Here is a 72,089-nt window from a genome sequence, read left to right as displayed (position 1 = left end):
GTGAATATTGCTAAACAGCAAATGTTGCTGCCTGATTGTTCCTCTGGAAGTTTTGTCTCAGAGGGTTGCCCAGCCATGTGAGGTGTCAGTCCGCCCCTACTGGGGGGTGCCTCCCAGTTAGGCTACTGGGCGGTCAGGGACCCACTTGAGGAGGCAGTCTGTCCGTTCTCAGATCTCAAGCTGCGTGCTGGGAGAACCACTGCTGTCTTCCAAGCTGTCAGACAGGGACATTTAAGTCTGCAGAGACTCAATCTTTGTATACAATTCAATGATAAATAGGTGAAGAACCCCATAGAACCCAATGGAAAATGGCCAGAAAATGTAAACAAACAATAAACAAAAAAAATCACAAGAATACTAATAAGCAAATAAACTCATGCTCAGCATCATCGTCTATCACAGTAATGCAAATTAAAACCACAGTGAGATGCCAATTCCAACTGATTAGAAAAAGTCTGACAATACCAAGCACTGTTAAAAATGTGAAGTAACTAGAGTTTCATACATAGATGAAGGAGCGTAAAGTGAAACATTCACTTTGTTAAACTCCTTGACAGTTTCTTATAAACTCCAGCATACCTATGACCAAACAATTCTCCTCCTGGCTTTTTACCAAAGAAAATTTAAAACATGTGTTTACAAAAGGAATTGTGGGAAAAGATTACAGTAGCCTTATTCATAACAGCAGAACACTGAAAACACCCAAAATATTCATCTACTGACGAATAATCAAATTGTGGTATAGTCACGTAACACACTATGACTTAGCGATAAAAAAGAATAAACTACTAATACACAGAACGACATGATCGAACGTCAAAACATTCTGAGTAAAATAAGCCAGACACAAAAGAGTGCATTCTCTATGATTCCACTCATATGAAGTTGAAGAACAACCGAACTTATTCTATGGTGATAGAATTCAGAATACTGGTTCTTGTTGGGAGGGGAACGGTTCTATAAGGCAGTACAAACAAACGTGCTGCAGTGATGGAAATAATCTGTACCACATTTTTGCAGTAGTTTTATGAATAAATACAATAATCAAAATTCATCTAAATAAACAGTTAAGATAAATCATGACCCTAACAAATGAACAGTTGGTGTTAAATCAGAAACATCATTTAGTGTTGGCCGCTAAGCCCTTTCTGACCAGGGTGAAACGGGACGCTCTAGAGGGTTCCTGGCTGCACAGCTACGCTGTCTCGTTTTCTGATGCTGCCTGAGATACTGTTTGCTGACAGGGGCTGGAAGTGATCTAAATCACTCTCTCATGCTCCTTCAGATGCAATCAGTTATCATTTCACAAAATAATGAATCTGCCAGAGCGGAGAATCCCAGATGAAGGTCTTGACAGAATCAACCTCTTGAATTTTGCTTCTAACCTTTTCTTCCCCTTGAAGTATTTCAGACTCCACAGCTCTCCTGGTTAGGCTGAAACAGAGCTGTGGCCCAGGAGTAGAAATGAGGGAGGAGCATGGGAGTGAGGAAGATGGAGAGGAAGGGAGAGGAGGGGAGACACGGGAGGAGAGGGGGAAAGCGAGAAAGAACGAAGAGGAAACGGAAAAGGGGGCAGGCAGAGAAGACTAACAAGGAAGAGAAGAGAGAAAGTTGACATACATTGCATGACTTGAAGCAGATAAATTACAGCAACATATGACATTGAGAAGCTCTCAAGCTATATATGTGTGTAGGTATATACATATATATATAGGAAGCAACATGTATATATGTATATATGGTGAAATATATATATATGTCGCAATAACTTAATGAATTTGTTAATTATCTATAAATACACAGAGAAATTCAGGGCATAGGCTGGGGAACACTAAATCTAGTTATTTATTTCTGATAAAAAGAAACATCTCAGACCTTGGTGCAAATTAGTATTTTCAAACGAGGTTTCTGTACCAGGCAGTGTCATGAATTAGATTACAACAGAGACGTCTCATGTCCCCAGTGTGAGCGTGATGGGCAGCTTCCCCGTGCTATAAACACCACCTCCTTGTTTTACAGCAAGGCAGCTCCTACCAGGATTATACATTTCCCTGAGACCCATTATCAACATTTTTATTTGAGGCACATTCTATATGTTTTTACTGCTCCCAGAGTCTAGAATACTATTTGTCTACACAAAAGCTTTGTTCTGGCATCAGGGAGCATCTGTTTCATGTTAGTTCCTTAGAATTTCATTTCTTGCAGATATAACTTTATTATGAACAGGGAGACTGTCTTCTTGCCCATTTTAGTTTTCAACTGATTTTTGGAATGTTTTATAAAAGGCGCATTTGCCCAAAAGAATTTATTACTGACCTTTTTTGAAACATTTCATGATGCAAAATAACCTATGCCGCAGCAGTATTATGCGCTCTCCCTTTCCCATCTCTCAGTGCCTGGGAAGGTGACACGATTGACGGCACCTGCACAGGCCTGAGCCACCCCATGTTGTCTCCAGTTATACTCCAGCCCCAAGCCCTAGAGTTAGCACTTCTGAGGGTGCCTGGACAAACTTGTCTTGAAGAAGGAACCGCTCTTCTTGGCCTTACACAGCCTTGTGTGGACTCAGGCAGCTGTCATCCTGGCTCTTGGAAAACTCAGAAGAGAAAAACAAAGGACAAGCTATGGAAGGGATTTGGGGGAAAATGAAGTTCAGGTTCCAGGGAGATGACTTTCCCTGTTCCCATCAAAGATGATTTCAGGCATAACCACCCTCCACAAGGAACCTCTCCTCCGTGCCACCCCTGGCCACAGAGAGGGGATCTGGGTGTGCTGGGTACATGCACAGTGAGCAGAAAGATGGGCATTGTAGGTCCAGCTGCTTTCCTCTCTCCTCACCTGCTTACTGGCACTGAATACCTGAGGGGGTAAATGGCTTCAGGGCTTTCAGGTAGCTCTGCTGAACAGATCCTCTCAATTCCTCAGGCCTATTCTCTCTCCACTTCTCCCCACGAGACATTGAGGTCCTCATCAGAATGTTCCCTCTTAATGAGTGCACAGTGCCAGCTGATCTTGTTTTTCAGGGCAGAGCTCCTGGGAGGAAGGCTCTTGGAAGTTGGTTCTCAGAGGCCTGATTTACTGTATCTAAGACTGGTTCTTGGGCAGCCGGACAGGTCCAAGATAGAAAGAGAATTGGTCAATTTCAGGGCCATGTTGGCAATAACCAAAATGGAGCAGTCTACTGCAGCAATTTTCCAGGGGTCATGCCGTGAGGCCCAGAGTTCCTCGGTTTTGCAGCACCACCTTCTAAACGAGCATCACTGTGGGCACAGCGACTTGGAAAGAACCTGAGCAGATGAGGAGTTTGCCGTCTCCCCTTCCCTCAGCACCCTCAGCCTTCCCATCCTGCCCAACACTGTGGGAAGCTCAGCCTCTCAGTGAAAAGGTCATCTCTTTCCACAAACAAAACAGAAACTATTTCCCTGGAGAATGTGTATCAGGACTTTTACTGAGTTTCAGTCTAGTATCCACATTTAGAATGGTCATTTTTACCAAAGAGAACTCTGCCTGGGACCCCTGACTTCTGATGTTTATCACCAAAGCCAAACGAAATAATAACCTAATAAGAAACCGCTAGAGCTGGTCGCTGAAATGCTCATAAGCTCATCGCCCTGCTCAGTCCGCTTCACAGGTCAGAGCACCGGGTCACCTTGGCTCACTGTGTTTTAGCCCGTCAGCTTGAAGACATAGTCCTCTGAACTGAGTCAATTGGTTGGAGTTAGATAAGGAGCCAAGGAGGCAGTATCAAGCCAATTGCAACCTTAACAATTGTGGCTAGAGGTTAAGAGAGAGTCACAGAAAGGGAGAAGGTATAAATAGATCTGGAACCTTTGTATGGGGGTAACGTATGAGATATGCTGTGAGTTTAAAATGCACATGGAAAATGGCCTTAGAATATAGGAAGATCCCTAATGGAATTGTGGCAAGAATTTGAGGACAGGAGAAATATGGTTACTTGTGGAGCTTGTACTGGTAGATGACGCCATACTTTGCCCACTTGATAATGCTGCTTATGAGGCTTGAATAAGATAATATATATTTTGAAAGTAATTTTAAACTAGAAAGCACTTGGAAAATATTGGTAGTGATAACGTGTGATATTATAAGTACTAATCCAACCAAAAATTCTTATGGAAACTCCCAAACTGTTTTCAAGTGCATCACAAAACTAAGGGAAATAGAATACATTAGGTTTAATTGCTTCCATTTTGCTCCAAGGTATACAGGAAAAAATACGTGGAAATTTATGATAATAGTGGAATTAGAACCTGGGCCAATTGTCTTCTGAAGTAGTATAGTACCTATTATACCATATTATCCCCATGCAAAGAAATTAGATCCAAATACTGGAGCAGCCCTGCAAGAAAGACCTATTCAAAGGGGCTGCTTCTATAGAACAGAAGACATATCTGCGGGAAGCAGGCTGGCAGTCTCACCATAAGATTTTATGAACAAAGAGAGTCCTGCATTCATGGCCAGAGATGCGGGTTTGCCTTCTCACTCTGGCGCTCTGTCTTATGCTATTTGTTGGCTAACACAAGTTGCATAACCAATTCTATTTTCTCTCATTTGCCCACTGTGGCACCTGGAAAGCTCGATACCTATTTACCCAAAAAACTGATCACTAGGTGTGGCTATGCAATACAGTTCAGATCAGTAAAATGTATGTTATTTTAGGGACTTCTGGAAAGGATTTGCCTTTTCTGACAAAAGAAACAGCTAAGACTCATGCTACCACTCCCTCTTCTTCCTGCCTTGATTTCAGACATAATGTCTGGAGCTACAGAGGCCATATCATGACCATGAGACCTCATGCATGAAGAAAAATCCAATAGAATAACAGGGATATCAGTCTCAATAGCACCTAAGGGCTGGATCACTACCAATATCTTCCTTCCTCCAGATTTTTTTAAGTTTCGGGGAAAAATAAACCTTACTTGTTTTAAGTTACTGTGGGCAAGTGGTTTTTGTTTGTTTATTCTTAATCAGGTGAATGCACTTCTAACTTTTACAGCCCCTTATTAATTTGCAGTTGGGCATGCTATTAACCTCCCTGAGCTGGTGAAAGAGATCAGTGATGGCCTAACACATATGGCTGACACACAGAAAACATCAAAGGTCCTCATCTTCACCCCCCTTCAGTGCTGCCTCTCGCTCCACCTTCAAAACAACCACCTCCATCAATCCCTCCCGACCCACTTCCTCCGCCTCCTTCTCTTCTGAAACTTTTCTACCATCCTCAGTGCAAAATGAGGATGAAAGGATCCCAATATTATTATTCCCTGAAAGGATCCCAATATAAAGTTTGTACTACCTACTATGCTGGCTACAATGATGACAGAGAAACTGGCTTTGTAAATCTCAAGGCAGAATAAAAAATTAAGTGACATTTGTTCTCAGAACATAACCATAAACTTTTTGAGAACCCTCCGTATCAGTTTGCTAGGGCCACTGTAAAAAGTACCATAAACTGTGTGCCTTAAGACAGCAGGAGTTTATTGTCTTATAGCTATGGAGATCAAAAGTTTGAAATCCAGGTGCTGGCAGTACCACACTCCCTGGGAAGACACCAGGGAAGAAACTGCTCTGTGCCTCTCTGCAGCTTCTGGTAGGCGCCTTTATAAATGATCCTGTAGCTTCTTTTTAATACTTCAGCATTATACCTCAATCAAGAGGAACCTTGCTTTTAGCTAGATGCCACAGTTTTGTCTTACCCTTGCCTTCCCTATGCTTTTAGGTTTAAGTTGAACAGAACTATAATTTTTCCCCAAAAGTATTTGCCTTTGAATTGGAGATTATTTAATCCTGAAAACTCCAGGCATTCTGGCAGATGTGAGTAAAACCTGAGACATACAAGGGCATATGATCTGGAAATATCGAGAGCCTCACCTGGCCAGAGGGGCCATCACTCAAGCAAACACCTGCTTATCTGTTTGATGCCTGTGGTGATGAAGTCCCAGCATAATCTGTGCCTTTGTCTCTTTTTCAAGATTCACTTGTCTAGTCCAGGCCCAGTGATTAGCTGTCAGCCCAGAATGGGGAGATTTTAAATGATGTTGATGGCCTTGCCTCTTTCCAATGTCATTTATGTTTATTATTTATAGGTGCCCAAATGTCCCCGGCTTCTTGCCATAAAGAAAAGCAAGTGTGAAATTAAGAGTAAGATTCATTGCCTGAGATTTCCCCGGGCAACACATGAAAAGAGCTCGATTGTCAGTGTTAGGGAGACAGACGTTTTCAGCACTGGACAGCGAGTCTCAGGCCTGAGGGTTCAGCGCTGGGGAGTCAGAAGAGGTCTGGTCATCTAGAAGGGCAGAGCTCTCATGTTGGAGGCAGGAGATGGACGAAAACAAACCTGGCTGGAGAAAGAGAGGGATCAAGATGAAACTGGAAAATTTATTTTGTATTGGAAATTCTGATTATTTTTTCTTTCCTTACTATCTTAACAGAGATTTTCACGTCTAAATAGGAATCCTTTATTTTCAGATTTGTTATCACTCATCATAAAAGCAATCCTTCCCTCCTTCCCTGATGTCTGCCTTTCTCTGCTTGTCTGACACAAGTTTCCCTGCAGTTCATACAGATTTGATGCCTCTATTCATCCTCCAGCTCCTTCTGTGGCTTAGCTTTCCTCCTTCCTTCCCTCACTGTAATTGGATCGCTCATCTCCGGCAGGAAATCTTGCCAAACTGGAGTGTGCTCCCGCTCACCTAGGGAAAATCACCCGGTAAGGTCATCAGGATGCTGCATCTGGCCTTGTCTCCTCACCTCCCTGCTAGCTGCTGACTAAACTCTAATTTGGTGTTGAGATTGCTTTTGCACTGGGCTTCTTTCACTAAGTGTGTTTAATCTGCTGTGAAATTGTTTTCATGGTTGCAGTCAGTGTTATAGTAACTGTTTAACAATGTGCATTTCTTTGCTTTGCAAAGGGTCTTGGCAGTCTCTATGCAAATTAGCACTTGTCTAATGTCATTATACATGGTTCCTGGGAGAGGAGCAACTGGAATCCTGGATAAACTTGTCCACTCAGTCTGGGGGATAAGGAGACTGGGATAAAGAAGCAGAAACTCTCTCACGGATGGATGGACCAGGCCTTACCTTGACGTATGTGATCTTCCCTTTAACCTGTGGCCTTGTGTTTGGGATGGTAGTAAGAAGATTTCATTAAACCAGCTGAACTTTTATCATCTGGGGCCAAATGTCAAACTCTACCCTGAAATGCAACATAGTGGGCTTAGATTGGTGTAAGAAAGTATGTTTTGATTCGGGTTAGTTGTGGAAGTTATATTTCAGGTGGAAGCATAGGGTACATTGGGGTTAGAGACTTAGTCTATGATATTGTAAGAAAGGGGGAGTGAGGGGCTATATTGTCCAACAATTGTAATGTATATTTAGTTCTCCTAATTCTGGCAACAATTCTGCAAAGTTAGGCGCAGAGATTGCATTCCCTTGGAAGCTTACTCTGAGATGGAGTTCGGAAAGCAGAATGCTTATTGTGAAGATAAATAATTCAAATTAAAGCTGTTGGAACTTTAAAGTATTTTGAGCCTCAAAGGGAATGTGAATTGTGAGACCTGAGTCATGTAGCATGCAGCTACAGCTTCTGTTCCTTCCCGTAAATGATAAGAAAAGGCCTTGTGGCACCAGAGAGCAGACCCCCTCAGATTGTCACCCCTCCTCAGAAAGTGCTGGAGCACTGTTCCTTAGAATGTAGCAAACTGTGAGCAATCACATCCCTGCAACTGTGTACTGGCCATGTATGGAAATGGTGTGATCCTGCCAAACTTCTTTGTTTCTGCCTACATTAATAAAACCTTAATTTCCTCACTAGGGAGGCACTGACCCCATTATTTTGGAGTGTGTGTTTCTGAGTGGCTGTCTTCAAACTTTATGCTTGAATAAAATTGGATTTTGATCCTTTTGGTTATTTCAGGCTGACATTATTGAAGATTGACTTTGGGATCAAGCCCTATTGTAGGAAGGGAGAGAAGGAAGAGCAGACAGAGGGGTATTTGAGCTGTGATACAGGCCCAACAGGAGCCTCCACTGGCACCAAGAGGGCCCGTGGGGAGATGGTGTCCTCCAGAGTTTTCCCAGTTGAACTAATTGGTCAGGCCATGATACCCCCATGTCCATCTGCCAGTGGATATGGGCCAAGGAGGCGGGGGCTGACCCTGGGAGAACGGCTTTCCTGCAGGGCCCTAGAAGGGACTGATAGCTAAAAGCTGTTGCCAAAATCACTCCCAACAGTTGAAACAACAATTTTTCATTGAGGAAGAATCTGGGTCATGTATCACTGCATCCACCATGTAAGGTGTGTTTGTCATCACCTTAAAAATCAAAAAGATAAACTGACAGAGGTTAAGTGATTGTCCAAGGTCATATAATAATAGTAATAATAATAATAAGTAGGTGCTGTATGCCAGGACCTTTTCTAAGCACATCACATGGATCTTTGTTTAAGTCTCACAACAAACTTATTTGATAGGTATTATTGTAATTCCTGTTTTAACAAATAAATAAACGGAGGCAGAGTAAACGTAAGTAACTTTCTGAAGATATCACAGCTAAAAAGGGGCGGACCTAGGCTTGAAACCAAGCACATACAACTTCAGAGGCCACCCTGTAACCACTGCCTCATATGGCTGCTGCGGGGTTTGAACCCAGAGCTTCCTGACAGTGAAGCCATGCCCCCTCCATGCTAAGCTGCATCTTCAGGACTGTGACTATGTGAAGGCACTGGGGATAGAGAAAGAATGAGCTAAAACTCTTCTCAAAACAGAAAGCAAAGCAGAGGACTTCTGAGGTCAGGTTTTCTCGGTTCAGCACCTAGAGGTCGGAAGAGTCCTGTGTGGGCCATGGGTGTAAGGCTCTCCCATTTTCCTGAGCTCTCCACAAATGCAGCCAAGGTTCCAGCCTCCCCAGTGTCCCGACACAGGGGGCACGTCTGGGCCGAGTTCTATATATGCCCCCGCTGGAGGACGCAGCAATAGGGGCTGCAGGCTGTTGGCCTTCATGTTGGCCATGCGGTGTGGGCCCGGCTTCTCTAACCCAGCACCTGTCTGGCAGCTCCTCATACTTCTTTGAATAGGATCCTGTCAGCAGCTGTCAGCGTTCTGGTGACCTCCCCTGTCTTCTGTGAAAACGTCTACATTTCTGGGGGTTTCAGACACTGTTCATAAGTGCCCACTCGCCCCCTCATCCCCCACAAATCAGTGTCTTGGCCCAGAAATGATAGCCTCTAGGTTCTCCGCGTCCTGCGGGAAGCTGCTGCTCTCACCACACAAGCTTCTTGTCTTTCCTGGAGAGTGCAGAAGCCTCTCATCAGTGTCTGAAGTGGCCGTGTTTCTTCCTTCTTTGCTTCATTCAACCAAAATATATGTCAGGCATCTGATAACTGCCTCAGCCCTGAGCTCCAGGAGCCCACAGACTGCAATGGGCGACAGACACACAAGCAGATCAACATGTGTGGAATTTCCTGGTGGGGCAGAGCTGAGCCTCAGACATGTCCGGACAGTAAAAGTCAGAAATGCCCCCAGATAATTGTGCTTATCCACTGATGAACAAGGACATGAGTTGATTCTTAGGAAAATTAATACTTGATGCATATCACAAGACAAACTTGGACAAACACAGACATAACTCTCTATGTCTAGGGTTACTGTGATGGAAGCCAAGCTACAGAGAGAATGTCCCATAAGAGAGGAAGGAACTTGGCCAGACTGAGGAACACAGCCTGAGGTTTGGAGAGGAACAACGGCTCCCAGCGAAGGATGTTATTTACTTACCTGGCATGACCCTGACGCCTTGACAGGGTGTGTGCACAGGCAGAAAGATGACTGTGAGGGGACAGGAGGGGGTACGTCCCTAAAGTCTATGACATTTCAGTCCACACGTATCCCCACCTGACAACCCTCCCCTCCAAGGTAGCATCACATAGAAGGAGGAAGATTCTCTGATTTGTTCTGTAAGATCCTCACTGGTCCCAAGGCTGATGGCACAGGGAGCGATGGCCACAGTGTATCTCCATCTTCAACCAGCAGTGATGATGGCAGTGATGAGCGAGGCACGCACCTCTGTCAGGAACGCCTTCAGCAGCAAAGAACAGAGCACCTGGCCGGTTGGGGACCACGCAGATACGGAACTGTTTTCCTCATACAGTTCCGCATCTAGGGTGGTTGCCTCCTGGCATTGCTTTCGTAAATTTATGCTGTAAAGGCTGGATTCTTGGGATCCTCTTCGCCTCCCCCTCTTGACTTAAGTTTGCTTCTGTGGCCCCAGTTACAAAATAAATATCAAGGCTGGAGGAAGTAAATGATGTGCTTAGAAAAGGTCCTGGCATACAGTAATTATTTATTATTATTATTTCTATTATTACATGACCTCGCACCATCACTTAACCTCTCTCAATTTATCTTTTTGATTTTTAAGGTGATGACAAACACGTCTTACATGGTAGACACAGTGATACACGACCCTGATCCTTCCTCAATGAAAAATTGTTGTTTCAACTGTTGGGAGTGATTTTGGCAACAGCTTTTAGCTATCAGTCCCTTCCAGGACCCTGCAGGAAAGCTGTTCTCCCAGGGTCACCCCCCACTGCATTGGCCCATATCCACAGGCAGATGAAAATAGGGGTATTGAGGCCTGACCAGGGTGGCTGCAGTTGCAACTATACATGTCCCTTTTCGTCAAGAAGCAAACATTTCCCTGAAGATAGCTCTTTCTGTTTCATTGGGTAGAATGGGTCGTACAGACACCCTGGCTACAGAGAAGTTTGGGAAAGTTGATTTTTGGCTTCCCAATCTCTATAGTGTGAGGTGACAAGGAAGAGGGCAGTTGGAAGCAGGTGATGGTTACTCAGTTGAGTTGTCTGTCCATCCATAGACATCAAAATGTGTCATGAAGTAAAATTTTACAAGGGGTTGAAGCTCTGCGAGAGAAAGACTGGAGGGTCCAGCCAGCCCACCTTATCTGGACACAAATGCCTGCCTGCTGGGGCTTCCAGAAGAAAGAAAGCCTGCCCTACCTGCCTTCTGGCTCCTCTCCAATCCCAATGCCACCACCTCAGTTGTCTGGCACTTGGAGTGTGTGGTCTTTCCATACCCAGTCTTGTTCTTATCCAATATGCCTACCACACTTTCTCAAGTGTATCTAACCAAAACTCAACTTTTACCATTAGTACATTGCTTATCCCATTAGGTCCCTATGCCCAGACAATAAAGTCTAAGCTCATTAAAATGATGCAGAGAAATTCAAGATGGTTGTAATAATCAAAACAAAATAATACTGGTGAAAGTATGGAAACACAGACCTATGGAACAGAATAAAGAGCCCAGAAATAGACCCACACAAATAAAGTCAAGTGAGTTTTGACAAAGGCGTAAAGGTAATTCAGTGAAAAAAGAAGAGTCTTTTAAACAAATGGTGCTGAAAAAATTGGATATACGTGAACCTACTGAACTATACACTTCGAGATGGTTAAGATGTTAAATTTCGTGTTATGCATGTTTTACCATAATAGGTATTCTAAAATTCTTAAAAGAAGGAACCTAGTCACAGACCTTACATTTTACACAAAAATTAACTCAAAATGGGTGGTAGAGCATAACATAAAATGCAAAATTATAAAACTTTTAGAATATACACGTGAAAATCTACATAACCTTGGATTTGGTGGTGAGGGCTTAGAAATAACACCAAAAGTATGATTTATGAAAGAAAAAAATTCATAAGTTGGACTTTATTAAACTTAAAAACTTACAGTCTGTGAAAGATACTGTTAAAAGAATGAAAAGACAAAACACAAACTGGGAGATGACATTTGCAGAACACATGTCTGACAAAGGACTTGTATCCAAAATATACAAAAAACTTTTCAAACTAAATTATAAGAAAAGAATCTAATTTAAAAAAGGGCAATATATCTAAATAAACACTTCACCAAAGAATACATACATATGGAAAAATACATGTATATATATATGGATGTTCAACATCATTTGTGACTGGGTAATTGCAAATTAAGCAACAATGCAATAACGCTACAAACAGAATGGCAAACTAACAAGAAGCTGAAAATACCAATTTCTGGCAAGAATGTGGAGCAACAGAACTGTCATTTGTTGCTGGTGAGAATGCAAAATGTTACAACCACTTTGGAAGACAGTTGACAGTTTTTTATAACTATGCATAGTCTTACCATAAGATCCAGCAATCACATTCTTAGGCATTTAGTCTATTGATTTGAAAACTTATATTCACTCAAAAACTTGCACATGAATGTTTATAGCATATATTTTCATAATTGCCCCAAATGGAAAGCAACCACAATGTCCTTCAGTGGGTGCATGGATTAAAAATCCGGAGCCCATCCATACAGTAGAACAGTATTCAGGGATAAATAGGAATGAGCTATCAAGACATATTGCTAAGTGAAAGCAATCTGTCTGAAAAGGCTACATCCTGAATGATTCTAACTATATGACATTCTGGGAAAGTCAAAACTACAGAGGTAAGTCAGCAAACAGCAGTGGTTGCTGGGGTTCAGAGAAGGGAGAGCTGAATGCCTGAAGCACTGGGGACCCTGGAGCAGTGAACTATTCTGATACTGAAATGGTGGATACATGACACTGGGCATTCGTCAAAACCCATAGAACTTCATAGCACCTTATGTATACAAACTAGAAAGGTCACTTAGGCAATTGGGCAATCATAAGATATTAAGTAAAACTAAAACTAAATGCTTCTTTAGAAAATACAAAATGCATGCAATTGGCCCCAGGAATATTATTTGTTAATGAAAAGAATCAAAGTACCAATGCATGTCACACATGGTTTAACCTCAAAAATATTAGGCTGAATGAAAGGAGCAGACACAGAAATCCATGCTGTGTTGATTCCACTGATGTTACATGTCCAGTTAAGGCACATCTATCAAGGCCAAAAGTAGATGAATGGCTATGCTCACCTGAACCAAGAGAAGTCAGTTTTCCCAGGCAAGGCCCATCTGCCCACTATTCCCTTCCAAACAGAGCCTGGAGAAAGGCAGGGCTTTCGCTCCCTGGAGGCTGCATGATCAAGATCTTCACTGTCTGGAGGACCAGGAACTCAAACCCCCCATCCCCCGCAGGCTCACTCTCCTAACATTTTCCATGTGCTTGTTGGAGTCTGAAGGTGCAAGACCAAGGTGAAGTCAGCCACAGCCCTCCTCCTCCTGACTCCTCCACTCAGTTCTGCACCAACCCCGCCCCAGAAAGCGAGGGATCTGCTTCCCAAAAACAAGCAAGGGCATTTGAGAGGTAGTGATACATTACAAACAATCCAAGCACACCTCAGGAGAGCAGTTGGGAACTGTAAGGAGAAGAGAAATAGTCTATTTTTTTGTTTTTGCTTTTTTGAGATAGGGTCTCATGCTGTCATTCAAGTTGGAGTACAGTGGTGTGACCTCAGCTCACTGCAACCTCTGCCTCCCGGGTTCAAGTGATTCTCATGCCTCAGCCACCCAAGTAGCTGGGACCATAGGCATGCACCACCACACCCGGCTAATTTTTGTATTTTTAGTAGAGACGAGGTTTCACCACGTTGGCCAGGCTGGTCTCGAACTCCTGGCCTCAAGTGATCTAGCCACATCAGCCTCCCAAAGTGCTGGGATTACAGGCATGAGCTACTGTGCCCAAACGAAGATGAGTTTTTGACCTCGCATTTCTGTTTATGAGTAAGCATGGAGACAGCCCAGAGCCTGAGGAGCATGTGGAGCAGCAAGGCCAGCTGAGCTGATGGGCGTCTTGAGTGCCGGCCTGTGGTCACCTCCCTGGGGACAAGCTCCCATGTGTGTAAGGAGAAGGCTGCAGGGCCCGTGATGAAGGCTTTGGGTCCCAGCTCTGCCTCCTACTGGAAGTTGGAAGTGGGCTGTGTAAAGTGGGGATGATGATACTTACCTTATGGAGTGACTGTGAGGATTACAGATGAGGCCAAGGGACTGATGTGACAGAGCCCAGCATGGAGTGGGTGGGTGCTTGGTGACAGGAGCTGCACACAAAGACCCATGGCCAGTGACTCCAGTGAGAAGTCAGAACCCCACCTCTGTGTTTGCCTGAAGCCTGGAAGCCTGCAGAGGATGGGAGCACATGAGAATCCCTCTGTTCAGGACACAGTGATAAATCATTAGCAATGATTAATACTAATAATAGCACCACGTCCCAGACACTGTACAGCATCCTTAGAATCTATGAACTCATCTGACGATCATAATACCCTTTTGCTTTGCCTTATATTTATTTGCTGGGAACCTGCTGAGCTCTCTAGAGGCAGACACTGGGACTGAGTTTGGGTGCAAACTGCTTATTAGGGATCAGCACCTGTGACAGGAGTGGGACTGGGCAGAGTAGGAGCTCTGGCCACGAGGCAGGCCCAGCCAAGGCTTGAACAATCCAACAGGGAGCTCTGGGGTGGGCATTGCCCATCAAAGTTGTCCCACACCAGCCGAGATGGGCAGGCCTCCAAACCTCCAGGCTTTGCTGGACTTCACAGGCAAAGCTGTGCCCTCAGTCAAGGGAACTCCTGCAGTCAGGCCAACCCTGGGGCTAGAGGTTGCATGCTTCCCTCACTCCCCATGGCCCAGTAAGTCTTCCCTGGAGGGAGACCTGGGCAACTCATCCCATTTTCCAGGGCAGGTGATGGAGGCACAAATAACTCATCAAAGAGCACACGAATAATTAGTGGAAAAGTTGGGATTGAATCCAAACAGTGTGGCTTCAAAGGCTGTGCTTAGAACCGCGACGCTACACTGCCTCTTAATGAGCTCATCTGTGCTTTATATCTGCAAGTTCATTCACTTCCATCTGCGTCATTGGATCCTCCCTACAGTCCTGTTGCATTGTCCACTCCAAATTTCAGACGAAGAAACTGAGGATCAGAGACTTCACAGTCTCTTGCCCAGGGTCACACACAGTGGCAGCATGATATTTCAACCAAGTTATGTATAAGCTCCAGTGAGGCCATCGGTTAGCATGTGGTACTTATATGAAGCAAGTTATGTCTGTACCTGACTCCCAGGTCAAGATCCTCCATGCAGCCATCGTGCCTTCCAAGGCCTCTCTGGGCTCCCAGGCCCTCAACCAGGGCCGCTCTGGAGGCCTCTGCTTGCCTGAGAAGCTGTGCTTGTTCTGCCACTCCGAGCACCACTGTGCACTCTGCACCAAGGGATCTGTCATCTGATGGCACCTTAGAAAAATGAACACCCCTTCCTCACACAGAGGCAGCTGCAAGTGTCAGTCCCAGAGGTGCCTGACATGAGGGAGGACACAGCAGCCCCCAGGAAGGCCCTCCTGCCTAGAGAGAGGGCTCTGATGAACAGAGAGGAGGGAAAAGGAGGTTGGCGGCCTGACCCCGGCTTTGTGCCCATTCCTGTCAAAACCCCTCTTACAGACACAGACGACCCTCAGCTAGAGAGCAGAGACACGCACAGAACAATGCTAATCAGGCCGCGATATCACTGACATGGAATGAATAGCAATATTATCCTAATGGCTCTGGAATGAAATACAAATCACGGGAGGAAATTTACCCTGAAATCATGTTCATCAGCTTTGCAGAGAAGCCTCTCACCTTCTGGGCCACCACCCTGGGCACCTTCTCCTGTGAGCAATGAGGATTCAGAGGCCGTCTTTATGCCCTGTCTGAGCTGCCCAGGCAGAGGCCTCCAGCCTGTGGCCAGAGGGACAACTCCTCCCTCATCTGCACATGGCCGACCATCTCAGGGACCTTGCAACACTGGAACCCTGGCCCCTGACCATCAGCTGCCGTCTTTTCCCTTTAGGCTGAGCCCTTGGAGACCCAGCAGAAGCTCATGGCTACTGAGGGCTGCATTACAACTACCCAGGCTCCAGACGAGGCCGCCTCCAGGAGCTCCTCTCCTAAGAACTAAAACTGGAAACCCCACACAAGGCCTTAGCCTTGTCACACTCTGAGCCCAATCCAGGGTTCCAGTTTCATCTCCAGCCACTCAGCAGCCCCACTGCAGCCACAGCCTCGCTCTTCCCAGACGCAGCCTGGACTGCAGCTGCGTCTCTGTGGAGGCTGCTGTCCCTCCTGTCTCAGTTGAGTAGCTCGAGAGTCAAGAGTGCCCTCCTCCACGCGCCTTCCTGGCTTCCTCCCCATGCGAGTCAAGAGTGCCCTGCTCTGAGCTCTGCTCCCGGCAGATGCACTCACTGCAGGGCATGATGGTCATTGCTCACTGTCCTCTTCTCTGCTGGAAATGTGGGCCTCCTTAGGGCAGGGCTGGCTGAGTCTTCCCAGGGGCCCAGATGCTCACAAAGACCCTCACACCCGCCCTCCATGGACCCTCATATGACAGTCACACAACCCCCTAGAGACCCTTATGCACAATCTCACATGACTCTCCAAGACCCTCATACCCTCACACAATCTTCACATGACCCTCACACGACCCTCACATGACCCTCATGTGACCCTCACATGACCCTCACACAACCCTCACACAGCCCTCACATAACCCTCACAAGATCCTCACACAGCCCTCACATGACCCTCATATGACCCTCACATGACTCTCATGTAACTCTGTGCTGACTCACAGAATCTCACGGGACCTTCACATGACCCTCACATGACCCTCTAGTGACCCTTACACAACCTGCTAGTGACCCACATGCAGAATCTCACAGAGACCCTCACATAAACCTCACAAAACCCTCTAGAGACCCACACGCAGAATCTCACATGACCCTCACATGACCCTCACACGACCCTCTAGTGACCCATATATGACCCCCACACGGACCCTCCACGACCCTCACAAGGACCCTCACAGCATCAATGGTCAGGCACATTGCAAAACTGTTGGAAGACATTTACCTGCACAGTCAAAAAGCTCAGCAAAACATAAGCAGGAGAAACATGAAGGAAACCATATCAACACAAATAATTGGCAAATGGGTAGAAGATAAATAAGAGATGAAATCTCAAAGGCAACCAGCAGAAGAACTGTTACTTTCAGAAGTCATAAGAATGACAGCTGAAGAAAGAATGACAGTTTCCAAAGAAACTATGGAAGCCGAAAGATAACAGGATTATGGAGTTAAAGAGCTGAAAATAGAAATGCCCCTCTAAAATTATAGTCTTAAAAAAAGAATGTAAAATTAAGATATTCTCAGACAAACAGAAGCAGGGAGAATTTCTCACCAGCTACCCTCACTATAGAAAATACAGCAGCATATGACTGCAGGAAGAAATAAAAAGTTCTGTGAAAGGTAAACATGTGAGTAAATGTCAAATAATAGTGACTGTTTAAAGCAACTCCATGACATAAGAACAATTAACAAATATGACAAAATTGTAAACAGAGGAGATGAAATGATAAAGGCAGTAATAAGAAACAACTGTTGAAAATTCTTGAGTTGTTCATAAAAGAGTAAGGTACTAAGTTTCATTAGAATATGTAAAGGTAGTCACTAAAAATGATATAAAATATAACTAAAATAAGAGAACCAAATTGAAATCATAATCTTAGTTCAAAAAAAGGTAGAAAAGGAGGAACAAAGGAAATAAAAATTATGGAGACAAATGAAAAAAAATGTGACAATGTAGAATTAAACCCAAGCATACTAGTAATTACATTCATGGTAATTGGAATAATCTCTCCAGCTAACACACAATGTCAGACTACTTTTTAAAAAGACAAGACCCAACCACGTGATATTTATGAGAAACACATGCCAACTGCAAGGAAAAGCCACCACAAGTAAGAGGTGGATGGCAGACAGAAACATGAAAACACACACAAAAAGGAAGAGATAAAATAGTACCCAGAAAGCCAGGATTATTAGAGATAAAGTGTTATTTATTTCTTTAACAGCTTTCATATGCCATACAATTCACCCATTTAAAGAGTACAATTTAAAGTGTTTTTTCAGTATGCCCAGAAAGATGTGCAGTGATAACCACTATCAAGTTAAGAATATATTTTATCACCTCAAAAAGAAACCCTGTGTATTACATTTGTCTATCCTGTCTTACTCTATTAAGTATGATGTTAGCTGTGGGGTTTTGTTTTGTTTTAATTTGTGTATGCCTTTTATCAGATTAAGGAAGTTTTCTCCTATTCCTATTTTTATGATGAATGGGTGTTGAATTTTTAAATATTACTTTTGCAAATCTATTGAGATAATCATTTAATTTTTTGTTTTTGTTATTCCACTGATTTAATGTATTATATTGATTTGGGGGTTTTACATTAACCTTGCATTCCTCAGATAAATTCCTCTTGGCTATGACATACATTTTTTAATGTATTACTGAATTCAATTTGCCACTATTTTCTTGAGTATTTTTATGTTCCTGTTTATTAGAGATATCGGTCTGTGGCTTTCTTTTTTTGTGATATCTTTTGTGGTTTCTATATCAGGGTAATACTGCCCTCATAAATGAGTTGGGAAGTAGTCTGTCCCCTTTTCTGGAAGAGGTTTTGAGAAATCGGTAATACTTCTTATTTAAATGCTTGGCAGAATTCAGCAGTGAAGTCATCTGGGAATGGACTTTTCTTTGTGGGTATTTTTTAATGACTACTTCAATCTTTTCACTTGTTGTAGGTCTCTCTAGACTGTCTATTTCTTCTGTTGTCAGCTTCAGTATCTGTGTCTTTCCAGGACTTTGTTCATTTCACCTAAGTTATCTAATTAGTGTACAATTATTCATAGCACTCTTTATATCTGTCAATAGTAGTTTCCTCTTTCATTTCTGATTCTAGCAATTTGAGTTTTCTCTCTTCTTTGGTCAATCTGGATAAATATTTATCAATTTTGCTGATCTTTTCAAAGATGCAGCTTTTAGTTTCATTGCTTTTTTTCCTGTTATTTTCCTATTTTTTAGTTCATCAATTTCTACTCTGACCTTTGTTATTTTCTTCATTATGGATGCTTTGGGTTTAGTTTCCTTTTTTCCCAATATTTTTAATGTAGAAGGTTACTGACTTGAGATCTTTTTATTTCTTAATGACATTTGCAGCTGCAACTTCCATTCTAAGCTTTCACATCCCAGAAGTTTTGGTATATTTTGTGTTCATTTCCTTTATCTCAAAATTTTAAATTGCCCTCTAATTTCCCTTGCAATTGTTCTTTTGCCCATTCATTATTTGGGAATGCGTTGTTTAGTTTGCTGATATTTGTGAGATTCACAACTATTTTCTTCCATTGATGTCTAGATTCACTCAATTTTAGTTGGAGAGTATACTTTACATTATACATTGTCTTTATAATTTATTGAGGTTTTTATGGTTTAGCATAGTGTCTGTCCTGGAGAGTGCTCCATGTTCACTGCAGAAGAATGTAAATGTTTTTATTGTTGAGTGGAGTGGTTTCTATATGTCTGTTAGGTCTAAGTGGAGTTACAGTGTTGTTCAAGGTTTTTTTTTATTTCCTTGTTGACATCTATCTAATGATAACTAACCATTATTGAAAGTGGGTTATTGAAGCCTTCAGTTATCACTATTGAATTGTTTATTTATCTATGCATCTATCATGAACCAAAATGTTCACACATTTTAGTGCTCTGTTATCAGGTACATATAACCATTACATTGTCCTGAATGTATTAATCCTTTTATTATTTGTAAATGTTCCTCTTTAACGCTAAAGAACATTTTTGATTTAAAGTTTATTTTTCTGATATAAGTGTAGGCATCCCAGCTTACTTGTGTTTGCTGTTTGCATAATATATCTTTTTTGTCCTTTTACTTTCAATTTATTTGTACCTTTGCATCTAAAACGTCTCCTGTAGAAAAAGTATAGTTGGATCATTTTTTAAATTCTGTCTTACAGTCTCTCCTTTTGACTGGATTATTTAATCAATTAAAATTTAACATTATCGTTGATAAAAGTGAATTTGTATCTGCTATTTCACTTTTTGTTTACTATCTATCTCACCCCTTTTACCTATATTTATCCTTTTCTTCTTTCTTTTAAGTAACTACTTTCTAATATAGAATTTATATTTTCTAAATAATTTTTTACTATATTTTGAGAAATTTTAGTGGTTGCTCTAAAGTTTAAAGTAACATTTTATTGGAATCAGTGTTATGTTTGCATTAGCTTTATTATAGTAATCTGCAGAAATGTTAATTGTATATAACTCTATCAACTTTTCTCCCTTTCTGTGGTATTGCTATTATAAATATTATATACACGAATGTTACAAACCATATGATACATTGTTAAGAGCACTAGTTTATTATCTGCAGTTGTTTTCTGAATCCAGTATAACTTTTCTCCCACTCATCTTCTTTGTGCTGTTACTGGCAAGTATATTACATCTATATTACACCTCCATGTTATAGACCTACCTTTATGCTGTATACATATTCTCTTGAGCAACTGCTTCTGAAATCAGTTATGAGAGGACAAGAAAATATGCATTTCCTCCTTGTGCCTCCCTTCTCAAAAATATTTATTGTCCTGAGAGCAATTCCCCTTCCAGGTATGCAGCCAATTTATATTCCCCAAAGACAGGAAATAAAAGGTTTATGGAAACATCCATACTAATCCCCAGCTAGGAACTTCCAAATGCCCATCAACAGAAAAATGAATAAATAACGTATAATATAATCACAGAATTGGCTACTAAACACCAATGAGGACAAGTAAACGACAACTACACATAACACTTTAGATAAACCTCACAAAATAATGCTAAACAAAGCAAGCCAGATCCAAGAGGGTCCATATTGTATGATCCACTTATGTTAAGTTCAAACACCGGCAAAACTGATTGTTCCTTTTGGGAGCCAAGGTGGGTTTATCCTTGGGCAGATGCTGTCATAGTGAGTGAGAGCAGAGCTTTCAGGTCCTGATCATGTTCTGTTTCTTCAGCTGGCTGCTGGCAACACAGATGTTCAAACTCTCATGAACATTTATCAAGGTAGGAAGGGCCAATATGCCCACTCATGTGTAGGCGGGTCCTAAGGGGAAATGTTTGGGGCACGGAGAAGGATCCCTCATGAATGTCCAGGTGCTGTCCTCACGGTAAGAACTTAGTTCTCACTCTTAGTTCCCCCAAGAGTTTCCCCTGAGAGCTGGCTGTTGAAAAGAGCCCAGCAGCTCCCTCCACTCTCTCTCCCTCCCTCTCTAGCTGTGTGAAGCCTGCTCTCCTTCACCTTCTGCCAAGATTGGAAGCTCTCTGAGGGCCTCACAAGAAGCAGATACTGGTGCCATGCTTCTTGTACAGCCTGCAGAACCGTGAGGCAAATAAGCCTCTTTTTGGTATAAATTACCTGCCTCAGGCATTCCTTTATAGCAAAGCAAATGGACGAAGACAGAGGACTCTGGCTGAGAGCTCCGATTCTCCATCTTCACACTTCTCAGGGAAGAGGCAAGAGCTGCCCTGTCCAATGGAGTAACTGCTACCTACATGTTGCTATTTACATTCAAAATAACTAAAATTAAATACAGTTTCAACTCTAGTTCCTCAGTCCCCTGGCGCTACTTCTGGAGTGCTCTGCATCGTCAGGCAGCCGTGGCTGCTGCAGTAGACAGGCAGATAGAGCACATCTCCATCCCCACAGAACCAGAATGTGTGCTGGCCTAGAAGGACAGAGGGAAATCCCCGAGCCGCTGAGCCCCTCAAGGCACTAATGCTCATCCTAAGCAATGCACTGGCTCCCCGACTGCTGGTCCAGGGGAGGAGTAAAGAGCCCTTCCGAATGATGTGTCTTAGGCTGGTTCTCAGCCTCAAGAGGAGTGCATCCCACATGTCCTGCCCACATTTCTCTGCCCCTCCTCCTTCCTGGGCTCAGTACTCCCCCCTCAGGTCACTGCAAAGGCCACTCACTGAATTTCGGATCTAAAAAGATTCACACTTTGAACTTCAGCTCTTAATGAAGGTTTCTTTCCATTAAAGGAAGTTTTAGTCCCAGAGGGATGAGAGGCAACAGTTCTGGGAAAGAAGACCTTCCAAAACCATTGAGCCCGCCCACCCTCATCTCAGACTGAGGAGGACACATCCATTCCCTCCCCTCCATCAAGAGTGTACGTCAGGTTTTGCCAGAGACCTCGGGTGCCTGGGCTTTCCACCAAGCTGGTTTACAGGGAGCCCCGGGCAAACAGAGGTCACCCTCAGCCTCTGCTCCATCCCATGCAATTCCCCTCCTGTGGTGTGCTGATATCTCAAAGCCAGGATATTCTCTAGGAAAACTGGCTAGTGAAGGAACTGCCAGGAGTACACCTCCAGCAAGCTCTTCATGAAGGGGATCTATTCAACTCTCCAGGGTAACACAATTCTGTCAGCTCCTTGCATATATCTCACACCATGTTATCAGCCTAGGAAGAGCTGTGAGCTCCTGCAGGAGTGCTGGCAGACAGACCTGAACACCTCACAGGAGAAAAATTGCCCTGCACCTTGGAGGGAGGTGCTGGGCCAGGCACAGTGCCTGGTTAGCATGTGCAGTGGAATCCCATGGTGGAAGGCACAGCTCAGAGCAGTCTCTAAGCCAGTCCAGGGAGGGCATGGTGTGGAAAGTTCCCAGAGCTGAAAACTTCCCAGGCCGCTTTCCTGCGTCAACGCTCTGTAGCTTTCATTTGACAGTTGGTTACTTTTTCACTTCTTGTGAAGCCATCCAGGGATAAACATTCTTGGAGAAAAAATCTACGGGTAAGATTCGCACAGGCCTTCAGTTTGTAGTCATCCCAGGACTAAATCCCTACTTCCCACTGCGAAGAAATATCAAACCAAAAGCATACTTGAGTTAACCACTGAGGGGAAGCTGGGAGGCTCATACCTGCACTCCAAGCCCTGCAACCACTGAGTCCAGCACCTCGGTCCCAGGAGTCCACGGTCATGCAGGTTGCTACGCTGCTCATCTGGGCACTGTCCCCTGGAGAGTGTTCACAGGACACTCCTTGAATGTGCCCTGAGGGCTCCTTCCACCTTCATCAGAAGCCCCAGCTTGATGAATCTCAGCAACTCCGCTGCCCCTCCTCCTCCCCCCTCCCTGTGCACACACAGGAGTGATGTACATGGGGGATGCAGTAGATTTCTCCGCCTCTGCTTCTTCACTCTGTCAGAGCAACTTCCCATTTCAGCATCTGAAGTCCTACTTCCTGGACAACTACCCACTGTGGACTCAGCTGCTGGTAGATGGGGACAAGTGAGGTACAGGAAAAAGGGGGGAGTCCCAGAAAGGAGGTGGGCCCTGTTGCATAAGGTGGGTAGGTGACTGCATGGCTGGACAAACCAGAGAGATGGAAGGGCAGATGCAGTTACCTCGGGTGGCTTTCACCTGCAGAGACAAATAGCTCCAAAACTCTAGAACTGGGTTCTGCAATTTACTCTAGAACCACCCCTCACCCTACCCACAGTTATCATCTTAGTCACCAAGGTTGGGCTCAAAATTCCTCTTCTCCTCTCCTGTCTCCTGTGGTCTTCCCCTCCCAGGAGGATCAGGGTAGAGAAGCAATTTCCAATTTAAAAAATGGAGGAGCAGGATATACCTACTCATCCTATAATCTAAACCACGTGTTTGATATGTAAGAGTCTAAATTACGTGGGACTTGGAGCACTTCTATAGAGCCAGCCCTGACCTGCTCTTCACCAGGTCAAAGTTGACACATCCCCTTCTCCCACAGCCAGCATTATGGGGGGTAGGGGCCCACAGAAAGGGCTGGTGTTGAGAGGGTCTTGGCCAATAAGCCTGTGTCTCAGGGCACATTCTCGCGGGGATGTGAGGCTCACTACAATGGGCTTTGAGCATGGAATGCCAGCATCTACAGGTCACACAAACTCCGGACCATCAGGGACTGCTATGACTGCTGCTGTGACTGTCTCCCTTGCCCTCATGGGCTGCACTCCTGCCCTGCCCACCCTGAGCCCTGGATCTCAAGGTGTCCCAGGGTGAAGATGAGGACATATTGTGGACAGCCAAGCCATGCATCCACTCCCCTACCCAGGCCAGCCCCGGGCAGCACATCAGATCCCCCTGATGGGAGGACTCACTGACAACCACTGTCCATGTGGCCCAGGACTTCCCCTGGCCCCAGACTCCAAGCTCCTTAGTCTGCAGGTGGGGCCAAGGCCACACGATGCCACAGAAGGTATGACTTAGGTCATGTTCAGACATCTATGAGGAAATCTCATGTGTGAGTTATTTTACAAGCAAGCACTGAAGTGTATCCTCACCCCCTGTAAATGGAAACAAATCCGACCATCCCATGGCATCTTTGGAAACGCTCCACCAAGCACAATAGATTTTTCTTTTTCTTCCTTCAAGAGAGAAACACAACTCAAGGGGAAAAAACAACAGAGCAGTGTTTATGTCTATCCTGGTAAAATTAGAGCATGTCAGTTTCTTGCCCTATTCCTCCTTCCTTCGCGCTATTGGGAATAGCAGTGATCATGACGAATCGGTGATATTTGCATACACGGTGATATCTGGGGTGCTCTTCTAGTTGAAGAAATGGTGGAGATTATAATATCTGTTTTATGGAAAAGAAGGCTGCCATCAGGGTGGAGCAGGACGGCCAGCCTAAGGCCTTGGGTCAGCCTTGCCCACACCGTGCTTCCGCGGGCTCCTGGGAGGCCCATACTCTTCCCAGACAGACGGTCACCCCTCCACGCAGCCATAGGAGGTAGGGCCAGGAGTGAGTGCGAACCTCTTGGGAGCCATGGAGCTCGGGCTCTGGCTGGTGCACCTGCCTGCCACCCTGTTCTGTGCGCCCCCAGGCCTGGGTGCTCCGACACGGCCAGCTTCCCACGTGCTTCCAGCAGACCTCCACCCCCAATGGCTTCTCTCTCAGACCCCTGCGAAGCACCCTTACACTCTCTTCTTCCTTCCTGCGTAAGAAGCAAGCGCAGCCTCTCTGGGGCTTCTAATGCTTTAGTACCCCCAGCATTCATGGGGGGAAAGGAGTGAAAAGAAAAAAATAACAGCAGAGGAGTGTCAGAAAGCCTCAGGGAAACGCTGTCCCTACCATCCTGGGCCTGTGCTTCTCCCTGACCCTGTTCACACCTGGTCCCGCACGTGGACCCAGGGCACCTGCCCTGCCTGAGACAACGTGGACAGCAAAAGTTCAGGGAGAGGGCCTGGGGACACCAGGCAGCCCTGCGGTGCCAGCGAGAAAGGGTTGGGGTGGAAGTGAGGGACCCGCTGGACAGCAGCCTCAGAGTCCCCAAGCAGGAGGGAGCCCAGCAAGCACCCCTAGGCACTGTCCACAGTACCGAGATACTGCAAAGCCTGCACCTTTGCAAAGTGAGTTCCTAGGCCTCCAAGGTCATGGGATCTAATTTTAACTCCTTGTCACTCCATCCATTGAATATTCCTTTCTGAAAACGTGTTGAATGCCCAGCCCAGCATATGCCGACTGAGAAGCACAAGTCAAATAAAGAGAAAGAAGGGGAGGAAGCACAAGACAGGAGCCCCAGACTCAGCCCAGCGCCAGCCAGCCTGCGCCAGCCTGCTGTGTGACCTTGGGCAAACCCCTCCCTTCTCAGGGTTCACATCCTTGCTGACTGCTTCAGTCAGCTCAGAATGCTATCAAAAAATACCACAGACTGGGTGGCTTATGCCTGAGACATTTCTTTCTCACAGTTCTGAAGGGAAGGAAGCACGAGATCAACGAGCCAGCAGACTCAGTGTCTGCTGTGGGCTTTCTTCCGGCCCTGCAGACAGCTCCCTTCTCACTGTGTCTTCACATGGCAGAGAGGGAGCCTGGTCTCCTCCTCTTCTTACGAGGGCACAAATCCCCTTGTGTGGGCCCCACCCTCACCATCCCATCTAAGCCTTACCACCTCCCAGAGGTGACACCTCCCAGCATCATCACATTCCAAGTCAACATTTCAACACAGGAATCTGGGGAGACACGAGCATCCAGGCCACAGCGTCCATAGACAAGAGGAGTGGACTGAAGGATTAAAGTGCCTTGTGCCACTACGCTTAGCCCCCAGTTGCTGCTTTCCTTCCCAAGTCATCTGGGCTGCTATCTCCAGAGTACCAGGCCCAAGTGGGATTTGGGAAAGCCAGCGCTGCCCCTCCCTCAGTTCCCTGTTATCTCAGCCTGAAATATAACCTGTAAGACCCTTGATGCCCTGCAAAGTGTTGCTGTGGCTGCCTGTTATCAAGAAATGAGCGCCAAAGGCAGATGATCAATCCCCACCCACTTCTCATTTGGCATTTGGAGGAGCTGTGGGTCCATCTGCACAAGATAAAAGACAAGCTTTCCTTACCCCACAGGAGGAGGTGGCCGTGTTGTCTCCCCATGGCTAGCTGTGAGCACCTGCTGTTCACAGAATTCAACATGTGCTGGAAACACAGCTAATGAGGTCCCCAAGCAGCCTAGCAGGCTAGTTTGGAATGCTGAGCTCCAATCCGTTCCTGTCCTTACTCACCACCTGCATTTGCTGGAGATGGGTACATGCAGTTTTAGCCTCACTGCCAGGGATGGAGGCTCTTGAATGCTCTGCAGACAGCTGTCCGAGTGTGTGCAGAGCTGAGCAGTAGTGCTGGCCCAACAACCCCTGAAGCAATGGCCCTCAATACTGCCCATCCTCCCAGGCCAGCCTTCAACCCAGGCAGTCACTGAACACTGCAGCAAAGATCCCCAGGTCTCAGGGGCAGATGAGGACCCTACACTGAGCCATGGTCATCTTTTCTCTGCCCTCTGGCTGGTCAGGGGACGGGGAATACAATGGCAGGCAAGAACAACATAGCACAGAGGTCAAGAGTGAGCTTCAGGGAATACAATGACAGGCAAGAACAACATAGCACGGAGGTCAAGAGCGGGCTTCAGAATGCAGCAGTCCTGGGTTAAATTCTTGCCTCAGTCACTTAGCAGATGCCTCATACAACGTAAGACACCCAGCTCAGTGAGGCTCGCGTCCCTCTGCTGCGAAGGGAAGGTAATGGCTCCTAGTTACAGAATCACTGTCATGCCACGATGAGGTAATGCATTCCAACATCTCTAATGTGTCTGGCACATAATGGATACTCCTCAAGTATAGGTGTTAAGATTATCATCCTCCTCTCCAGGGCAAGATGGGATTTCTATGTAAGCACGTCCACCTGGGTGGGGGGGATAGAGAACAGAGGACTGGAAGGATGGCTGGAACTGGGCGTCTCTCGCTGTCCTCTTTCTTGGCATTATTGGTCATCGGTCACATGGCAGTGCAAAGAGGAGAGGTCACCGATAAGGTGAGGATGTAAGCCTGGACTCCGGCGGGGCTCTTCACTAGCTGCGTGACCGTGGGCAAGGCCCCAGACCACAGCTTTCTCCTCCGTGAAATGGGTAGGATGGTTTTGGTGAAGGTTGAAGAAGGTAACTGGTTTGTATAACGCCTGCTGTGTAGAAGGCATCAATAAGGTTTTTTTTCCCCCTTACATCTGTGGCCTCTCTCTGGGCTTAGGGAGGAGGAGGTGGCGGTGAAGGCGGAGGTGGCTGTGATGATGAGGAGGAGACATTGATTCCAGGTTTCCTGGAGTTCCTGTGAATGCCCATGCAGAGCAAGAGGGCTCACCTTCTGACCCTCAAACCCTGACCAGGGCCGTGCACCCCAGCAGCACTGAACAGGATACAGGCAGTACCTGGCCGCTGCTCCTGCGGTTCCTGGCTGGGAGACCCGAACACGCACAGGTACCCTGATATCAGGGGCTCATCTCCAGCCCCGGCTTCCTGCCATCTCTCTTCAGGACACTCAACTGCATTCTGTAGCCCGGGATGACCAGTCACCACCTTTCTGGTGCCCCAGCCCCTTTCCACACTTCCGGCAGAGCAGCCTCTGTCCCCTGACATCCCCAGACTTCCCTAGCCCCGGCTGTCATTGTTGCTCATAGCGCCCCTATGCATGGGAAGCTGAGCTGCCCTGGCCCAGCCCCAGTCAGCTCCCACCCTCAGCGCCTGGCCTGTGGCACTTGGCACAGCTCAGGCAGCTGTGGGAAGGCTCAGCCAGCTCTCAGAGCACTGCATCCTTGCCCTTCGGGAGCACAGACCTGGCGCCTAGAGCTGCTCCCCTCCTCCAACCCTTTCCCTGTGTGGCCCCAAGGGCTGAGCCCCGCCCGCCAAGGAGAAGGCCTGAAGGATGGGGAGACCACCCCTCTGCTCCAGTGAGAGCCCCTGCTGCCCCTGCTGCCCCTGCTGCCCTCATCCTCCCCATCCAGCCAGGGCTCTTTTCTCATCCTATGCCATTGGGGTAGAAATCAGTCAATAAATAAGAAAAGTCTTTGCCCCTTTCAAACCACCACTGTCTGGTGCGGTGTGCACGTGTCTGAATGTGTCTGTGACCAGAAAACAAACCACAACCTCATGGAGGTAAACACAAGTCCCCTGCACAGAGCCTCTGCTGGCGACCTCCACAGCCCTTGGTGGATGGTGTGTGGGTGATCTGCAGAAGCAGGCCCTGCCCTCAGTGGACGGCGTGTGGGCGACCTGCCCTCGGTGGACGGCGTGTGGGCGACCTGCCCTCGGTGGACGGCGTGTGGGCGACCTGCCCTCGGTGGACGGCGTGTGGGCGACCTGCCCTCGGTGGACGGTGTGTGGGTGACCTGCCCTTGGTGGATGGTGTGTGGGTGACCTGTATGTGAGGAGTGAGTGCATGTGTGAGGGTGTGTGGCAGTGTGAGCAGAACGTGTGTGGCATAAGACAAGAGTCTCTTACTCTCCCACTCAAAGCTGTAACTTTGGCGTCTAAGACACAGGAGGAGTTAACCAATGCAGGGAATGAAGAACGGAATGGATGAATGGGCAGTGCAGTGGCATAGTTAGGATACCCATTTTACAGATGAGCACACTGAGACCCGAAGAGTTTTGTAAGTGGCAGAGCTGGCCCTCAGACTAGGAATCCTGGTTCCTAGCTCAGTGTTCCTATGTCTACTGCACCTACAAGCTGCCCCTGGTAACAACAATGACAGTGTGAAGTGGGCAGCAGACCCCCGTGCTGACTCATTCGGCCTTTCTGGCCTCTGCCCCTAGGGAAGAGGGACATAAAAGGTTCCCAGGACTTATTCACCCACTTAGAACATGGGTGGTCTCCAGCTAGACAAGAGGAACGGTGTGGTGCTTGCCCTGCAAGGGCTGCAGGCTGTGTAGGAGCAGAGTCGTGGAGAGGTTCAGGCACCTGACTGGACTCTAGGCCCCTCCACAGCCAGAGAAAACCCCAGTCTCTCCAGACTTTGGTTTCCTAAACTGTGCAATGAATCCTGCTATGGCCTGAATGTGTGTCGCCCCAAAATTCATTTGCTGAAATCCTCCCCGCGATGTGGTAGTATGAAAAAGGTGTAGCCTTTGGGAGGTGATGGAGTCATAAGGACGGAGCCCCCATGAGCAGGTTTGTGCTTTTTAAAGAAGACCTCAGAGCTCTCTCATTGCCCTCCCATATTTGAGGTTACAGGGAGAAGAGGGCTGTCTATGCACCAGAGGGAGGCCCTCTCCAGACACCAACTCTGCCGGCAGCATCACCTTAGACTCCCCAGCTTCTGGAACTGTGAGGAAGAAGTGTCTGCTGTTTAGGCCTCCCAGTCTGAAGTACTTTGTTATAGCAGCACAGATTTACTAAGGCAAGGCCTGGCCCCAATTCCTTGTCCTGGGCTGCTGGCCTGGCCCTTGCTCTCCTCCCCACCTCTCAGGCCCTGCAGGGACAGCTCAAAAGCTGCCCTGGACCTAGATCCAGCCGCCTGCCAAGGACCACCCTGCGCCCACCTCCCTGCTGCAAAGCCTGCCCTGGCCTCTGACCTGAAGGTGGGTGGCCAGAAGAAGCTGCCCAGGGCTGCAGCTTTTACTCTCTGGAATGGAGACCTGTCTTGGGAGATTTTATCAAAACTTCTGTTCCCAGATCTCTCTTTCCAGACACCTTGATCCCCAGGATCTAAAGCCGCCTCCTCGGAACTCTATTCTCAGTCAATGCCCTGTCTCCTGAGTGGGCCCCGGTCCTCCTTGCTTTCTGCCAACCTCTGCAAGGTCCCAGCCCCCTTGCACATGCCCACAGCTGTGAGCGTTGTGCAGGCTCAGCCCCTGGGATGTGGCCTCATCGTGGTGTTCAGGGAGGGCATCACAGTGTGGCCCTGACCGTGGGGTTGGGCACTGATAACCCCTGCACCTCTATACCAGGATGCTGGAGCCTGCCATCCCCCACTGTGCTGGGGATGGGGAAGACGCACCCAGGGCTTTGAATGTCCTCACAGGTGACAAGCCTGCAGCCTGCATGGAGGCCAGCAGGTGAACAGGAACAGTTTCAGGATGCAGAAATAGAACATAACCGTGTGAAGCACAGCCTTTCCACAGTGACTATTAATAACACACTGAGTAACATTTCTTCTGTAGAAAGATTTGGAGGAAAGTGAGACACCACAAACTGGAAAGAAATACAAAATCCTAGGTTGAGTAAGACAATTTCTCATCTGATGAACTCTTAAAATCAGAATGTGGTGTCCCTGTTACAGTAAAGTGCATAATTCACACACGATCCCTTCTTAAAGTCAGAAGCCCCTAAGAACATACCCAGAATTGATATTTTAATAATCTGACTCCCTGGCAAGCTTCATAAGCAGTTTCTCTGGTCTTTTCAATGAAACCTTTAATTGTGGCTGGTAACTCAACAGAATTAGCGTATCAGGCAGTTTTCTCAGCTTCTTTAATTAACTCTTACATCTCTCTCCGTTTTTATTTCCATTTTCATGAGTAAAAACTGGCATGCTGCTCCATGAGATTTTAAGCGAAAAATAAAACATTTGCCTCCAGCCACCTCCGCACTCCAGAGACAGAACACAGGCCCTCCTGGGCCATGGTCTCTGAACTCAGGAAGGAGTTTCCTTCTTGAAACAGGGGCCACACTTGTCCATCTATTTAAAAAATAACATAGCATCAAATGAGCCAGGTTTGCAGAGTGCAGTTCCATGCAAGCCTGCTTTGAGTTGGTGCCTGCATTTTCTCCAGATATATGTCCAATCCAACAAGGCAGAGGCCCAAGGCGGACCCAGACCCTGGACTCTCCCTGTCCTTACCTCACTCTGCTGTGCTGTGCCCCCTTTGTCTCTGACACATATTTAGCCCCACTAACTACCTCTTGTTCCACTAAATCACTTTTGGGTACCAGGCCGTTGGCCTTTACTTGCTAGCTCTATGGCATTTGAGGGGAGCCGCTGCGGAAGGCAGACACAGGACCATCTGCAGAAAATCACGGCAGCGGCCTTGGGGCCTCACAGCATGGCTCTGTAGCAGGAAGGATCCAGATGACAGAGGTGGTTCCCAGTCTTGGTGCACTGGCATCTCCTGCAGGAATTTTACAAAATTACATCCTTGAACCCATCCTGAGAGAGTCTGACCCAGTTGCTCTAGGGGTGGGAAAAAGTGTCTGTATCTTTAAAAAGCTCATAAGTGATTCCACTGCAGAGCAGAGAATGAGCACCACTGGATGGGACCATGAGGACAATGAATTGTTCCTAACAAGATGGGTCAATTAGTTATATGTCTGTTGTTTCCTGGGAACCAAGGGATGAACTGGGTGACACCTGGAGTTGTTTAATAGTACAGATTCTTTTTATTCATACCCAGTATTGTCTGAAGCAGAGTTGAACCTGAAACATCTAAAGTGTGAATCGCCTACTTCAGCGCGTGTCATTTCAGATAAAAGTCATATAGTTGTAGAATCTGGGGTTTATAAGATATCTCAGGGATCATCTGGGTAACTCCTCTGTTCAATTCACGAATGCCATCTCTAATATCTCCTTCAATTCATCTTCCGCTCCTCACTGGAATCTCTTAAATGAACTATTTGATCGTCAGTAAATTGCACTTTTCTTATGAAAAAGCTGTGGCCTTCACAGTGGAATCTGCAGCTTCTGTCCTTGACACCGGAGCAGAATCTGTCATTCTTGGCGCCTTCTTCCAGCCTCCCGCCTTGACCTCAAAGTTGGATGATGTTTCTGTGAGCACATTGCCTTCCAAAATAGGCTTGACTTAGACCCTCCTACCTGTGTGAGGGTGTGACCTTCAGCTCCTCTCCCGACATTGTGGCGTGGCAAAAAAAAAGAAAGAATCCAGCCTGGTGCAGGGTCTGTCTTATAGTAAGGAAATCACCTCGGGAAGCCTTTCATCCATTCACTGGGACCCTCTTGGGTTTCGTGACAGGCATCTGAGGTATAGACACACGACAACTGTGAGGAGGATCCTTCATTCCTAAGCCTGCAGGGAATCTGCCAGAGAGCTCATGGTTTCCATAAAGCACTTTGGAATGGCTTATCATGTGCTCTAATCCTGCAGCTCAGCTCCCATGAAAGAAACATTCAACAGGAGGGAGAGGATTAATACAGGTTTGGGCTGGAAATCTCCACTGTGTTGAGACCCAGTCTGTCAGGAGGAGGTCCCCAAGTGAGCAGGCTGGCCCTCCCCAGTCCCAAAAGAACAAGAGGTCAGAGATCTAGTTATGCAAAACCCAGTTTCAACCGGATTTCTTTTGAACAGTGCATTAGTCCATTTGCATTACTACAAAAGTATACTTGAGCTTGGGTAATTTATAAAGAAAAGAGGTTTAATTGGCTCATGGTTGTGCAGGCTGTATAGAAAAGAGAGCAGCATCTGCTTCTGGTGAGGCCTCAGGAAGCTTCCACTCATGGCAGAAGGCAGAGCAGGAGCAGGTGCATCACACTGCAAGAGAGGGAGACAGAGAGAGTAGAGGGCAGTGCTACGCTCTCTTAAACAACCAGAACTGGGGCAAGACTCACATCACGAAGGGGATGGCACTAAGCCATTCATGAGGGATCCACCCCCATGATCCAATCACCCCCACCACGCCCCACCTCCAACATTGGGAATCACATTTCAGCATGAGACTTGGAGGAGACAGACATCTAAACCATGAAAAACAGGCCGCATGCAGCCTCCCTTCCGTAAAACCACTTGAAGGAAGCTTTGCAATCCACTAAATTACTCTGTGTATCCTCTTCACCTGCTCCCACAGCTTTCGGAAGCCACAGTCCAGATGTGGGCAGCAGGTTGCCATCTGTCCTCCAGCCTCTAAGGAAACTCCTTTCTGTCTCCTATGGATGTTCTCCAAGGGAGACACTTCTTCACAAGCTGCCTTGATCATCTCCCCAAAGCCTTGGTCAGCCCTTATTTAGATGCATTTTAAAATTATTTAACCTAAATATATCTTACTGAAATTAAAACTTGAGGTTTTTTTTTTCCCTTAAGTTTCCTCCCCAGTGCAGTCTGAAACCAGGAGCTAGGCATCAACTTCTGCCTGGCCCTACAGCGCTCTGCAGCCCCACCTCTCCCAGCCCCACCTGCAGGTTGTACAGGCAGTGCCGTCCTAGATTAAACCTGTAAACCAGAAAGAGACACCAGGGGGAAAACTGATGAGACCCAAATAAAGTCTAGAGTTTAGTGTATAGAAATGTACCAACATGAATCTCTTGGTTTTGACAAATGTACTAAGATTCACAAAATAGTCGCATCAGGGGAAATCAGGCAAAGGGCATGCGGGCATCTCCGCACTGTCTTTGCAACTTTTCTGTACATCTAAAATTATTCTCCCAAATTAAAAAAAATCAGATTTTAAGGGGGAAATGTTTCCTTTGCTTCAGAAATATCTAAGAGGAAAGTTTCCAATCTTACCAAAGCTGGAAGATAGAGCTAGGACTAAAATAAGAAAAACTTGGATTTACATTTACATTTAGATTTGTACTGCTCTTAAAATGTCTGAAGCACTTTGCATTTATATCATTTGCTCTACAAAAAAACCTGCTGAAGAAAACAGATGTTAGGATCCTGCCTTTTTTTTTTCTTCACTGCAGAGAAATCTGGAATGAAGAGAGGCTAACCCATTAGCCAATGTCCCAGGCATTCTGCCATGAAGTCAGGCCCCTTCTCCACCCTGCACCGTCCACCTCTGTGAATTCAAGGCCCTGAGCTCAGCTCCTGCTTCCAGTCCTTCCATCTCACAATGGAGGACCACAAGGGAGTCCCTATCCTCCACTCAAAGCCTGGGGTCCAAGACAGGAGGTGGGAAGGGTGTGGAGATGAGAAAGTGCACACAGAAGAAAGTAGCTCACTCAGTGAGTAGAGCTGACTTTGATTTCACAAGGATGCCAACTGTGACAGGCTCATTTGTTCGCAAGGCTGCATCTGCTCTCTCCCACAGGACAGCCATGAACAGAGAGCTGCCCTCACCCCCAAGGCCGGCCGTCCTGGTTGAGGGCTGCCTGCCTGTCCCAGTGGAGGCACCTGCGTGATGTATCCAGGGCAGTTCTAGCAAGGGCCCTCTCACTCGGGCTCCTCTGCTCTGCTCAGCTGGGCTTATTCTGCAGGCAGGAAGCGCTTGGTGAAGGCGACTTGGTGCTCAGCAGGCTGGACCACTAAGCAGCCCTGGTGGCACCTGACCAGGCAGCCTGCGCCCCCTCTTTCCTGCCAGGGAAGCCCCGTCACCTGGCAGAATCCTCAGATAATGTTCCTATGCCTCCCTCATGAGGTTCTTGTGGAAGCTGGAAGCCACATGCACACCATCCTCTTCTCTCTCTCTCTCTCTCTCTTGCTCTCACCCTCACTCTCACGCTCTCTCTCTCTTCCTCCTCCTCGGGAAGTATTGTGGGCATGAAGCAGGTGCATGGAGCCCAAAGGCCCCCGTCATCTGGGGGTAGCACTGGCCTGGCTGGAAGGCCTGGGGTAATGATGCTGGGCTCTCGTCACAGTGCTGGGAAGAGGGGACCCAGCCCCCCAGGCACTCCAGCCCTGTTTGGCATCAGGATTCCACCCATGGAGGCTTATTAACATCCAAGGATGAATCGGGTTGTTCTGCTGAAACTGACGTCTATTTCTTCCATCAAGAAATGGTGAGGAGCCTTAAAACACAACATTAACTTGGACCAGCAGACAGAATGAGCTGAATTAACCCCAAAGATGCAAAAAGAGAGAGAAAAGAACATTCTCTTTGTTAAGTCCTGGAGTTTGCCAAGAGGTACTTGAGTGAAAGGGAGGAATGGGAGGATAGGAGGGAGGGAGGGAGGAAAAAGAAAAGGAAGAAAGAGAAGAAAGGAAGGGAGGGAAGGGGGGAAGAGAGAAAACCACTGCAGCAATTTCTTCTTCTGAAACTTCTGAGAGCCCCTGTTTGGGGCCAGGTCATGGGAAGCCCAGAGTCCCAGACCCTACTGTCCTGTCTCATGTAAATCACAAAGAGAAGGGTGCAGCTGGGGTCCGCTGCCTGCAAGAATCTGTTTTACTGCTGGGCATGTGGTTGGCATAAAACAGACTTCCCCGGGAGCTCGCACTGCAAAGGGCTCCCACCGCCCACGTGCCTACCCGCATCAAAGCCGCCAGCCTGACATCACCGCCACATACATCCAGCAATACCCTGAACCTCTGCCTACATATTTGTCCCTAGATTCATGGTAGTCAGTTAGTCACTGGGTCAAACCATACTGAAGACAACTTCACCCTCTGTGCACCTTGGAGATTATGTCCACTTTTATCTGACATTTAAGATCTAGCTTCTGCCATGTCACTCCAGAACCTCACAATCCTCGTGGATGTTGGAGAACGTGATACCATCCCTCACCATAAACGTGGCCTTCGGAGTTCCTCCCTCACCCGTCTTCTCAAACACACCAACGGCCTCTCACCACTGCTTTCTTGTCTTAGTGGAGGACGATTTTCCTGTCCCTTTGAGGAAACATGATCAGATGATGCACCCTCAGGCCTCACATAGCACAGCTTTGGTAACATGTCTAAATTCATGAGCCTTCTGAGCCCTTCCTCAACCCTATCCCAAGGAAGGCCTAACATCGCCTCACTCACTGTACACCACTCTCAAATCCAAGCTTCAGGGATCTTCCGAAACATCCTTTGGGATGCTGCCACAGCAACTTCCTACTGGTGCATAGTAGCCAGATCCTGTCATTTATGTGGCAGACAGGTTATTACCTCTCACCCTTCCTGCTTAGGAGATAAATACTGAGGAGGCATACCTTCATTGTGACAGGCACTCAGATTCCACGTGGCTGTTATTTTCTTTTTGCAAGGCTTCAAAGGCCATGATAAATATCAGCCAATACCATATTTTTGTATCCATCATTGCACACGTATAAATTGAACACCATCACTATTCACATCCCAAAGCTGCAACTTCTAACTTTATCTCAGTACATAAGCCTCAGAAATGGTGTGTGTGTGTGTGTGTGTGTGTGTGAGTGAGTGAGTGTGTGGTCATCAAGTTATTCATTTATTTACTCAATTAATATTTTTAGTTCTTTTTAAAAATTTTTTATTTTTACTGATACATAATATTCTACCTATTTATGGGGTACATATGATATATACCAGGTGTTATCACCACCCCGCTTATTAAGAGTAACTCGCTGTGGTTTCTAGTACCTTTGGATGAGTGCTTATCTAACTGTAAAATCTCATTCCGATAATTTAATTTTGAGAGCCACTCCTGATAACTACTGTCAAGTTTAGGCATTTTAGATTCTGTGGCAAGAGATTATGGGGTATCGATGACTTTGACTTCTGGGAAGATGGAGCAGAAGTACTTTTCCTACAACTTTAGGTACAACTAAAAACAGTTTCCTACTAAGTACAACTGAAATTCCTGCACAATATGTTTTTGAAAACATAAAAAGACACTGAAAGGTAGAAAGAGCAAGGCAGACCAGTTGGGAGCTTGGGAGAACTCTAAGCATTGAGAAGCAATACCACAGTGAGTTCTCTGAGGTATGCTAATTTTTTAAATCTTATATATCCCAGATTTGGATGCAAAGAAGCCATCAACACCAATCAGCCAAGGAAAAGTCCCCAGCAGAACCCTGCTGTCTCTAGCCAAATGACCAGGGACACGGACAGCACAGGAGGACTGAGACTCTTTAGACAAGACCCACCCTACTCCAGCCAAACACCCCAGAAAAACCATGGCTCCACCTTACCCAGACCAGCAGAAGTTGAGTGGAAAACCTTGATTTCTGCTCTTGCAGTGCCGTGATGAAGCACCCAGACTTGTTCACACTCTCAAGGGTTGTGGGAGGGGAGATGGAGGAGGGAGCAGACACTGTTATCACTGTTGGGCAGCCGTGTTGATGGAGAACACATCGGAGGCCGGCACTTCCACTTCTGCCTGTCAGTGACAAGGCCTTCCTTCTGCTCCACACTGAGCAGCATCAGAGGAGGCCTAGTGGAAAGCCAGGACTTTCACCAGCACCCAGAGAGAATAACCAGTTCACCCCCAGGGTATCAGTGGAGACGTGGGGAGACAGGACTCCCACTTCCACACAGCAATAACAGGGAGCACTCCCCAACCCGGGTGTCAATAGAGACCAAGTGGGGAGCCTGGGTTTCTGCCTCCACATGACAGCAATGAGCCAGTGAAAACAGAAGGCTTAAATAAGATTTAGAGTCTCATACCACACTATCCAAAGTATCCAGGTTCCAATTGAAAATAATCTGTCCAGTCAAGCAGGGCAGCTCATGCTTGTAATCCCACCGCTTTGGGAGGCCAAGGCAGAAGAATCACTTGAGTCCAGGAGTTCAAGACCAGCCTGGGCAATTTGGCGAGATCCCATCTCTACAAAAAATAATTTAAAAAATTAACCAGGTGGTGGTGCATACCTACAGCCCCAGCTACCCAGGAGGCTGAGGCCGAAGAATCACTTGAACAGAGGAGGTCAAGGCTACAGTAAGCCATGTTCATTCCAGCCTGGGCAACAGAGTAAGATCCTGTCTCAGGAAAAAAAAAAAAAAAGAAGGAAGAAAATCACTTGTCATGCCAAGAAACAGGGAAATGTCAACTTGAATGAAAAAGACAATTGATTATATACTAACACTGAGATAACAAAGATGTTAGAATTATTTGACAAAGATTTTAATGGTCATGGTTAAAATGCTTTAATGAATAATAATAAACATGCTTGAAACAAATAAAAATATAGAAAATCTCAGCAGAGAAATAGAAGATAATAAAAACTAAATGGAAAGCTTAGAACCAAAAAACAAAATATAAATTTAAAAATTAAAATTGAAAAAACAAAAAATACAATAAAATAAATTTAATAATTCAATTTATTGACTCAACATCCAAATGGAAAGGACAAAGGAAAGAATTCATAAATTTGAGATTTAACATTAGAAATTACTCAATCTGAACAATAAGAAAAAACAGACTGATAAAAATGAAAAGAGATTATGCAAAATATTACGGAACTAGACAAAATATTGAATATTTGTGTCACTAGAGTCCTGAAAAGAGATGAGAAAACGGTTGGTGCTGAAACACTGTTTTTTTAAAAAAATGGCTACAATTTTCCCAAATTTGTTAGAAGTCATATACCTGCAGTTTTTTTTGTTTTTTTTTTTTTTTTTTTTTTTTTTTTTGAGACGGAGTCTCGCTGTGTCTCCCAGGTTGGAGTGCAGTGGCGCGATCTCGGCTCACTGCAAGCTCCGCCTCCCAGGTTCATGCCATTCTCCTGCCTCAGCCTCCCAAGTAGCTCGGACTACAGGCGCCTGCCAACACGCCCGGCTAATTTTTTGTATTTTTAGTAGAAACGGGGTTTCACCGTGTTAGCCAAGATGGTCTCGATCTCCTGACCTCGTGATCCGCCCGTCTCGGCCTCCCAAAGTGCTAGGATTACAGGCGTGAGCCACCGCGCCCGGCCTACCTGCAGTTTTAAGAAGCCAAGTTAATCCCAAATAGGATAAATTCAAAGATATCCATGCCAAGAGACATCAGAGTCAAATTTCTAAAAATTGAAGGCATCTTACTTACATAGGAAAAACAATTCTAATGACAATGTATTTCTCACCTGAAATCATGAAGGCAAGAAAGTATTGGCACACTGTTTCAAGTGCTGAAGAAAAGAACTTTTAATCTAGAATTATATATCCAGAAAAAGTATCCTGCAAGAATAAAACAGAAATCAAGACATTCTCGAATGAAGAAAAACTAAGTAAATTTGTCACCAGCACCCTACCTTAAAAGTATGCATAAGAAAGTTCTCTAAACAGAAAGAAAATAATAAAAGAAAAAATCATGGAAAGGAAAAATACATGCTAATAGTTAAAAAGATGAGTAAATGCAATAGACTTTAGAACTCTTCTTGAATACTTCAAATTATGTTTGAAGGCTAAGAAAATATTATAATACTGTCTAGTGTATTTTTAGATGTAAGTAAAGGAAACGTTTCAGATAATTATATTTTACATGGGTAGATAAAGGAATGTAAAATTTGGTAAGGATTGTATACTTTACTCAAACTGGAGCAAAGTTTTTGTATCATATTAAAGTTATGTAAGTATAATATATTGCAATTAATCTAAACAACATAGTCATGAGTCAAAATGTTAATCATAACCTCCGGGACAAGCATTAGAAAAATAACAAAAATGAGTAAAATAAATGACAATGTGATTACAATGTAAGAGAAGATATTTTAACAAAATAAGGTAATAATAAAAAAAGAAACAAAAATGATGTCAGATATTTAAAAAGCAAAGACCAAAAAGCAGGAATAAACCTTAATAATTATTACATTAAACATAATAAATTAAACACTAAAATTTAAAGAAAGAGATCGGCAGGCTATCTTTTAAAAACGTAATTCAACAATGTGCTATATACAAATGATACTGTTAAGATTTAAAGACAAAAATAAATTAAAAGTAAGAAGGTAACAATGAGATAGCACACAAACAGTAACCAAAAACCAATTGGAGTATCTATACCAATATCGGACAAAACAGATTTCAACACAAAAACTGTTATCACAAACCACAAAAGGACATTTTATAATAATAAAAGGGTCAATCTATCAAGAAGGTAGAAGAGTCATGAATATATACAAATTAAACAAGAAAGCTTCAAAATACATGAGCATAAAATAAATGAAGGGAAAAAGAGATAATTCAACAGTAATAGTTGTTGGTTTCCATACCCCACTTTCGGTAATGGATAAAACAACAGGACAGAAGAGCAATAAAATACATAAGAAAACTGTAAACTCATGAGACATCTCTACATCTGTGGAACACTTCACCCACAGCAGCTTTCCACACATTCTTCTTCAGTGCACACGGAACACTCTCCAGCAGAGACCACATGGTAGGTCACAAAACAGGTGTTAATACATTTTTAACAATTTAAATCATAGAAAGTATGTTCTCTATCCACAATAGAATGAAATTAGAAATAAAAAATAAAATTTGAGAAATTCTCAACTTTATAAAAATTAAAAAATTGCTAAACAAGCAATGGATACAACAAAGAACACATCAGAAGAGATATTAGTCAATACTTTTGAGGTGAAAAACAAAAGCACAACATACCAAAAAATATGGGATATAGCAAAAAAGAGTGCTTAAAAGAAAATTTATAGCTACAAACACCTATAATAAAAAATCTCAAATCTATAACCTAATCTTTCACCTGAAGACACTAGAAGAAAAGCAAACCAAACCCAAAGCAATCAGAAGGAAGTCATGACCGGTGGGAAAAACAAAATAAAGAATAAAAACCAATAGAGAAAATCAAGAAAAATAAAAGTTGTTTCTCCACAAATATCAACAAAATTGACAAACCTTTAGCTAGACCACAAAAAAAGGGTTGAATTATTACAAAAAGAAATGAAAGTGAAAGCATTAGCGTCAACTTTACAGAAATAAAAAGTACTATAAAAGAATACAGTGAACGATTGTGTGCCAAAAAAATCAGATAACCTAGTGAAAATGGATAAATGTTTAGAAGGACACAAACTACACAAACTAACTCAGAAAGAAATAGAAAATAGGAAAAGATCTCTAACAAGTAAATAGAGGCCAGGCACTGTGGCTCACACCTGTAATCTCAACACTTTAGGAGGTGGAGGCAGGAAGATTTAAGGCTAGGAGTTCAAGGAGAGGCTGGACAACAAAGTGAGACTCCCATCTTTACAAAAAATAAAAATAAAACAAATAGAAGAGTATGGCAGTGTGCACCTGTAGTCCCAGTTACTCAAGAGGCTGAGGCAGGAGGATCACTTGAGCCCAGGAGTTGGAGGCTGCAGTGAGCTACTGTTGTACCACTGCACTCCAGACTAAGTGACAGAGTAAAACCTGTGTCAAAAATAAATAAACAAACAAATAAATATACTGACTTAGTAGTTTTTTTTTTAAGTTTCCACAAAGAAAAGTTAGGACAAGATGGCTTCACTGGTACATTGTACCAAACACATAAAGAAGAATTAACACCGATTCTTCACAATGTCTTCCAAAATATAGAGGAGGTGGAAACACAGCTCACCTTATTTTGTGAGCCAGTTCCTGGCTTGTAGACAGCACTTTCCTCCATGCCCTAGCATGCTGCTGAGAGCATGTGGAGGCTCTCTGAGGTCTCCTCTCATAAGGGCACTAATCCTACCGCGAAGGCCTCACCCTCATGACCTCATCTAAACCTCATCACCTACCAAAGGCCCATCTCTGAACACCACCACGCTGAGAGTTAGGGTTTCCACATATCAATTGGAGGGGGATGACAATTTAGTACATAGCAGACACCAAAATTTAACATGCATTACCGTTTATAATCACTCAAAACAATGTGAAATGAAAACTATAGATCTGACAAAACATGTATAGGACATGTATGCTAAATCCTACACAGTCCTAGTAAAAGAGATAATAGAAGATCTAAATAAACGGAAAGACATACCATATTTGTGGGTTAGAAAACTCAACATATTAAACATGTCAATCTCCCTAAATTGGTATGCAGGTTTAAGGCAATTCCTATCAAAATCCCAGCAAGCTTTTCTATAAATACAGGCTGAATTGTTTTAAAATTTATATAGGAAGTGAAAAGAGCTAGAGTAGCTGAAACAATTTTGAAAAATAAAAAGAAAGTAGAAGAAATCACTCTAACCTAATTTCAAGACATATTATATTGCTATAGTAAGCAAGATTGTGTAGTATTGGTGGAGGGATAGACACACAGATTAACGGAACAGAAAAAGAATCCAGAGAAAGACCCCACAAATATGCCCGATTGATTTTGACCAAGGTGCAAAGCAATTTCCTGGAAGAGGGAGAATCTGATCAACGAACAGTGCTGGAGCAGTTGAACATCCACAGGGAAAAAACACCACTGATCTAAACCTCACACTTTATACAAAAATTAACTTCCAAATGGATCACTAACTTAGTACAGAATAGAAGCTGTAAAACTGTTTGTAAAATACTAACAACAGCATAGGAGAAAATCTTTGGGACTGAGGGCTAAGCAAAAAGTTCTTAGACTTGATACCAAAAGCAAATCCATAACAGGAAAAAATTGATAAATTAGACTTCATCAAAATTAACAACTTTTTCCCTGCAAAAACTCCTCTCAAAACTCAAAACAACAATCAATCCAATTAGAAAATGAGCAAAAGATATGAAGAGACATTTAACTAAAGATAATATACAGAGGGTAAATAAGCAAATGAAAACATTTTCAACATCATTAGTCATTAGGAAAATGCAAACTAAAACCACAGGAAGATATTACTGCACCCTTGTCAGAATGCCTAAAACAAAAACTAGTGACGACATGAAATGCCAGCAAAGTTGCCGAGAAGCTGGATCACCAGTGGATTGGAAGTCTAAACTGGGGAGAATGCAAACTGCACAGTCTCAATAAACAGAGCATTCAAGTACCATACAATCCAGAAATAGCATTCCTGGGCATTTTTATAAGAAAACAAAACAATTATGTTTACACAGACAAAGCAACTTTATCCATAATAGTCAAACAGTGAATCAGCCCAGACATCCTTCAACAGGTGAATGGTTAAATGAACTGTGCCCCTTCCATCTGATAGGATAGTACTCAGCTATGAAAAGGGGCAAGCTACCAACACACACGACAAAGTGGATGGGCCTTCAGAGATTAGGCTGAGTGAAAACACCAATCCCAACAGGTGACATGCTGTTTGACTTCATGTATATAACATTCTTGACATGGTAAAATTATATAATGGAGAACAGATTAGTGGTTGCCAGGAGACAGGGAGGAGACAATGGGGGGAAGTTGGCATGTGCCTACAAAAGGGTGAAAGAAGGTGTTCACTGTATCAAAGTCAATCTCTTGGTTGTGATATTCTCTATAGTTTTACTTGGTGTTACCACTGGAGGAGACTGAGTAAAGGGAACAAGGATCTCTCTGTATTATTTTTTTCAACTGCATGTGAATCTACAATTCTCTCAGTATAATAAGTTAAATTAAAAGCAAAAATATTTTGTGCACACCTCATTGGGATATGTGTTCCTGGGAGGCATGAGGGATGGAATTAGGAGAGGGGAGGGAGACATGAGGGGCATGCTGCCACGCTGGAGCCATATGACCTGCTGCAAGCCAGGACCAGGAGGAACACGAATGATCTTGTTCATTCTCTTTCCCTTCTCCATCTCTCATTGTTCCTTAAGCCCATGGAAACTTAACTTTCCAACCCTTCTGGGTTATATCAATCCTGGAGAAACCAAAGGCCTGTGTTTGCTTCATGTCCCTAACTGGGGCAGAACAGAAATGCCTTGAAGGGCTCATGCTCACAACTACTCCCGAAGGTTAACAGGTAGGAGGTGGGGAGCCAGGCTGACACTCATTCTGCAAGACCAGCACCAAGCATGAACGGGGAAGGGAAATCACATGCCGGCAGCCTGTGAGTCATCACTGCACTCATCCCTCCACTTCACCCTCAAAACACCTGGATGGGGGTCACTCTCATCATATAGGGGTGCACCAGGCAGGATCCTGTGCTTGGAGCACCGCATCCCTGAGAGCACGGATCCTACAGTAGATAAAGTGTATTCTCTTTCTCTGCTCTTTTCACACACACATGCGCGCGCGCACACACACACACGCGTGCGCGCACACACACACACACAGCTCAACATTATGATTTGTGAGTGCTAAAAGGAAGTGGCTATTGGATGGGGGAGGGGGTGGATGTCTCACTGGAGGCTCCTGTGCTGGGAGGGGAGGTGGGGGATGCTTAGGGAGAGGGAAAGAATGAGTCTATAGTGTGAAGCCAACATCAAACCCCACTATGAGAACTGCCAACTTTAGAGCACTCTGAAAGGGACAATGCCTTTTCTATTTCCCATCTTTTATGCTTGGTAGACTTGATGTGGCCAGAGGGAAAGTCATAAAGCCTCTTGTCTCAGCTCATCATCATGTTCACTCTTAATTTTCTTTGCCTTATTATCTATAAATCCCTCTTATTACATAGTGACCCCTTAATAAAACTTCATTTTTCTCCCCACCTCCATCTCCCCAGCACCACCCCTCCCCTTCTGCACCTGGAGCCCAGGAGAGGAGGCTCAGAGTGAGCCTGCATCTCCAGGGAAGAATGCCAGTCCCAGGAACTGCCTCCTTCCTAGCCCTTGCTCCCTGAAGTCCCAGAACCCAGGGTGCCCACCACAGGGCTTGCCACTGTCCCCTGGGTGGCCTGCCTGGCAGAGCAGGACAGGAGCTGCCAGGGGCCTCTCTGCAGCCTCCTTTCTTGGGTGTCAGAGGCACATCAGGTGGGGAAGGGAGGGTGGGACTCAGGCATACAGGGCTGTGGGTCCTGGTGGGCAGAAACCTTCCTGCAGGGGTGGGATTGAGCTCACACACCCCTGACATGCTTGTCCGAAAATCCTGACTCCTGTCACTCCTGGGGTTGCCCATCCAGCACATTCAGGACTGTTAGACAAAGCAGGACTGGAGCCCCTTCCAGAGTCAGGCAAGCCTGCTTGGCACCATGCATGCGCCTTAATTAGAACAAATAGCCTTAGACACACAATAAAATAAAAAATTGATGATTCAGTGACAGCTAATCATTTGCAAGAAACAACAGATGCCTGTACAATGAAGATATATTTCATGGTGTTTTTTTAAAGCACATTTAACTAACTGAATAATGCATTATAATGATTATGCTGATATTTCTAAATATGTTAAGAATTTATAATAAAATCTTTCCTCTGAGGATGCCAAGTTTTACTTAATTGGTGATGAAGTTGACACAGAAGGGGTGCAGGCTCTTTTCACACACCCACCACCACAGCCTCTGAGAGTGCACACAGAGGAAAATGTCTGTGGTGCCTGGGAGACGAGGAGCAGTGCCTGCCTGGAGTTGGATGCAGGCCATAGAAACCTACCCCGGGTGGTGACACATGAGATCAATAACATGTGATCCATTCTAGGGTGAGAGAGGACCGGCTATTCCCTAAATCCCTTAAGGACAGAGAAAGAGACTATTGGCCTGGGCTGTAGATAAGGAGAAAGTCCCCCTGTGGCCAGGAGTTGAGGGGCAAGATCCTACCCCTGACACCCAGCTGGCCAACGACATCTTTAGCCAGGACCTGCCTGGGATAGGGGAGGGAACGGGAGAAACAAGGAGGCGCTGCAACAATTCTGCCTCAGGCCCCAGTGGAGTCACTGGACTTATCCACCTGTGATGAGCAACTAGACCTCTGGACATCATGAACAAAACAACCCTTTGTAGACATTGGGCAAGAGGGTGAGGAGCTTACTACCAGCATCTAAACCCACTGAGCCATAAGCTGCTGAGCTGATGGGGAAGGCGTGCATCCTCTCCCTAGGCTGCCCCAGCGGGGGCTGCTCCCCCAACAGAGTGGCCGGGCTGTGTGGGCATAATCCGTTCCGTTACCCAGCTGGACACTGCTGTCTTAGGAGGTCTCCCAGATATAAGCTTATTAATTTTGTTAATTTTGCAATGACCTAATTATAACTACTTAAAGGCAGATCAGTTCTTGTCATTTGATGGTGAAAATCAGAATTGCTTCCTCTCCAAATCTTTCATTCCTCTTAATATAAATCAGTATTCTCACCATCGCCTACAAGGGCCAAGGCCACCTGGTCTGGGCTCCTGTATTAGTTCAGCCTCAGTCTGAAGCCAGCCCCTGCTGACAACGTGCACACCCACGTGCCTGTCTCCCAAGTCCCACACGTGTGGTTGGATCTGAATCCACAGCAGGTCAAACGTGTCTCTTCTGGTTCATTTCTCACTGGAGCTATATCGACAGTTGGTGAAGTGCTCCTGGCATCAAAATTAGCAGATTATTCAAGGAAGGTATTAAGTTGGCTCAGATTTCCCGCTTCGAGGCCAAGATATCAATGTTGCATAGCCAGGAGCTCTCGAGTTTATCTGGAGCTGCTTGAAGCTCCAGTTCACAGATAGGCACAGGAAGGGAGAGGTGACTGGGCTTGGAGCTGTCCTCCTCACCCCAGACTGCCAGGCCTGCATCGCTGGGGCCATCAGCTCCCCTGACAGGCTCGCGGAGTGCTGGGCTTCTGTAGCCATCTGAGGTTTAGATAGACCAGGAGAGAACAGAGCCCGAGAGAGGGGCGGAGCAATGCTTTTGGAGGGCTTCTCATGCAGCAGACACAAGCCTAGAGGCTTGATATCCCCATGCCCAGTTTCACAGGGAGGCTCCAAGGCGCAGAGGGGTTAGGTCACTGGCCCAGGGTCCTGAGTGACTGGCGTGGTAGCGAGGGTGTAAGGCAGAGGCCTGAGTGCCAGGGCAGCAGGTGCTGCTGTGTGTGTGTGAGGGAGCCAGTCCCCTCGGACCCCTCAGCTGGAGAGGAGCCCCTCGCCAGAACACAGGCAGCTGAGCTGAAACCGGGAACCTCGGAAACCCGGACACAGTTAGGTTAGTGGGAGCTTTTGTTGACTTTTGGACTTACTTCATTATAGAAACATCCACATTACATGAGAGTAGAAAGAAGAGTGAAGGGTGTTCAGCCTCAGCCTCTGTACCTCCCCCAGCTCATGCCTGGCTTCTTTCATCTCCCCACCCTCAGATCTCTCCTTGGAGATTTTCTAGCAAATTCCAGGCATTACAATTTTACCTGAAAGTACTTCCTCATGTATTTTTAATAAATAAACATATTTAGCCCATACTGCACTTCTACAATTATATCTAACAAGATTTCTAACAATTAAACTAATACTTGGCTTATGCTCAAATTTCTCGAGGTTTTCAAAAAAGTGGGGAGAGGGACCTTCTTACAGTCACTGTGTTTCAATCAGGTTTTATCCAGGGCCTACACACGCCGGCTGCTTTCTTTACACCTGTCACACCTGCATTCCCCTCTTCCCATGCAGTTTATTCTGTTCAAGAAACTAGGTCATTTATTTCTGCAGAATTTCCCACGTTCTAGATTTAGCCAGGAAGAAATTAAACTTCCATGTAACCAGGGCGCTCAAATCGTCGGGATGAGAGCCTAGTTTGTGGCTGCTTTGCAGGGTTGTTTCTTAGACAGCGCTACAATCTCGTTACGTTGTGTCAGATGTTGTCGTGGGGGCTTTTAGATGTGCCGTCTAAAGTCAGGAGAGTGACTGGCGATTGTCATGACAATGACCAGGACAGCAGTGACTATGCAGTGAGTGATTACCCTGTGCCCGCTCTTTGCTGAATACTTCCCAGGCATGTTTTTACTCAAGTCCATTCTCATTTTACAGAGGAGGAAGTTGATGAACAAAAACTAAACAAATGACTTGCCCCAGGGCACACAGCTGGTCGTCTGAACCAAAGCTGGAATTCGAACGCAGGTCTGTCTCACTGCAAAGCCGCCCCCTCTTCTCCAACCCTCTGTGGGATTTGGTGACTTGAGTGCAGGGGAGCGTCCACCAGTGACCCTGCGGGACAGAAGATAAGTGAATGGGGAGGTTTTGTTAAGAAAGCCTGGGTGCCAGAGAGACAACCATGAAAACTCCTTACGACCTGTTTAGGAAAAGCTTTCTCAAAGCGGGAGCTGTTCCGGGGAGCAGGAGAGAGAGAGGATGCATGTGGTCTGCGTACGGGTGTGGGGCAGAGGGTGTTGCCCAGCCCCCTCTCATTCGTGGCATGCATATGTGGAGGGTGTGAGCACTGCAAGGCACCAGGGCATGCTGGCATCCCTCCATGGGGCTGCTACTTGCTGCCGAAGGGGGCCAGCTGGGGAGGCCCATGGCAGTCCCAGTCTCCACCTGCAAAGGGGAGGAATCCACATCTCAGCCCAGGTGTGAACCAGCTCTCAGAGCAACAGGCTGCCATGGCCTCCCTGTCAGAAAGTCCCAATGTTGGCTGTGTGATTAGTGCTCGAGCATGTAGAGTGTTCAAGCTGGAATGGAGGGAGAAGCCAGGAGCCACGGTGGGAAAGATCATGTCTTCAAGTGACCGAGGGAGCTGAAAAGCGCAGTTTCGGCCTCAGAATGATTGTAGCTCTTCCTGGATTCTCCTCCACTGGAAAAAGTGTTGCTGTTGGGATCAGAGGACCTGGCTTTGTGTCTGGTCTTTAGCATTTACTAAACCTTAGAATGCTCATTTAAACTCCCTGAGCTTCCATCTTCCCACCTCCATCATGAGAACAGCACCTTGAGAACTCACTGAATAGGCCCTTCTGCAGGGTCTCCGACGTGCTGCACTGTGCTGGGACCTGGGAAGGAAAGGCTCTGACAGTCATTCTCATTCCTGCCGTCTCCCTGATGCAGAAGACAACATTTCAGTAAAGTTTAAATAAAAAATATATACGTATGAAACTGGTTTACAAACTACTGCTCAATACCAAACCACGAGTGGCAGTACTGCGAGTATTGAGTAAGTCTCGAAGCCTGAGTCTCTCATCCCACACAGTGCTTGGTTCACTGTGGAAGGTGCAGGAAGAGGGAGAGGCTCCTTATCCTGTAGGGGTCACAGTCATGTACAGGAGATGACCACATGCCCAGATGGCAATGACACCTGGCCAGAGGAGGAAAGTGCCGCAATGCAGCTACAAACCAATCCCAGGCTGCCAAGAGGCTGGAATGCTGTGTTCAAAATGGGAGGGGCAGGTGTATCAGGAAGCTTCACCTTTGGATTGTGTCCAGGAGTTTGAAATTTCAACATAGAGTGCCTAGAAAAGTGGGTTTTTAGAGGAGAGAACCTTCTGTCATTCCAGGATTGAGACTGAGAAATGAGCCAGCTTCCTGGAAAGAAGGCTGGAGAAGCCATATTAGGAGCCCAGGGGCTGGGCTCATTTGCACCAAGCCAGAGTGCACCTCAGACCGAGCCGTTGCTGATATCTGCAGGTGCCAGTTGTTCTCCAGCATTGCCAAGCCTGCCCCCCAACTGACAGGAGGAGCTGGAAGGGGGATCTGGGCAGCAGAGATTCTCAGGAGACTCTGGGCCACACAGCAGGAGATGCTATTTATGGGAAAGAAAAGCTACCCAATGCCTTGGGTGCTGTTTCCAGAAAGTTCTCTGGTCATGGCAACACATAGGGATCACATTTCGGGAGCATCTATAGAGCATTTTCATTTTTCTGCCTGGGCTTGTGTGTCCGCTGTGATGTCACAAGATGAACCCAGGCAGCCTCCAGCTATGACCTAGTGGTGGTGAGGCTCCAGGAGAAGCCATAGGTCTGAGGGATGACGGTAACCAGGCTCATGCTGTCACCCTCCTAGCAGCACCATCTGCATAGGACTTTCAAGTTTACAGACACCTTTCACCCCTCTCACTTCAGGTGAGCCTCAGAATTAGCATGTGAGTCTGTTTTACAGATGAGGAAACTAACATGCAGAGGGCAGTATCTACTCAGGATCATAATAAGGGCAAAGTCAGGAAGCTCTTCTGATTTAAGTCTGACTTCTATGGGTTATAGGAAACTTGGAAAAGAGAAGCGCTCACAGTCCAAGTTTCCAAACCTAGGATTTCCCCACTTCATTCGCGTGAATGCAAATGGGAAGGCTTCTCTCTGTCAGCGCCAATGACACATCGCAGAGCCAAGGGACTCCCCAATTTCCCAACAATGCTTGGGGCCCTGGCAGGACCAAAAAAGCTCAGTGAAGCTAATTCTCGAGAGGGTAAAAGGCCTGTTCAAGGATCCATGGCAGTAGGTAGTGGGTCCAAGGCTTCTGGTTACAGAGTGTCCTGCTTTCTTCCCAGGATGTCCAGGGGTCTCCCGAGTGAATCTTCTCTTCCACGGCAGCCTACACAGCACTGGTGACATGGATAGCACCTTCCTCCCATGAATCCGGAGCTTCCTGAGGGCAGGCTGAGCTCCTTTTTTCCTCTGCACTTCCTCACAGCTGCTCCCAGTCTCCCCATCCCCATCAAACAGCCGTTCTGCACTGTGTCTTATTGGAAATACAGATCAGCCTCATGAATTATGTCCCAACAGCGGCCAGTGGACACTGGGGAAACATTTCTCTTGGGGGCTGCACAGAGGCCTGGGGCTTCCGTGAATTGCCTCAGAGCACGGGGACCATGCCCTGATGTATAGTGGTCCAGCCAGCGCCACGCCTGGCCCCCGAGGCTATCCCCATCTTGGTACCCGCTGCCACCTTCTCCCCTTCCAGACAGGGACCCCAGGGTCGGCATCTCCCTGGGAAGCTTTCTGGAATTCCCCTCCTTCCTGCCGTCCCTGTGACCCTCTCCTCCCGGGAGTGCCTGCGCCCCTGCTGCCCAGAGCCTCCTGTCCCTGGGGGTCAGAGGCCCCTGCTCAGTGCCCACCGCACAAGTGAAAGGCAATAGGGAGACATGTGGTGGTTGGCAGTGGCACAGGCAGGTCCCAGGATGCATGGATCTCATTCCAGCCTGCTCCCACCTCAACACTCTGTCCCCACAGGGGGGAGGAGAGGGAAGGGGCCACCTTAGACACCTGGAGTGTAGGCACTTCCTCTCCAGGACCTCTGACCTGCCTTTCCCTTGAACTGGAATAATGGTTCACACTCACCAAGCACTCGCTCTGTGTCAGGCACCTGGCTAAATTTTCAATACATTCTACATCATTTGTCCCTCACCAATAGTCCTATGAAACATTTTACAGATTGGGAATCTAAGGCTTACAGAGTGTGACTCCTGCTGAAAGTCACACAGGTAGTGACAAGGTGAGGGCTACCTGGCTTCATCGCTTGAGCCTTCCCCCCAGAGCTGCCCTGTCTCTTGCCACAGCCACACTGCTCAGAGCAGGTCAGGACGGCAACTCTGTCCTCTCCAACGCAGCCCAAGTGTCTGGGTTGGGGCGCCTCGTTCTGCTTCCAGGGCCCTGTGAGTCATGGGTGGGTTGGTTTTTGCTCCTCGACTCCTGCGCCACCCAATGCTCTCCCTAGGGAGCCGCACCCTTCTCAAGGCCCGCCTCTACCCTGCCTTCTCCAGGGCCCACCTCTACCCTGCCTTCTCCAGGGCCCGCCTCTACCCTGCCTTCTCCAGGGCCCGCCTCTACCCTGCCTTCTCCAGGGCCCGCCTCTACCCTGCCTTCTCCAGGGCCCGCCTCTACCCTGCCTTCTCCAGGGCCCGCCTCTACCCTGCCTTCTCCAGGGCCCGCCTCTACCCTGCCTTCTCCAGGGCCCGCCTCTACCCTGCCAGGCACACTGGTGTCTCCATGTGGACTCTTCCAAATGTTGCTCTCTGTCCCTGGTTCCACTCATGTGACGCACCCTTCTGTCACTGCTGGGGTGGGTCAAAATCCACACTCAATCAGGGAGAAAGTGCTGTCCCACAGCAGGGCTGCTCGCAGAGCTCAGGGGGAACAGAGACCCTCCCCGTGGGAGGCCATGGGGACAGGGGCTGGAATGACCCCAGTAGCTGGGCTGCAGCTGGGTTCACCCCAGGTCTGGACCTCAGAGTTTAGCTAGAGAAGAGGGCTCATGAAATCACCCAAGCTGAGACTGGAAGGACTTAAATAGTGATTTGACCTAAATGTTCAGTTTTTATTGAAATCAGATATATTCTGAGTTCATCCTGCCTCTGAGCTTCTAGATGAGACTGGCTGCATCATGACCTGTGGCAGCCCAGTACCCTCTCCAAATTGGGAAATCCCAGAGGCTGGGGTGTCTCCTGGTCAGCCCTGGAGGCAGTTTCTATTTTCCTCCGAGTCCTCCTTCCCCTCCTTCCCCTCTACTCTTGCAGGATTTTCCTCCAAGTCCTCCTTCCCCTCTACTCTTGCGGTGGCTCCTGTGTCAGGTGCACTGTCAGCTGCAACGTGGGCCCTGCATCAGCTCTCTGATTTCTAGCCACAAAAATTCCCACTCATGCCGGCAGCTGGGGATGCCATCTGGGGCCTCCTCCTGCCCAGCAAGAGCCTGCTGAGCCTGGGCTCCCCGCACTGAGCTCCAGAAGTAGCCCAGATGAAGTGTCCTTCACAGAGACCCTACCAGCCCTGCCAAGACAAGTCCTAGGACCGGGACTGGAGTGCAGAATTTTTAGTGCAGGCATCGAAGGTGCTAAGAGCCAAAGCCGCAGGCAAGACAGAGTCTTCTGGGGAAAGCTCAGATCTAACCTAGAGGCCATGCTCACCCACCTGATCACAGGGTGGGCTACAGAGATAGGAGTGGAGAAGCCAGAGAAGAAACAGGGCAAGAGCAGGTCTGGAAGAATGAGGGCAAGTATCACAAATCACAGCACAAGTTGCTGTCATCAGGGAAGTGCTAGCAAATGCAGAGAATAGCACCCTAAGATCCAGAGAGAGCTGCACACCTTTTTTTTTTAAGTTGAAGGAAGTGTGAGGAGCAGCAATTTGTCCTTCTTCTTAAATGAGATGGACCATAACCTAGTCCCTTAGACCCTCAAAATTTCATACAGGTGAATGTATTGTCATGATTCTGTCCTCCCATTTCTGGCACACCCCCATATCACTATTTGCACATTTCTTAATCTCCAGGTCCAATCAGTGTGGTGTTTTTTATGTGACCAGCATGATGAGCCCTGGAATGTTGAGGCAGTTAGATCCCGCTGGACTGCATTCGGATTAGAGATCAAGAAAGTTAGCAGAGCTATGGTGCACAAGAGTAAAACTGTACTGCTGTCCTTGCTATGTAAGAGCAAGCTGCCACGGGTTCTTCCTCATTATGAGAATTGGCAAAAAAAAATTTTCACCAAATAAGCAGCTGCCTCTCAGGAGTCAGAGATTGTGTCTTATTGTAAGTGCCCTGGCAAGAGACAGAAGCCAACTTTCTATAATTAGAACAGGGAAAATTTAATGTAAAGAATTACTAACTAGTAACAGTAACATGGTGAACTACTAAAAGGGGTAAGAGAAAAATAACTCAAAGGAATACAGACTTGGCAAATGCAGGGATTTCTACCTACCTCTAGGACTGAGTGGGACAGCCAAGGAGGAAAAGGGCTCACTCAGCCCCAAAGTTAAGAGTCAGACCTGCGGCTGTCATCTGTGGGTGGAAAAGAAGTCCCCTGAGGTGCTGGCAGGGCAGAGATGGTCCATGGGAAGTCATCCTCTGGCATGCCGGACAAGCTTACTGGGCACCCCAGGACCCCAGAATTCCAGCCATGCTGCAATAGGATAAAGAGCACACAGGAATCAGGAACAGAGGGCTCAACCTCTGCTGTACCTTGTAACTTCCCTCCAGGGTCGACTATTGAAAAAGCATCGCATTGCACCCGCTAGCTGGGGAGACAGAGCCACAGGGCCAAGCTCAAGGATCACAAAGCAGGCCAAGGGGAGACAGATTCCAGTGGAGAGGCAGTGAGATGATGATCGGTGCATTAATTCACTCCAGTGAGAACACCACTCCAGGGGAGTAGCTGTGCCTGGAGCTTCCCCCAGCTAAGCTTATGATATTATCCATCAACTGCCAATCTAGTTTGTTTGTACAGGGGCCAGGAGGGTGACTTTAATAAGGATATGGCCCAAGACACAGCCTAGCTGAATGAGGAAAGCACAGACTGTGGCAGATGTCTCTGGTTTCCCACAGCATGTCTTCAACCCAGCTCTGGTTTCAGAGCTGCCTGAGATAAACAACTACAGGCAAGTTCAGGTTCTCGGTGGAAATGCCCTGCTTCAAGCAGCGTGTGTCAGATCCTCCCTCATTCTTCCTCAGGGCCCTCCTCCCCCACCACAGCCTCTCTGTGCCTCAGCTTCTTCCAGCCTATGGCACTCGGGCCTGGAGGTCCTGTCGTGTGGTGCTGACCAAGCTCTCACCTGGCTCACCGGCCCAAGGACAAGTAGTGTAGCAGCTGTGGGAGTTAATGTCCCTGGAGACAAATTTCAAACAATGTGAGATGGGCCTCAGTGACTAAATGTCCATCCCAGCAATCTTTATGTGAAAAATTATCAGAGGTCTCAGCAAACTTGAGTCAGTTTTTCTCATGGGACTTCCCTCAGTAACACACATTTACACTGGCTTTTCTTCAGGTCTTTCTTAATCTCCCTCCCTCCTCACTCCATCTTCCTGCTATCATCTTCAACATAAAACATAAAACTACTTGCACTCAACGCTGGGTCTTGGGCTCTCTGCTTCCCAAGGAAACCGAGCAAGGGCCCAGCCTGCCCAGGGTAATCACCTCTGACACCGATCATCCATATGGTTCCGATTGCCCTTCACAAGCTGCTCATCCAGCTCCAAAATCTCACCCTGACAGCTGGCTTCCAAGAACTTCTCTCATACAATTTATGCAGCCCAATTCCCCTAAAGAGTAGAGCCAGATGTGAGGATTTAGACTCAGGCTTTACTTAATAGATGCAATCCTGATACACGTGTGAAATAAATGGGAGATGGAGAAGAGAAGAAGGAAAAGTAGTTCGAGGTCAGGGGATCCTGCACTGGCCTCTGCTTCCTGGTGAGCCACTGAGAAGGTGGTCAGTCACTCTGCGACTTCATCTATTCACGTCCACGGATCTCCTCCTATGGGCTGTGCTCTATGAAACCAAACTGTGACGCGGTCCGTGGGAGAGGAGGTTGGGAGGAATGTAATTCCTTTCTGTCCCATAACCTCAGGTCTGTTTGTCTAGTTGGCCCTACGGGGAGTGGGCAGACCTCGGCGGCAGGCCCTCCTTGGGCCACAGCAGCTCATCCAAGTCTGAAAGGAGGCAGAGAGGCCCGAGCCCCAGCAATGCAACCATTGGGCACGGCTTCACAGCCACAGCCAGGGAGTCCCAGCAAGCCAGGAGGAGGCATTGGGCAGACCACACAGCAGCGTCTCAGGGCCACGTGCAGCGGACCGGCCAATGTCAGCCGAGCACAGCGGGAGTCTGTGGGACTGGGAGGCAGGCAGGGCTGGGGAGACATGAGGAGGTGCATGGAGGCGTCTTGTACTGCAAGTGTGGACAGGAGTGAGTCAGAGACTTTGAATAAGGAGTGAGATTGTGATGGGGTGGAGTGGAGCATAAAAGTGATTTATCGTGTGGGAGACAGTTTGGGTCTGAGGAGACTGTGAAGAGGAAGCACAGGCAGTCTCATCCCGAGATGTGTCCAGCTCACCCCAGCATGGCAATGCCCAGGGTGAGGAGCCCCCCCACACACACACCGGGGTTCACTACCCCAGCACACCTGCAGCAGGCAGGGAGCTGAGTGTTTAATGGAAGCTGTGTCTGCCTTTTAGCACTCAGATTTATGCAGATATATTTTTTACATTCAGAGTTCAGACTCAAGAAAGGTTGAATTTGTAAACAATTTTGCATCTGAAGCTTCCTCTAAATGTCTGAGCATGAAGCCTGAATGGAAGTAATCAGTACATTTGTGGAGAGGAAGCACAGACCAGTGACACTAGATGGAGCTATGAATGGAGACTGAGCCTGGCCACAGCTCCCTCGAGGGGCCCTGTTCTGGAGCAGCAGGAGAAAGCGAAGCCACCGTCCTCTGGCTTCCAGGCCAGGCTCATTAACCTGGCCTGCTGTTCCTTGTAATGAGTGGAGTGAGGGCATGGGGGTGCCTCTCAGAGACACCAGAGCGGAGGGTTGGTCACGAACGCCACAGATGTCACAAGAAACTCATCCCCTACCACAGAGAGCAAGAAACGCTTTGCCTGATGAACCAGAAGGAGGTGTCAGCAACCAGGACGTCAACTGCATGTCACCCGACCAAAAGTCACGGCCACGATCACATCGGATTCGCCTGGATGCAGAGGACAATGACAAAACCAAATTAAGTCTTCTTTTCTGTCAGTTCGGCAAATCTATCCTTTTCATCACTGACACCTGTCGAGTCCACCCATGAAATGCCCGTGGCTTCATGTATTCATTTCCCCTCGTTCTGCTCCTCTGTGAATCCAGGCTTCACTGCTGGGGGTTTATCTTACATATCCGTCAATGTGCGACAGTTCAGGAGGGCAGGGGGCTTGGGGGACACATGGAGGAGGCTCAATATGGAGGGAACCTCGCACCTGGTCTCCCCTCTAACCCCTTCCCTCAAGGGCCTCACCGTGCAGACCCGGCCTCTGCACTCCACACGCCTGTGCACACCCACTCATTCCTTTACGGCAGCCTCATATTCCACTCCTTGGCTTCCTTGTCTGTGTTTCTGGGCTAGTCTTGAGGGCAGGGGTGACAGCTTGTTTATGTCTCTATCCCTAGCTCCATATTCAATACCTAGTGAGAAGCTTGGTAAATATTGGCTGAGTTAACGAAGAAGTAGGGCTCCAGATCAATCTGAATCAGTAAGTCTGATTAAAGTAGCAATGAATAGTTATGAATAATAGGTCAACTGTAGTTTTAAAATAAGTTAGAAAATTATCTTTTTAAAGAAGCATGTTATTGTTCCTTGGTATTTATCCAAAGGAGCTGTAAACTTATGTCCACACAAAATCCTGCACAGATGTTTACAGCAGCTTTAATCATAATGGCCCAAACTCAGAAGCAGCTAAGATGCCCTTCCATAGATGCATGGTTAAATACCCTGCAGTGTACCCAGACAGTTATTCAGTGATAAAAGAAATGCACTATTAAGCCATGAAATGACATGGAGGAAAATTAAATGCATATTATTGGCTGGGCTCGGTGGCTCACACCTGTAATCCCAGCACTTTGGAAGGCCAAGGTGGGCGGATCACCTGAGGTCAGGAGCTTGAGAACAGCCTGACCAACATGGAGAAACCCTGTCTCTACTAAAAATACATAATTAGCCAGGCGTGGTGGCACATACCTGTAATCCCAGCTACTCGCGAGGCTGAGGCAGGAGAATCGCATGAACCCAGGAGGTGGAGGTTGCAGTGAGCCGAGATCACGCCACTGCACTCCAGCCTGGGCAACAAGAGCGAAACTCTGAAAAACAACAACAACGACAACAACAAACCCGCACATGACTAAATGAAAGAAGTCAGTCTGAAAAGGCTGTCTGTTGACTGTATGTTTCCAACTGTATGACATTCTGGAAAAGGAAAAGCTACAGAGACAAGAACAAGATCAGTGGTTGCCAAGGGTTACAGGGTAGGGAGGGATGGATAAGGCAGAGCATGGAGGATTTTTGGGACAGTGAAACTATTCTGTATGATACTATCAAGGTGAGTACATGTCACTACAAATTTCTTCAAACCCATAGAATGTACAATACCACGAGTGAACCCTAACATCAACTTAAGGGAGAAAAAAAAGCATATTATTAAAACTGCTCACTTTCTACCAATAACAATAATAGTACAGACACGGGAGTAACATCTATTGAGCACTTACTACCTTCAGAGGCCTTGCTGAGTGCTTCACACATATTGTGAAGTTAGGTATCCTCATCTCTCATTTGCAGATAGGAAAACTGAGGCTTCAAAAGGATAACGAACTTGCCCAAGGTTATGCAATTAGTATGCAGCGGTGCTCTGACAGCAAATTTCCCGCTCTGAACAATCACATCTTACTGGTTTTCAGGGCAAATTTCTCTCCAGAGGACCCTGCATGGGGCTGACCAAACACCAGACATCCTGCTAGCAGCAGGACATTAGCTAAAGAGACCCCAAGACTGATCAGCCGTGGAGTCCTCAAGGCCATCAACCCCAGGCCCTATGCACTGGGCATGGGAGGCAGCACTGTCCAGCTTGATGGCATGATTGGCCAGCACGGGTTTCTCCAACACAACACAGTGGCTCTCCACCCACCCGCAGAGCACTCCCCGTCTCATGTATTTGTTTATCATCGCGTCCCCCAGAATGTAAACTTCAAAACAGCGAGCAATCATCTATCTTGTTCCTAGTTGAATCCTCAGTGTGTAAACCCAGCATAGTGTGGCCTGCCGGTTAATAGATGCATGCAGGAACAAATGAAATGAATAGGTGAATGGGAAAATTTATGAGGATACTGCCCTATCACTCACATTATCAAATTCAGCTGAATATTGTTCTACTTATTGTATACAGACAAGACAAAGGAGACCTAGATTGGTTATTGGCCTGCCAAGATCACTGTCTATGTGGTGTTGGTGCTGAAAAGAGGGCAGGCCCACCAGAGTTTACACCAGGCACACCGGATCCCCACCCAGCATCCGTGCTAGAGAAGGCATCTAGAGGCCACAGCAGAGTCAGAACATCAGCGGAGGCCTTCCCCCTCCAGATCCTGAGCAGTGCAGACAGGCCAGCTTGCAGCCTTTGTCTGGAGGAAGGGCTGTTTCTTCTTGTCGGTGGCACTGGTCCGTCAGCTTCCCCATGGCTCCTGTCTCACAGCTACTGGAACAGCACAGGTCAATCGAGACACCAGAGCCAGGCCTCCCCATCTTTTTCTCAGCCCTGGCTCCCTGCTTCAGGGAATACACAGATACTCCTGCATGGAAGTAAGCCTCAGCCCCCGAGAAGGTCCACCTTCCCAGCATGAGCTCAGCAGCCCCGGCCTGGGCTCCCCAACTCGCTGCACACATGACCATCACCCATGGCAGGCCGAGGGCTGCTGAGGCTCTGGGACTGCTCCCAAGAAACAATGGTGGGGGGCAGCCTGCAATGGGGCTGTAGACCTATACTTGGCAGGGGCCCCAGGCCTCCTCGCTCTGACCCGGCTCCTGCACTGCCGTGCTGGCCCCTGACACCAGCGCTGGGGATGAGGCTGGAGTGCATGTGTTAACAACACAAAGAAGCTCGAGCTGCTAGGCAGGGAAGGGGATGGGCAGCCCTGCATTATTTCTGGAAGTGGTGGGAGGGAAGCAAGGGGGGGAAATACTTAAAATATCAACGAGTGGTGCTTGGCTTAAAATTAGAAAAAAACTTCCAGAAAACAAGAATAAGGTGAGACTGCAGAAGGCGGCCTGAGGAGCTGGAATGCCATCCTCTGAGAGTGGAGCTGGGGCTCCGAGAAACACTGCGTGCAGGGGATCATCGCAAGTCTCATTCCGAGATGTAACAAACATAGGCACCAGCATTTACTGAGTACTTGCCAGGTGCTATGGACGGGGTGCTTGTGTTCCCCCAGGTCCTAGGTGGAAACCCTAACCCCAGGGTGACGATATTAGGAGGTGGCGCATTGGGAGCTCATTAGGTCATAGGACAGCGTCCTCATGAGAGAGATTCGTGCTCTTAGAAAAGGACATCTTGGTCGGGCGAGGTGGCTCACGCCTGTAATCCTAGCATTTTGGGAGGCCGAGCGGGTGGATTGCCTGAGCTCAGGAGTTCGAGACCAGCTTGGGCAACACGGTGAAACCCCGTCTCTACTAAAATACAAAATAATTAGCTGGGCGTGGTGGCTTGCACCTGTAGTCCCAGCTACTCAGGAGGCTGAGGCAGGAGAATCGCTTGAACCCGGGAGGCAAAGGTTGCAGTGAGCAAGATCATGCCACTGCACTCCAGCCTGGGTGACAGAGCAAGACTCCATCTCAGAAAAAAAAAAAGGCACCCGTCGCCCCTTTCACACTTGAAGATGTCATCAGGAAACAGGCCCTGGCCAGGCATCAAGCCTCCTGACACCTTGATCTTGGACATCCAGCCTCCACAGCTGTTTTAAATCATGTCTGTCATCGGCAGGCTGCCCAGGCCAAGGTGCTTTGCTGTAGCAGTCAGAACGGACTAAGACATCAGTGACGGGCACCGCCTCATTACACACCAACACGACTTCATTATTAACCCATCTTAGAGGTGTGGCTTCAAGAGGCTAAGGAACCTTTCAAGATCAGGTGTGCGGGCGGCTCCCCAAGTTCTCAGCCTGGTAGGACTCTGGGGGATAATGTAACCGATGCTTCCGTGTCTGCAGGGAATAGGGGGAGAGCAGAAAACTCTGGTGGGCACCAGGGACCAGGACCCCAGATGACACTGGGGTACCCGAGGGTGAAACTGCCAATCTGTCCTTCCCAATGTAAATACATTACGGGTCTTCAGACCCCTTTGACTCCTCAACAGGCAGCTCAGCGATGCACCAAGCAGAGTGCTCAGCACGTAGGCAGCGAGCACCCAGCAAAGCGTGGTGAAAGAATGGCAGAGGCCGCGCCTCTCATTTTTACTGTGGTGAGAACACAGTGTGAGATCTGTCCTCTTAACAAACGTTAAGTACACAGTACAATAATGGAGCCATTGGCCGACGTTGCACAGCAGACCTCCGGAAGTTTTCCATTTTGCATAACAGAAAGTTTATAGCTTTTAAAGAGAAACTCCCCATTTCTGCCTCCTCTGGCTTCTGACAACCACTATTCTACTCCGTTTCTATGAATCTGACTGTTTTAGACATCTCCTAAGTGAAATCATGAAGTGTTTGTCTCTCTGTGTCTGGCTTATTTCACTTGGCATAATGTCCTCTGGGTTCATCCAGGTTGCCACAAATGGCAGAATTTCCTTCTTTTTTCAAGGCTGAGTAATATTCCACTGTGTGTATACACACACATACACAGGCACAGGCCCTCACCAGACACTGAATATCCTGGCACCCTGATCTTGGACTTCCAGCCTAAATCTGGACTTCCAGAGAGCAGCCCGTATACCTGATCTTGAATGAGTTACTTAATGTAACCTCTTGAAGCCACAATTTTAAAATGGGTTTATAATGGAGTAGTGTTGGTATTTAATAAGGTGATGCCTGTAAGAGCCCATCACTAGTGTCTTAGTTCACTCAGACTGCTATAAAAACACACAAAAGCCACATTTTCTGCATCTGCTCATTTGTTATTGGACAATTAGCTTGCTTTCCCGTCTTGACTGCTGTGAGCAATGCTGCATGAAGATGGTAGTGGGGACATCTCTTCGAGATCCTGACTTCAGTTCTTATAGATTAATACCCACAAGTGGGATTGATGGATCACTTGATAGTTCTATTTTAATTTGGGGGGAACTTCCACACTGTTTTCTTTTTTTTATTATTATACTTGAAGTTCTAGGGTACATGTGCGCAACTTGCAGGTTAGTTACATATGTATACATGTGCCATGTTGGTGTGCTGCACCCATTAACTCATCATTTACATTAGGTATATCTCCTAATGCTATCCCTACCCCCTACCCCCACCCCACAACAGGCCCCAGTGTGTGATGTTCCCCTTCCTATGTCCATGTGTTCTCATTGTTCAATTCCCACCTATGAGTGAGAACATGCGGTGTTTGGTTTTTTGTCCTTGCGATAGTTTGCTGAGAATGATGGTTTCCAGCTTCATCCATGTCCCTACAAAGGACACATCATTTTTTATGGCTGCATAGTATTCCATGGCATATATGTGCCTCATTTTCTTAATCCAGTCTATCATTGATGGACATTTGGGTTGGTTCCAAGTCTTTGCTATTGTGAGTAGTGCCACAATAAACATATGTGTGCATGTGTCTTTATAGCAGCATGATTTATAATCCTTTGGGTATATACCCAGTAATGGGATGGCTGGGTCAAATGGTATTTCTAGTTCTAGATCCCTGAGGAATCGCCACACTGTCTTCCACAATGGTTGAACTAGTTCACACTCCCACCAACAGTTCCACACTGTTTTCTATAGTGGCTGCACCATTTTACATTCCCACCAATGCAGTCTAAAGGTTCTGATTTCTGCACAGCCTGGCCAACCTTTACCTTTCATGGGTTTTTTTTTGGTTTTTGTGTTTTGCTTTGATAATAGCCATTTTTACAGGTGTGAAGTGATATCTCATTGTGGGTTTGATTTGCATTTCTCTAATGATGGATGATGCTGAGCCCTTTTTTGTATGCTTGTTGGCCATTTGTGTATCTTCCTGGGAGAAATGTCTATTCAAGTCCTTTGTCCATTTTTCCATTATTTAATCCAGTTATACAGATCGTTTTGCTATAAGATTTGAAAATGAAAACTGCAGGGGTAGAATGACTTGCTCGGGGTCACACATCTTTGTAGGCAGAGCAGGGAGAACCCCGGGCCTGCTGCCACCACACAGTAGTGACCCTTAGCTCTGTCCATTTGCCAGGCCCTTGTGACAGAAAAGGAAAAATAAAACTGTTTTCAAACTCCTTGTATTCCTCAGTGGCAGAGCTGTAGAAAGCCACTCCTGCAAAATAAAGTAAAATAAAATGAATATGTTGAGAGCAGAGATATTTAAATAAAAACATGTTTCCCTTGTAACACCACCTGCAGCATAAATGCGGGAACCCAGCTAATCCGCGGTGAGCCAGCCTCATGCAGAACTGGTTACAGGCCCTCTTCAGGCATCTGGCACCCTCCTCCAAGGGCATGGTGCTGTTGCGGAGGTGGTCATGAAGGAAAGGAGGTGGGCATTGCATGGGGTGTCTGCCCGGGTGACAACCACCGTAGTCAGGTATGGTCATTTTATGGGAAATGAAACCCATGCAATGACCAAAAGAAAAAAATAGGGGCTGAAAGCAATGCTGTTTTTAGTATCAAATTGTCTTCCATGTCTAACAGATTCATTGTCTTCCATGTCCGCTGTGGCTGTCTTCCTGCTGATGTGGGCAGCAGTGATGGGCACACCACAGTAATGGGTCATCCACTTCGGGCAACGCGACCCAAGTGTGTGACTGTGCTGTGATGCTGAGCAAAGCAGTAGATCTGTGAGTTGCCTGTGGATTAACTTATGCTTCGCATCAAGAGAGTGCTAGTTTAATTTGTAACACTGTGAATATCCTGACCACATATTCTAAGAGTTCAGATAATAGAAACGAGAAGGCTCACAATAATAATAGCAGTATGACACAGGCACCACTGAAAAAGTCTAAATGTCTGTGTTACTTTAATGACAAATGAACGAAGACCTACAGCTGAATTAGGCAAACAACCAAAACAGAGCCCACAGAATAATATGCAGAAACAGTATGGGGCAGGCAGGGGCACAGTGCAGAAGGGGTGGGAAAGCTTCTGTGGAGGCTGATCTCACAGGTCCAGGATGAGACAGGAAAGCACGTCTAAATCAATCAAAGTTTGTCATCTCTCAAAAAGATGCCAAAGCTGCATTGTAAAGAGTGACGGCTGGATGAGCTTGGACACAGGGCAGGAATGAATATCATTATCCTAGCATCCCCTTTACGGTTCCATCAGGCTAAGCAAAGGGACAGTTCCTCCTTTAGAAGCTCCAACTAAAGTGCCCTGTGGGCAAACAAAAGAAGAATTTTGATGACAGATGTGTTGGCCCAGGAGTGCAGAGTTGTTTCTGTCAGATCTTTCTATGGTACCGAGTGACCACATCAATACAAAAGTGTTCCCCGACTCTTAGGGAAACATTTGAGTTCTGATCAAACTTTGATTTGTAAAAAAAATAAAAAAGGTTTTAGTCATCCTGATTTCTGTGAAAAATAATTGTGTAACCACAGAAATCATAAAAATAATGTTATCTAGATATAAACTAGACATTGTTCATATATCTGCATATTCCTCAAGTTTCCATTATGCAAATGTGAACTGTGGCAGATTCAACTCAGCCTGTTAATTTCTTACCAAAGAAAATGATGAGAAGAGTAACCTGCTAAATGTCAGTTCATCTTGTGCACGACTCTGCTATGAAGGGGTGTGATTTGCTTATTTGTAACATGGAAACATTCAGAATGAATAATTTTGTCACATTTTAGTTTCTCATTAACCTGCAGAGGCGCTTAATGAGATTTCTGACTTGATAGAAATGGAAGGTGGTAGTTTCCTTAGATATGGACTTACAAGCTGTCTGATACTGTTGTTAAAATGTTGGTCTGCCATCAAATAATATTTTCAAAGTGGGGGACAAGGAGAATGTCCTTGTCTCATTTGTAAATGCACTGGCAATGAGAATGGAGAAAAAGATTAGAGTAAAACAAAAACTGTCATGTTCTTTCTCCAAAACTGTGATCTTTCAAGATAAACAGCCAAAAAAAAAAAAAAAAAAAAAAGATGAACAAACTACACCTATGTTGTTTGACATTATGTACAGGTTTCAACAAAAACTCTAAAAGTGACAAATGACTCATTTCTTGGAGGTAAGACTGCTTTTTAATTCAAAATAATGTCGCAGAAATCAGGCAGTGCAGTCAACCAGAATTTTTTCATTTCTTTCCTAAGACTGTAACTTATTTTGTATATCCAGCTTTAAATTTACAAGCTGCACTCTGCACTTTGAAATCATTTTTCATGAGAAAGAGAGATTTAACTTGTTGTAACACCCAGTGTGCTTTGGAGTGTTTGAAAATGGACACTTCAGGCATGAACAGCCCTGTGATAAATTGAGAATGCAGAGGACCTAGCTGATGCAGACGTGCAGGTTGAAAGTGGATGGACTTTTTTTCAGAGCTAGAAACTCATTGCTACAATCTCAAAGCCTACTGCTGTTGCTGGTGGATAAAATCCTAACAATTCTATGCTGAAACACTTGTGGAGAGGATATTTAATTTGATGTCATCACATTGGACTGGCACCTTGATAAGAGAAGGAAGGTCAAAATGAATTTTACATCGGATCGCACTCTGTGTTACTCGTTTATAAAAAAAAAAAAAAGAAAAAGAAAAGAAAAGAAAAAATGATCCAAAGGCTACAGGGAGTTTATTAAAATATTGGAAAAAAAACCCACAAAAAAAAAGTAAAAATATCTTACGGTATCACAAGAAAGAACGGTAACATTGTTTTAAACATTGTTTCTAAAATATTTAATAAGACTTATACCTCTAGAGTGAATCCACTGAAATAAACAACTCATCCTTTTTCTGAGTTTCCTGAGGGCTGGAGCTCAAGGGATTCCCTCTGTCCTGAAGGTGGATATGGAAAACCCGGAAAGCTGGAGGCAGCCAGATCTCCCGTGTAGACATTCAGGGGACAGGGACCAGCTGGGAGCTTTTGGAAGCAAAAGTGTCGAATCAGGGGCACTTCAGTGGTATAGCCATGAGCACAGCTCTGCACCCTCCCCAGACCAAAAGGGCGGGCACAGGTGATGCAAGAGACGGCTCTCTGTGCAGCCTCGAATGACCAGGACATCTCAAGTGGTGGCATCTGAGCTCCATCTCAAATTTGAGCTCCAGCCTGCTGTCATGAGGGCCTTCAGGAGATACTTCCCTAGGCCTAGGACCACCCACATTCTTGCAGGGAGTTACTGGAACTCTCAGACTACTCAGAGCTCCGTTAATTTGGGGGAGCTTCCCAGCTCACTGGTTTTCAGGAGCTCTCTGGGTTTTGGTTGACAGCCATAGACCCTTCATCCTTAACTCTCTCCCTAGAACTGTCGGCCCTGGGAAGAGGTCCACCTTCACTTGTGCACTGTGTCTTCTGAAACATGGCTAGACTGGCTGCAGTCTCCTGGGCACTGCTCTTCTTCCATCATCCTGTGACTTGGATGCAGCTCTGGGCTGGCCCCATCAGCCCCCAGGTAATCCCACTATGCTAGGTTCCATCATGGATGCAGGGGGTGAGGCCACGAACAGCAGCAGGGGAGAACATGTTTGCATTATGTGGCCTCCCTCGTCCACAGAGTCAGGGAGAGGAGGACCAAGGAGGACACTGAATTTCTTGTGATCACCTTTCCTCCAAGACATGCTTGATTGCTTTGAAAGAAATCAAAATATTTCACCCTAAAATATAAATCTTTGACATATTTTGAGGTGGCTGTTCAAAGGGCCTGCAGGCAGAGGCAGCCCTGCAAAGCTGTCTTGTGGGTGAGATTTGCCTCTGTAGAGCATCTGCGTTGATACAGCCAGGCTATGAAAGATCAACAGAGAGTCTGACCCCTTCAAAGGTCTGAAATAAACATTTACACCTGTTCTCTCTGAGGGCTGCTCCCTGTGGGGTCCATCCACATAACAAGACCACCTCTGCCAGCCACCCCTCTTCTTTGCTCCCTCTCACCCTCTGTCTTGCCACTGAACCTGATTTGCCCTGCCTGTTTTTTGTCACGCTCCAAGCCCCAATTCTTTCTGTGCCCTTGAGCTTATATAAAAGCTTCTGGACCCCAATGGGCATTTAGAGCAGTCATGCGGTTGTTCTCCTCCACGCATATTAAAACATTTATGTGCCATTTCTCCTATTAATCTGCCTTTTGTCCATTGATTTTTTGTGAAACTTCAGAGGGCAAAGGGGAAGTTTTCCTTTGGCCCCTACACTTTCCTCTAAGGGGCTGCAGAACGTCACTATGGAGTCTTCCCCTGAACCAAGGGTGGCTGAAGGGGGAAAGAAAGACTGGAAATGCAGCCAGGCTTGGGTCTGCCTCAACTGATACTGTTCTATGCACTCAAGGACCCTGAGAGATGAGCAGCCTCTGCCACACAAGAAACCATGTAAGCTGGGCTCCTTGTACCTGCCAAGGCCTGGATCAAGGACTTGATCCTTGACCAGAAAAGCATCAGATAAAGGTTCAGCTGGTTTCCAAGAGGCTTGGGAAGCCAGGAGACAGGAAGGTGGACTGCACACCATGACTGGCGCATGGGCGGGGGACCTGCCCCAACTTCTTTCCTAAGTGTCCGCTCAAGGGTGTATCCGTTGCATTTGCCTTGGACCTGTTGGTGAGTTCTTCTGTGAGTGCCCCAAAGTCACCCTCTTGCTCCTTCTCAGAATCAACCCCACCCCCTCACTGAGAGGCTCTGTGAGCCCATTGATAGGTTTCCTTGGGGGCCTCTTCCCGGGCAAGCCCTATTTCCTTTCCTACTGAAATTTTCTTGAGTTCCTCACATAGCGTCTTCCTTGTCACCAGAATTCAGCCTTCTTGACACCCTTGCTGCTTTGGCCCTGACATACAGCAGCATGAAGGCCACCTCTGCCACCACCTGAGATGCCCTGGTCATTGGAGGCTGCACAGACAGCCATCTCTTGCATCACCTGTGCCTGCCCTTTTGGTCTGGGGTGACCCTATGTTGAAGGTAGTGCTCAGGCTGTTTCCATGTCTCCTTCATGATAGTGAGTTCTCCACGGAGGACAGAAACCAGCACATAGGACTGAGAGGCCAGGCTGCCTTGGAGAAAGGAGGGAACTGGAGAACCAAAGCCTTCCTGAGACCTTTGCACCTCAGAAGATAAACCCGGTAAACTTTCCAATTACTTCTTCCACATGATTCATTTGAGGCTTGGGACTTCAGTTGTGGTGAAAGATTGTACCTCATTCTGGGTTTTATGGAGGGACACTCCACTGTCCCAGACCTGGCTTGGAGAGTTGTTGGCAGCGAAGGGTGGTTGAGGGGTCCTGGGCTATGCCTGAATGAGATCCAGGGTCTGTCCTTGGGCAGAATAGTTAAGAGCTGGGGCTGGGACTTGTGTTGGGGCAGAGGCTGGGGTGGCACATGAGTCAGGGTTCTTTAGATTGGGCCTTGGGGCATTAAAAATTACTTTAAGTCAAAAAAAGTCCCTGGAAGGGACAGTCTGCCCAAGATCAGGGCTCTGGCCATCATGCACTCTCTGTGCGTAGCAAGGAGAGCCTAGGCAGCTGCAGCACGTGGCCTACCACAGCTCTAGGGCTTGGGATCTGGTGAAGGTTGCAGCTGCTCTTGTCCGCCTTCAGTGCTCCAGAAGGACTGAGGTTCTCCTTTTAAGCAAGTGACTCTAAGGAATTCATAGAAGCTAGTTCATGGCCTGCCCTCTGCTGTTTTGGCAATGATGCCTCCTTCTGTTCTTTCTCTCCAAGCATATCTGGAAATATACCCTCTTTATGATTCATCGCTGCAGGTATTCTTGAACAGCAAGCCTGAAGATGGAGATGCTACCAGGCTCTACATGCCTGGTTGCAGGCTTTCCCTAGAGAATGGGCTCCGTCTTATGAAGAGAAAGTAGTTCTTGATAGAAAACACAACATGAGGATGAGGGGAGGAGTACACGCCGCTAGATGCATGCCTCCAGCAGAAGACGCAATGGCTCAGGCCTGAGAATGTTGGAACAAAAGAAGTCAACCGCAGGGCTAAGCTCTCTGTGACCGTGTCCTGCAGGATAGGATGGTGGCCACGTGAGGTGAGTCCGAGTGAAAGTGAAGCTACAGAGAAGAACAGAGTGCGGGTGGGAAAGGTGAAAGGGCACTGAACCTGGCAAAATTCTCACCTACGAGTGTGTGGTGTCAGGCAAGGGCACCCATGGTTTTGTTTTGACACTGAATAACAAGAACAACACAAAAGGTGGGGACCCAGGTTTCTCTCTCCTCTCCCTGGGCAAGCTGTAAACATTCATTATTCATGAATACTACCATTTTCCTCTTTAAATCATGGAGCTCTAAGTCTCTTTGTCATTATTCATCTTTCAGAGATAAATTATACCACATTGTTCCTTCTTTGAAAAAGTCAAATGAAGGAAGGCTTTCTGTTGTGACCCTCAGGAGCCCTCTGCCAAGATGAGTGCAGAATCTCAGACCTGCAGGTGCACGTGAGCTCCATTGGGCAGAATCCACTCCCAGAGGCCGACCTTGCTTTCCAGACCTGCTCAAGAACACTGGACATGGGAGGGCAAGGCAGCTGATGAAGAAGTGGAGATGCCTTCTCTCATAGATATCCTACTCTTTCTCAGTAGTTCCCTCCAGGACCACTGGATGACAGTGGTGGGGATGTTAGCCTGGAACCCTCGTCACACCAGAGAGCTTTTCCTATGAGCTCTGGATAGAAGCCTTGGTCTCCACCGTAAGTCATGCCCCAGTCAGCATGCTTCCTGAGAAGCCGTTAGCAGCCATGCCATTTTCCCAGGATTCAGGGATTTCCCAAGATGTGAGATTTTCAGGAATAAGTTGGTCCCCCTACAACTGAGATAAGTTGGTCCCCATACAAAGGGATAACTGGGATAAGTTGGTTAACTGGGATAAGTTGGTCCCCCTACAAAGGATGATACTTCTATCTTTCCCAAGAGTTCTTACTAGAGGTGTCTCCTGTGAAAACAACATTAATTTAATAAGTTCGGAAAACAGGAGTCCCAACATAAGCTGAGAGCTGAGTCTAGGGCTTGCTTACCTGGTTTCCACCTTCATTTTCAGGCATACCAAGGAACATGGATCCTCCTGAAGGGAGCAAAGAAACAGAATCCAGGACCCCATGCCACGAAGCAAACAGAAAATAGATAAAATATCACCTGAAGTTGAGGTGGAGCTCAGTCATGTGCACAAAGAACTCTCACAAACACAAAGATACTCCTCCATCACCGGAAGCTCATTGCTCCCTCTGGTGTGTGAACACTGAGTAGGAGCTCTCTAGTCTGCATTTCCAGGCCTGCATCACAGAGTGGGACAGTCATCAAGGCTTCTCATGGAACAAAAAGGAAAAGGTGAACCCCTAGCATCTCAGCCTTCACCAACCTGACAGGCTCTGGCACCTGCCTGAGCCTCTTGCATCCCTCCATGCTCCTGGGGGCCTTCCTCCTCCCCAGCTCCAACCTTTCTGCATGCCCCATACGTGCTTCATGTAGCTGCCCCACACATAACCTGGTGCTGACTGGATCCAGCTTTCGCCTTTGGATATCCCGCTTTTCACACCATCAGTTTCACAGCCTTGAAGGTCTTGACATTTCCTGGAATTTGATTCATTTTCAGCACTCTGGATTTCCTGTCTCCTCACCTTCAGCCTCCCTGTATACTATTTTTATCTTGAACCAACCCAGACGTGTCCTCCTAGGCAACTGGGCCTGTGATGCAGCTGGGACGTGGGAATAGCATCCTGAGGTGACACAGGGCAGCAGAGCCCCAGGCCTGCCCACTAAACCATGCGTCCTTCTAGGCAACTGGGCCTGTGATGAGAGGGGTGGCCTCAAAGATTTCTGAACTGCCTTCAGGGCCTTTTCCCATTGTCTTGCCTGTTAGCACCTGGTTCCCTTTTAGCAGTTATCTCTCTAGCAAGTGTTTGCTCATTGCACCTTTAGATTCCTCATCTGAAAATGCTCTTTCTTTCTCTACCACGTGGCCAGGCTGCAAATTTTTAAAATTTGTATGCTCAGCTTCTCTTTAATTAAAAGTTCCAACTTCAGGTCATCCCTTTGCTCCCATGTTATTTTATAAGCTGTTAGAAGCAGCCACATCACTTCTTGAATGCTTTGCTGCTCAGAAAATGTTTCTACCAGGTGCTATAGGTCATCACTCTCACATTCAGGCTTCCACAGGGTCCTAGGGTATGCACATGACATAGCCGAGTTCTTTGCTGCAACATAACAAGGGTGACCTCTGCTCTAGTTCCCCCCAAATTCCTAATTTCCATCTGAGACCTTGTCGTTCTGGTTGTCACTGTCCATATTTCTATCAGCATTTTGGTCTTCCACTTAACCAGAAGTGGGTTCAAGTGGAATTTTCTAAGAACCTCCAAACTTCTCCTCATCTTCCTGTCTTCTTCTGAGTCCTCCAAACTCTTCCAACCTCTCTGCCTTTTACCCAGTTCCAAAGTCAATTTCACATTTTCAGATATCCTTATACCCCACTTCTCAGTAACAATTCTTCTGTGTTAGTTACTTAGTTTGCTACAAGGGAACACCTGGGGCTGGGTAATTCATAAAGGAAAGAGGTCCATTTAGCTCAGGGTTCTGCATGCTACACAGGAAGCTTGGCACCAGCATCTGCTTCTGGAAAAGCCTCGGGGAGCTTCCATTCATGGTGGAGGGCAAATGGCAGCAGGCATCACACGGAGAGAGAGGAGGAGGGGAGAGCGAGTGGAAGGAGGCTCCAGGCCGTTTTTAACCATCAGATCTTATGAGAATTAATAGAGCGAGAACTCACTCATTACTCGAGGGCAGCACCAAGCCATTGACGAGGGCTTGACCCAAACACCTCCCACCAGTTCCCGCCTCCAACATTGGGAATCACATTTCAACGTGAGATTTGGAAGGGATGAACATCCAAAGTATATCACCCCCGTACACACACACAACCACCACCCACCCCTCAGCAGTGATCACAGAGCTGCCTGTTTTCCTATCGAGCCTAAGAGGTTCACCATCGTGTGGCTACCCTGGTTGGGCAACATAAAGGGAGTGTCTCCAGAAAGCCCCAGGAGTAACGAGCAAGCTGGTTGAGGAGACTGGGAAGTTTGAGATCCCTCTCCCTCAGCCCTTTCCCAAGATTACACAAGATTTCTCTACAGGCTCCAAAGTTTCAAACATGAGAGCATGAAGCCTGAGAAGACGCCATCTCCACTCCACTCAGGGCCAACCCCACCAACGAGCAGAGGGAGAGACAGGCTCTGAGAGAAGAGCTGAGCCTGGGACCCCTGGAGCAGTGGCAGGAAGAGAATGAAATCCTCCACTGCACCAAAGCGAGAGGAAGGGCCGTGAGGAAGAGGAGGTCTTGAGGCTGGCTTCCTCACACAGAAAACACAACCCAGTCACCCCTGGAAGGAGGAGGCAGCCTCACAGGCATGCGTGGGACCCAATCCAAGAGTTCTCCCTCCACAGATCCCCCATTCACACACACACATACACACATTGCACCTCAAAGTGTGAGCCTGGGTGTAACACAAAGGTGCACAGCATCCCTCTGTGGCAGATGCCATCTCACTGGGCTGGACATATGCCTACTCAAGACAGAAAACCAGGAGGCAAGGGGCCCTCAGAGCCCAGAGGGTGCCGGGCTGAGACACATGCAGCCCTGTTGTGTGGTAGAGGAAAACCCTCCCCTCTGAGCAAGGCTGTGGTGAGGCAGCCACCCAGGAGGTGCCACCTTGAGCAAGCAGACCATCAGCCTTATGCTGTAGTGAGGGGCTCTGCTCCCATCTAGCCGGAGGTATGCATCTTCCACACAGCAAGCAGCTCCCCACACAGACTCACCCATACCCCTCTCTGTGCCATGCACACAGTGAGCACTGAGCCCACGGCGGTGAGCCAGCTGGAGGGAGAGAATGAGGGAGAGGAGGCAAGGACAGCACCCTGCCCTGAGAGCTGAGGGGCCCCACCTCACCACACACACAACCCTGTGGAAGAGAAAAGCCACACCTCGACTGAGACTCCAACGGGAGAAAGCAGCTCACAAACCCCTGCAAACCCAGAAGATGGAAACGGGAATGCACAGGGCTGAGAGCCTAAGACGGAGGCTGCCATGCCCTGCAAATGGACAGAGTGTCCCTCTCAGGCTCCTGGAAGTAGCTTTTTGCTATTTTATTGATTTGATCAGACATTTATTGTTCACAGTTCTGGAGGCTGGGAAGTCTAAGATCAAGATGCTAGT

This window comes from Pan troglodytes, chromosome 9 (genome assembly GCF_028858775.2).
Source record: "Pan troglodytes isolate AG18354 chromosome 9, NHGRI_mPanTro3-v2.0_pri, whole genome shotgun sequence".
In the NCBI taxonomy this organism is placed as follows: Eukaryota; Metazoa; Chordata; class Mammalia; order Primates; family Hominidae; genus Pan; species Pan troglodytes.
The sequence above is the reverse complement of the archived record's forward strand: the minus strand, read 5'-3'. Positions refer to the sequence as shown.